This window comes from Perca fluviatilis, chromosome 21, assembly GCF_010015445.1.
Source record: "Perca fluviatilis chromosome 21, GENO_Pfluv_1.0, whole genome shotgun sequence".
Lineage (NCBI taxonomy): Eukaryota > Metazoa > Chordata > Actinopteri > Perciformes > Percidae > Perca > Perca fluviatilis.
In genome coordinates, this window is record NC_053132.1 from 22,517,463 (window position 1) to 22,589,551 (window position 72,089).

General features: G+C 42.1%; 1 long non-coding RNA gene across 1 annotated transcript; it reads right to left on the bottom strand.

Moving 5' to 3' along the window:
• Positions 1-7,228: 7,228 nt before the first annotated feature.
• On the bottom strand, positions 7,229-38,931 carry LOC120550962. Its single transcript, XR_005637809.1, has 3 exons — positions 38,831-38,931; positions 17,635-17,808; positions 7,229-7,445 (listed from the first exon to the last, which is right to left on the bottom strand). It is a non-coding gene; the product is annotated as an uncharacterized LOC120550962 (long non-coding RNA).
• Between the last annotated feature and the right edge of the window lie 33,158 nt (positions 38,932-72,089).

The window sequence follows — 72,089 nt, forward strand, 5'->3', positions numbered from 1 at the left end:
TATCTTATTTGTTTACGTATTGCAATAACTAAATATCTGTAAACTATTTTTGAAATAAAGTTTAAAAAAAAGCAGGGTGTTGAGGGAATCCCTTTTTTTCATCAAACCGCAATTTTTGCAAGTTGCCGCAATTTTTGTAAGTTGCCGCAATTTTTGCAAGTTCCTGCAATTTCATCGCATAAAATTGCATAAATATCCCGCATATTCCATTGCATTTTTTAAGAAAACGTGCCGCATAATCAAGGATTTTTGCCCGCAACAATCACAAAAAAACTCTGTTTTTCTGGAAGGACTGCAAATAGGCCTAGCCTTAAAGCCTGGCCACACCAGCATTAGACCAGCCAAATATTACGTCAAAATAAATGAATTCCAATGGATTCATGGATTTATTTGTGCGTACAAAGTCAATCCTTGCAAATTATCAGCATTGACCAAAAGCAAGCCAACAGTGCTGACTTTTGAAGGAACAGAGAGTGCAAAATGGAGGATGCCAGCTGAAGGTTATGAGACGGAAGTCTAATACAGTACGTCTTTTGAATACACTGTGTAAGTTACTGGCTAGCGGTTAGCTCACAAGCTTTCAAATGAACTGTGTTTTCAAAACAAGTCTTTTGAATGGACGTATGGTTCTGTTAGCAACCCAAACTGATAAGTTTGCTAACTGACAATTACCCAGCAGTTAACAAGCTTGTTAGCTTTGAGACCTTTAATGTCTCATTTTTCTATCGAACATTCTGACAATGAAATGGCATTTTTTAAAACTTTGTCTCAGTCTCGGCAACACACTCTCGCAAGATCTGGCAACACTGATGAGCTAACGTCAACGAACGTTTGCGAAATTACGTAAACTAATTTCCGTAATGATAAATATGGCTGTTAGCTGTGTATCTAATGTTGTCCTCCATTCACGCAACGTTCACTACACTTCCAAACAAGGATGTCTACTTAGGAGACAGAAAGTGTATGCCATTTTATACCAATGGCGCAGCTTTAGTTATAGAGCATGTTTGATTCCAAGAACAAAATGCCAGGAGGGAGTAAACGGCCCAGTGAAGAGAAAATTGAAAGAAGCTCGCAGAGCTAGTGACGACTAGTGCTAGCATGTTACAGCTGGCAAGCAGGTTAGCTCACTAGCTTTGGAGTAAACGGTGTTTTCGAACTGTCTTTTAAATAAAGTGTATGAACTTGTCATCCATTAGCAGCCTGAGCTAAAGCTATAGCTTCGAGTTGTCACTGAGTTTTTTGAAAGCAAACGTTTTGCCAAGCCGTGCTACTTTCTAGTGTGACCATGTGAGAAACAGTACAGGACAGTAACGGGTAACAATACATGGTGACTCACAACACTCAAACTTACAAAGTCGCGTGACATGTAATGATGGTCAGAAGGTCGCGTCAGCCTCTCCACTGCTGCCCAAATGCCCATTGACAGTTTATGGAGCAGCCGTTTCCTTTGTGGCGGCATCGCCCTGACTAAGGCCTCTGATGACTCAGCATCCAATGTGAAGGTCTCATTAATTTAGGCCACTTAAGGTGATTTTCCAGTTAGGCTTGTTTTCTAATGAGGCAGGGCAATTAGGTGATTAGGGTTATGGCAGCACTGTGCTTTTTTAGGCATACAGGAGTGGACAGAATATCTAGCCCACTGTCTAAACTGTGAAGGAGTCATTAGATAAATAGATGACAACAAACCGCACAAAGTCAAGAGCTCCGCACTTAAAGGGACGGTTAATGTTTTACTTACTACATGCTCTGTTGTACTAAATGTGTGGCCACAATCATCACTTTTAATGATACTTGAGGCTAATAAGGTGGCATAAAAACCTGTCAAACGTGAACCGTTGCCTCATTGAAACTGTCGAAAGAAAGGGAAGACTGACCGAGGAATTCCAGCAAGGAAAAACAAAAAAGAACGACTTGTGAAAGAATAGAGAAACAGCAGCAGGTTTCCTTTCAGTATCTTAGCAACCGATATTTGTTACTCTTCCTGTGTAAACCTCATTTCTGTGGTCAGTAAGGCCAATCGCGTTGCAGCCCGCTCTCACTTTTCAGCACCTTGCACGCATGTCTAGACCCAATAGGTGTTAGCAATGGGTTTAGTGAGTGTGTCAGTGTGTGTGTGTCAGTGTGTGTGTGTGTGTGTGTGTGTGTGTGGGTTTGCCTCCTGCCAATGATTCATCTTGCCATTATTGTACCACATGGAAACATGGTGCTGAAAGGCACTGGCTAGGTCTCGGCTGACAAGTCGACCCCGGAGAGGTGCACTGGGGCTGACCCTGCAGCCACTTGCATGAATCCTGGGGGAATAGCAATTTGATTCATGTCCACATCACATCAACACATTACATATTCTATATATGTTTTAAAGCAATTGATGGACAACGGCATACAGGGCGCTAAATTTCCCCATCAACTAGTACGATAGCAAAAGAGTCACCATATTATGATTATGCAAAAACACTATAAACGGGCCGATAGAAACAGTTGCAAACTGTGGCTGTGTCTCAAACCGCCTACTTGCACACTTCAAACACTTAGTTTTAAGTATCTAGTGTAGATAACGCAAAAAGTCAGTGCACTGAAAGTACCCGGATGACCCCCTAAAAGCGGTCAAAAAGTTCACTGTGGAACGATGGACCCTACGCGCACTAAACGGGCGCCATCTTGACCACGAAGCGGGAAAGGGGAGGGACCAGGGATATCGACCGGCAGCTGATTGGACGAACGTGTCACATGGGTCTGGCTTCTTCCGGATTTCACAACAGAGCGTAATGGTGGCTCGTTCACGTATTTTACGACAATAGTTCACCGAAACGTGTTTTCTGAAAACATTTTAAGCGAGAAATAGGCCGTGCAGTTGCTGAATCGGTCTTCATTTCAGATCAACAAAGGTCAGTTTAATAACGAGCCGACCGCACGTCATTTCTGGTAAGTTTTTAACATAAGTTACTTTTGGGACAATACTAATCATCGAAAGTGGGCACTACGGCAGTAAGTGGTCAGTGCACATTAGCAGTGTACTGACGGAAGTATGCCGAATGAGACACAGCCTGTGTACTTGAAAGATTTATTTGGCAGTTGCATGAAACAATGCAGACAGGAGGAACTTTCTTCTTTATGCTCTCCTTTCACACTATTGGATGTCATAGCAGTTATTTTATGTAACAATAGAGCTCAACAGTCAGGTTCTGGAAGTGAAAATCCCATTCATTTTCTGAATCAAGGATTTTGATCATTAGCCATAATGCTGTAACCACTGCAGGCTACGAGATTGTCAAACTAGGGTATACTGTATGCCCCTGTAGAAGCCACGAGTGGGTACGATATCAACCTTGTTTTAAGAAAAACAGCGACGCCTCCGATTGGTGGAGCTCGCTGTTACCGTGGAAACGTTTACTGCACACTTAACTCTTTGATCGTCATGTACACAGTCTTGCACCTTTGCGTTTTTTTTTGTTATCCAATTTTTTTTTTTTTTTTTTTTTGTGCTGAATCAAAATGGTCATGATTCATCTAATAGTTGTTGGCTTAGTTCCAGACTTAAAACTCTTTATAAGGATCTTCTGAAACGTCAATTGAGTGAATGAATGGGAAATTCACTTCCGGAACCAAAGCCTTTAAAAAACTTGGCGATCACTTTTGGGCTCTGTGAGCACTGGGTGAATATTACAAAAATTTGCAAAGCTTCCAAACTTGATGTTCACATGGAGACTACTCTACTGTCTGGCAACTACAGTTATAGATTGTCGTGAAAAAAGTCCGGTTAGAAATGAGACATTTGCCTAAAGTTCCTACGGGCTGACGAAAGCAACACAAGGTGCATAAAATGTACAGTGTAAGTGGCACATCAACAACGGTCACATTTCTCATTTTTAAACAAAGCGTAGACATACTGAAAACTGAACGCAACTGAAAGCTCATATTATGTATTCCAGGGGTGTCAAACTCATCTTAGTTAATGGGACACATGCAGCCCAATTTGATTTCAAGTGGGCCGGCCAAGAAAACCATTGCGATGATGATGCCGAATATTATATTACTTGGGCACTGGCTTCCCACTTACCTCTGTGAAGAAATAGGAACTGGTCCATTTTTTTTCTTAGAAAACTCGACACTGCGTCTCATTTTTGACAAATGCATTTTCCACCGGTGGCTGCTGAATTAACAGTAACATACACTTGACAGTGTTGTGTCACGTAGCCTGCACGCATAGGGCCTGCTTGTATTATTGGGACAGTGAGACCACCAGTTGACAATAAGAATAGCAGTGCAATTAAAACGAATGACTTCTCTGCAATTTTTTTCACTTTGCAAAGTCATCCAGTGGGCCACATTGGACCCTTTGGCAGGGCGGTTGTATGTTTGACACCCCTGATCTATCCTATGAAATCGCTCTAGGGCAACAACAACAAAAAGTATCTCTACAGACATATCCATTCATTGAAAGAACCCTTGGACCATACATTTGTAGTAGTTTGTAATAATTTAATAAGTATTTTTCTGGGGCAAAGGAGTGTAGTTTGAGTTGGCAGACGGTGATGCAGTCCAACACCCATAACACAGTCCAGCCCCCCCCCCCCACACCCCACCCCGATAGCCCTGACGGAGTCGTTTTGTCTCACCGTTACCGTCACAGAAAATTTAGGTAAGGGATTTACTAAACAAAATAGTGTCTGAAAATGAGACTGAGGGAAAGAAAGAGAGAGTGAAAGAAACATTACGAGACCGCTCCCTATGTTTACCTTTGCAATTTTGTCCAATTTGTCTAAATTGCTTAGCTGACCTCTTAGAAGAAAAAAAAGCATATGCTTAATGTCAAAAAGCAGCAAAATATGACTGATCACCTTCATTTTGTCCATTTGGCTCCTTGGCGCAAGACTCTAAATTGTGTATTCTTTCCATGGCGCCAAACCGCCCGCCCTGCATTTAATTAATTTCCTCTTATTTATATGGGGTACATTTTTACAGCAGCTTTTTCTTTAGGTAACGTAGACTTGCCTGTCTTTGGAAGAGCCAGGCCGGTTGGAGCTTTGGTTAATCACCATTTACAGTCACTTAAATTATCTCACTTTGTCCGACTCCGTTTTTGTCACTGCTGAATTGAAGGGGTTCTTTTCGGCATAAAAAAGAAAAAAGAAAAATGGAGCAGAAATTAATTTGTCAGGATCAGATTGGTAGGAGATGAAATTACTGGCGTCGGGACCAATCGGAGAGTAATGTTGGTAAACGTTCCTCGTGGCAGGGTAATGAGCAAAATGGCTTTTGTACCGCATTCGGGAGGGCAAAGATCTAGCCCAATTTCCTTGTTGATTTGGCTTCCCATGGATCATTGCTTGGTAGGCCTACTGGAGGGAAATGAAGGCTGGATAGAGAGAGGAAAAAAAAAAAATGTCATCACTATCAAGAATCCAAGGGCATTTCTAAAAAGGTAGCGTTCATGTTGGAAGCGCTGCGTCCAAGTGTACGAGTTTGCAGATACGATCTCAATGTAATCCGCTAATTTGGAAAAGCAATTAGGACACAAATAGCCGAGTCACATTGACTTTATCTAGAGATGAGAATTGGCCTGAGTGAGACTCCTGAACCTGGGCTCTTTTTTAATGCAGCATGTCAGCTTCAGGTTTTAATGCATACAGCCTGAGCCACATTCCTGTCTCCTTTTCCCCTGCGTTCCGGGCCAAAAGGTAGAACATGTTTTCTTTCTCTCCTTCATATTTAATACAGCTCTGCGCTTGTTTACCTGAAGGCCCCGGCCTTTTTCCCGTAAGTGAGCCGTCAATCCATCATCTCCACGGTGGGTAACCAGACCAGCCTGTTTCCACTGGGGTGGAAGCCCCTCTGTGGACGGACCTGGGTGGGCATGGAGTATGGAGTCCAAAGGCTGTGGGGGGAGGGGGTTAGGGGGGGGTAGGAGAGCTGGGGAGGGAGCTACACGGTCCTATAAGAGACTAAATGATGCTGTGGGGTGCCCCTCATTCTTATCACCTGTCATTTTTGATCGTGTTATGAGTAGGACGAGTATCTAGGGTAGGGCTGCAACTAACGATTATTTTCATAGTCAAATTAATCTGTTGATTACTTTCTCGATTATTCAATTAGTTGTTTGGTCTATAAAATGTCAGAAAATGGGGAAAAATGTGGATCAGTGTTTCCCAAACGCCCAAGGTGACATCCTCAAATGTCTTGTTTTGGCCACAACTCAAAGATATTCAGTTTACTGTCACAGAGGAGTGAAGAGCCTAGAACATATTCACATCAAAGAATTTTTACTTTTGTCTTAAAAAAAAATACTCAAACTGACTAATCGATTATGAAAATAGTTGGCGGTTAATGAGAAGAGTTGACAACTAATCGATTAATCGATTCATCTTTGCAGCTCTAGTCTAGTGTGTTTGAATCCATGTAAAAGGACTGAAGATGACTGGAATTTCTTGTTCAACTTTGGTTGGATCTGGAGATAAATGACTAAACATGTCTCAACAGTAGACATGTAGACAATCTGGTCCAGGCTCTTAAGCTCAGTACAAACAACAGTTCTGCCAAAATGTCCCTGAAAAGCTGCTACGCATGAGAATTAAAACACACACAAGCTGTGTCCCAATTTCATACTACAGTACATGCTAATTCCAAGTAAATAAAAAAGTGGGCATATATTACTTAACCCTTGTGTTGTCGACTATGCACCTTTTGTTTTTTCTGGGTCAAAATATCAAATTAAAACTTTTTTTTTGTGACTTTTTTTCACTTTTTTTACGATGTTTTCGACTTTTTGGTCACTTTTTTCCCCCAATTGTTTTCGTCACAAATTTCCGATGTTATTGTCGATGTTTAGTGCCGCCCCAAGACGATTGTGACTGGTTTAAAGAAATGCATGTGAAGATAGGTCTGGCAATGCGAGACTAGACAAGGATTTAATGGTGAAATCTGAATCTGCTTTTTCTGTCTGCCTGTCTGTCTGCCCGTCCGTCTGTGTCAGACAGGAGGCAGAAACAAGCTTAGCACAACACGCTAGGGAACGTGTGATGGCCACCCCAGCTGTGCCTCCAGCCCTGTATTATTCCAGTGACCCAACCTGAAATAGCACCGCTGTGGCAGTTCATTTATTATAGTCAAGCCTCCTGTTTCTGTCCGTGTGTGTGTGTTTGTGTGTGTGTGTGTGTGTGTGTGTGTGACACACACACACGTGGGAGGAGGTGTTTCCCAACCCCTTTAAATACAAGCGTCAGGATTCCCTGTTCTATTTTGGGCTGTGTGTGTGCTCTGACCTGCTCTCTGTGGCTGGACTCTGCTTTGGATATTTTTTTTTTTTTTTTTTGTCCCATAGGCAGACCCTCTCGCAAGTCACAGATTCCTACTGAGCTAGTGTCACCTCGTTCATAAGTCATCTTTCATCCGCACCCATCATCACGGTTTCCTGCCCTGTTTTTGTAGCAGAGGTGGGCCCGCACCTGGAACAAAGACCACCTCCGTTAACATCAAAAACCTTGTGTCATATACTCAAAAATAATAAGTTGTGTAAACTGATCACGGGAAAAGAGGAAAGCCTACCCATAAAAGACTTACTCATGCCATTTTATTACTGACACAGCACCTGATTCAGACCATTCTTCACATCTATTTTTAGAACAGCTCATTATGAGTAGGTAACAGCCCCTTTGCAAAATAAATATATTTTCCATAGTAAATATCAATGTCCTCAATACTATATTTGCAACATCTAAGATGTATCTTCACTAGGGATGCACAATGATAACGGCACGACATCGGTATCGGCCGATAAAAGCTTAAAATGGTCATCATCGGCAGAAATATCTGCCGATGAGCCATGCCGATAGGGTGTCTTGTTTACTATGCGCACATGACGACCATGAACGTAGCATGAGCGCCAGCAACTTAAACTTCCAACATGTCGGCTGTGTGGAGGTATTTCGAACGTAAAACAGATAACAAACTTGCTATATGCAGTACTTGTAAAGCACAAGTGATGCGAGGAGGCGTGTTCCACACTACAAATATGATTACGCATCTCAACGGACATTTTACGGACATTTGGACATGAAGCGTGAGTCCTGTTAGCATGTTGAGCCTCACTGCCCAGTGGATAGACGAAGACTTCACCCTTAAAAAAACTGTCCGACCTACACTCACAGGAATGCTCCGGTTCTCACACAGCAGGTGCAATTGCATCTGCATTTGATAATACATTTGTGAAATGGAAAATAGAAAGAGAGATAGCATGTCGTGCTACGTGTTGACAGTGAACGGCTGTTTAGCGTTGCCTCTGATGTAAGGCATTTGGCAGACCTGTTCAAGTAGGAGAGGAGTTACAATTTTTATTTGAAAATGTATTTTTATTTATTTTACTCCTAAGGACTGAAATTTGAAGTCTGAACTTAAAAATAAAATGTGGCACTGGCATATAATTTATTCTCCTCCAAGTTAAATAATTTAACTATTTTTCAGGGGTGAATGTCTGTCTACATTTGTAAAATGATACATTTATGGTAGAATCAAATGTTGTTGGTCTTGTGTATTGCCTTATCTACAACACATGACTGTAATAAGGTAAAGGTAGTACAGGAGAGATACTTGGATTTCTCTTCAGTAGAATTAAAGTGAACAGTATATCAGGGGAAAAATGTGCATATACATCGGTATCGACATCGGCCAAAATGAGTTTGAAAATATCGGCATATTGAATATCGGCCAAAATCCAATATCGTGCATCCCTAATCTTCACTAGCCTGGCTCCGCCCTCCTACGTACTTCCGCTCAATTTTAATTTTCCTTCAGTACACCGTCTGGGTTTGCAGTGTGTTCATGGGTTTTCTCCGGCCAAATCTTTACCGGTCCAATCAGCGAACAGAGGGAGTGGCTGAGAACGATGACGTTGAGGTAGTGCGCTAGTTTAAGCAAGGGGGTAAGCCTCTCTCCACAACGCGTACCTTCTATGGCGCTATTTTGATGCTAACAAGCACTCACCCGCCGTTAGCATCCCATTGACTGCCATTCATTTTGACAGCAAATAACTTTACATCTGAAGCGTTTAAAGACTTTATTTGTCCATTGTTCATTTCTAAAGAAACCCGACAATGTATAAAAGGCTCCATTACCTTGTACCTCACGTTATGGACTTACTGTCGCATAGTAGAGGAATTACCGTATAGTAAAGGATAAGCTCGAAGGCAGTTTCGACTGACATTAGCGGTTTAAGTTTAATTACTAATGTTAACTAGCATGTTAGTTAGCAATAATTAGCCTGTGCCTATGTTATCTCCTTACATATACTATCGGTCAAAAGTTTGGGGTCACTTAGAAATTTTCATTCCAGACAGAATACCAGCTGAGATCAGTTGCATTGTTTTTTTAAAATCAGATTACATTATGTGCTTACATAATTGCAAAAGGGTTCTCGACTGCTATAGAAAGAAGTGGCTGATGAAATGCTTGAAATTCATGCTTTTTGGTCTAAACGTCGTACCCAAATTACAAGTGGTACAGCGCCCATATACTTTGACACTCAGGGATGTGCCTGATATCACTGGAAAGGTGATTGATGTGGGTTTGTTTGTGTATTTGAGAAGTGTTGTATTTTGTAGTTTTTGGGCTTCTTTCTTTCTTTCCTTTTTTACTTTTCAAATGGAAATAAAAAAAAACCGCACAGACATATCTGTAGAAAAAAATTCATATAAAATCCATTTTTGAGTCTTTTGGCTTCTGGATTTTTTCTGTAGTAAGCTGAGACATGTGGCTAATGCTGTCATATGTGTTTACAGCAGTGTACTCTAATCATTTTACAGATGTATGACTTAAAAAAAACTCCATTCTAGCCTCTGTAACTCTGTGTCAGTAAGGCCTAGAATTACCCTGACACAAAAAGTGTTTCCTCTCCAGTGATATCAGGCACACCCCTGAGTGTCAAAGTATATGGGAGCTGTACCACTTTTAATACGGGTATGACGTTTAGACCAAAAACCATGGAATTTCAAGCGTTTCTTCAGCCACTTCTGTCTACAACAGTCAAGAACCCTTTTGCGTGATGTTGTGGCCCCCCCCCCTCCCCCACTGGGATATTCCAGCTCGCTCCGTTAGTGGTGAAGGAGTTGGCTAAGGCGAACGCTAGCGATGCTAAGCCAATAGTTGTTGTTGTCATCTCCTCTCTTGTTAGCCTGGTCCTACAGTACGTAGGAGGGCGGAGCCAGGCTACCAGAGTGGCTCTGGGCAGATTCTTTTTTTTTTTCTTCTTTATTTATTTAAACAGGGACAATGTACAATATACATTAACCTTAGACAGCAGAGATGCATTATACCAGGTTGTAGCACTTGTGCTAGTTTCCACCTGTAGTCCCTGGGGAGGCTGATGTCAACAAATACATTTAAAAATACATTTATCCCAAAACCAACATTAAAATGATCACACCCTTCATTCATTCATCAGCATTCATTTACAAGTACGCTCCCATAAAAACATCAATCACTATACATTATGTGAACAAGTTTGTTTTAAAAGAAGCCATTTCTTGGCTCGATATGAAAAAATATTAAAATGTACATGTTATCAGCTCTGTTGGCAACTTATTCCACTGTCTGATAGCCACACTTGAGAAAGCTGAGCTGCCGAATGCTGTTTTACACTGAGGAATCCTACACTCACCCCGAACAGTCGACCGAGTCGCTCAAGATGTAATTTCTGAGCTCAGTGAGATACATTTTTAACCGGAGGTGCTGCAATACCATTTATTATCTTGAACAAAAGACAGAGGTTTGAATACATGGTAATGTTTTCAAAACTCAATATACTATGTTTTTTAAGAATATGACAATGGTGAAATAGCCGAGATTTCTTGTCATGAACCTTAAGAGAACTTTTGTACAATGATTCCAGGGGCCTTAATGCTGTTTTACATGCCTGTGACCAACTCGTCATGCAATAACAAAAGTGCGGAATTATCATCGCATTAAGATATAAATTAGATGCATCTATGGTCAAAGAGTTCCTAATATATCTAAAATGTGCTATGTTAATTTTCAACGTGTTGGTTATCTTTTTAATATGTTTTTTGAAATTTAACTTTGGGTCAAGAATGACTCCTAAATATTTAATTTGGTCAACCCTTGATATTTCCTGACCTATTGTGATTTTTGGGTCAGTTTTACATGACAAGAGCTTACAGCGATTTGTAAAAAACATAGAGACCGTTTTGTCAACGTTCAAAGTTAAATGAGTTTTTTAGCCAAATAGAAATCTTTAGTCCAATAGTTTTAAACTTCAACAGAGTACCCGCCTTCAAGGAAGTTAACACTTGTCAATGGAGAGTGGCCAGACTGTACAAATGAAATGTACGAGTCTAGGTAGGACCAGGCTGGTATCTTCCTTAGTTACTAAATAAATTTAAAGGAATGGACAGACATTTTTCAGGAAATCCCTTTCGTGCCAAGAGTTATATGAGAAGATCAATACCTCTCTTGTATCTGTCTATTTAATATAAAGCTACAGCCAGCCGGTGAGCTTAGCTTAGCATTAAGACTGAAAACGGGGAAAAGGGGCATCCTGGTTCTGTCCAAAGGTAACCAAATCCACCTACTAGCTAGAACTGGGCAATACGGAAAAAAATCTAATATCACGATATTGTTGACCAAATACCTCAATATTGATATTGCGGCGATATTGCAGGGTTGACAAAAAAAAATATTTACACAATTTTATTTTGATAAATAATCATCGTTAATGTGTATATAATAACTAAGTGGGTAAAGGCAAATAACAGAAAAGCTAGAACAGTCTGGTGGGTTTAGCGCTAACGATCTCAGAGCTGTTTCTGGTTAAACAAAAAGGTCTCAAAGAGGTTTTAAAGGTCTGTCTCTGAAGGGACCCTTTCCATAATGTTGTCAGACACTTAGAATATTAATCTGAGTCTGTCAGTGGCAAAATGAGCACTTTTGTGAAGGTAAATACGAACTGGACAATTGCTCTATTTGTAGGTAGTTTCGCCGTTGCCGACTGGAGCGATCTTGCCTAATACTGGACCAATGTCAAAGATTGTTGTTCCCATCAGTCACGTAGACACAAAAACATAGGAAAATAGACGGTAGTTACCTTTTAACTTGCACTAATATTCTTTTGTCTTAGATTCAGATTATTGATTATTTATTATTCAAACCTGCAAACTCAGAAGGGCTGAAAAACACATTATACAGCACGAGGCTGGCGAGGCGAGTTTCAAGTGAACGCAACATCTGTTTTGTATGGCAGCTACAGACTGTTGCTGGAATCCTCTACAGTGAAATACAGACAAACTTTTACACCATTTAAATGTCAGCATTTTAACCGTTAATCCAGCTGCTAGCTAACGGTAGGCTAACGTTACCTGCTGCCAAGTGTAGAGTTAACTAGCGTGACATGCGGCGATGTTTCATTTGCCCTTTCCCGAAATTCAGTCTTGGTGCAGAATTACAGCCACTAGAGCCAGTCCCACAATGAGCTTTCCTTAGGATGTGCCATTTCTGTGTCTGTAGCTATTGAGGAGGACAGAGAGGGGGGGGGCAAGGTGGAGGGTGGGGGTGTGGCCTTGACCAACTGCCACTTTGCTCATTTGAAAGCCATGATGTCTCTCTCTCATGGGTGGGCCAAATTCTCTGGGCGGGCAAGGCAGAGAAAGAGGAGGTAACCTTGCTCCTTATGACCTCATAAGGAGAAGATTCCAGATCGGCCCATCTGAGCTTGGGGGACCATAGGCAGGCTGGGGAAACGCATATTAATGTTAAAAAACCTCATAAAGTGACATTTTTATGCCATGGGACCTTTAACGTTAAACATCTTAACAACAACGTTCAAGAAAACAATTATATTGTTGACAGATAACAGCACTTACCTCAAAACTAATGTCAGTGATTGTGATTGGCCAAATGAGTCACGTGACGTATCACCAAAGATGTTTGATTGTGATGAAGACCGCAGTAGGTTTTTGAAACTCCCGTTTATGGGAAATTGTAACCCCCCCCCCTCCCCCCAGCGTATAAGCATTTCTCAAATGCCGGACTATTCCTTTGATAACGAGAATCTATTGGCATGTATAGAACCCTCCCTTAATACAGGATGTATAATAGGGCTGCAACTATCAATGTGTTTATATTTTTTTCAATGAATTCATTAATTGTTAAGCATAAAAGAAAGAAAAATGGCTCTTAAAGTTCCCCAAGGTGAAATTGTTGTCCGACCAACAGTCTAAAATACAAAACAGTTTAATTTACAATAATATAACACGGCGGCAAATCTTCACACATCTGAGGGGACGGAAACGGTGAATGTGCTTGTGTTTTGTTTGATAAATGAGCAAAAAAAAGTCAAACGTTTCTGTCAATTAACTAATAGACTAATCTTTTCTGTACTAATGTTTAATCATATATTACACTATCAATATGTCCATGTGTGTATTCCGTGAGGAGACAGAGAATATTACACAGCCCCACGGCCCCTCTGGGAACGGCTGCAGGCTCGTGGCGTAAGCGCTCCACTGATTTGTTTAATGAAGTGCCAAAGTGCAGTCGGTCATGCTTCCTCTCAGCACAGATACACAGCGACACGCGAGATATGCTTGGGTTCATCTCAGGAAGGCCTGGACTGTGTGGAGCCACCGTGGGAATAACAACCCCGAATCGCAGCAACAACATTTTACGGCGCAACTGCACCGACTTCGCAGAAAGGGGTAATTATCCATATTGATGAGGGGTTGGCGGCGCGATGCATCATCCCGGTTGGCGACAGGTTTGTGTAACATCCAAGGCGAAAAAGAAAATATCCAAATGTACATTTGTTTGCTTTTCTGGCAAAGGAAACGTGGATGGTCATGCACGCAGGCTACACTACACAGGACAAGCTTATGAAAGTTTGTCCCTGTTGTTGATTTGATTTTTTTTGTGGGGGGGGGGTTCTTAACTGGTGTGTTCTTTTATGACTCCCATATTGTGTGATAAATCACAGCATCAGAGTGGGGACAGTTTCATGGCATCATTCACGCTACATTTCCAACCGTGGGCCAGTTTTTGATTAGGGCTGTAAATCTCCTTCACTGTCTGCCACACACAGACACACAGACACACAGACACAGACACACACACACACACACACACACACACACACACACACACACACACACACACACTCATGCACTCGCATGGGCACACACGTCACACAGTGAATGTTCATCGAGGTAAAGCTTGAATAGTTTTATGTCCGTCTACTCCGATCCATATGTAACGGTGGTTTCCTTAAGGGGTGGAACTGGGCGTAGACTGTGCTGCTTGTAAGCCTGCAACTTTTTTCGCAAACAGAAGCCACTGTGTCGACAAGCTGCATCTATAGGATGATAGCAAAGTACTACGTTTCCCTTCGTTGCCCCGTATTCCCGGTGAGTTAGTTGTTCTAAACACTAATGTCCGTGACATGCTAAAACGTAGCGTGACGGTAGCAAAATTAAAGTATGCGTCACCTAGCATTGCGAGACATTGGTGAGCTTCCCAGGCGTGGATAAGAAGCTGAGAAGATATTTATTTCTGAGATTCTGAGATTTACTTCTTTTCCCTCTTTTGTAAGTGTCATGGGGCCCTATTTTAACTATCTAAGCGCACGGCGTGAAGAGCCTGGCGCAGGTGCGTTTAGGTCGTCTACAAATCCACTTTTGCTCGTTTAACGGGGGATAAAAGGGTCTCTGTGCGCCAGGCGCATGGTTCAAAAGGGTTGTACTTAGTGTCTTCATTAATTCATAGGTGTGTTTTGGGCATAACATGCAATAAACCAATGCATGTTTGTGTGCTGCTTTGCGTCCCTGTGTGTGTAACAAGCATAGTGTGCGCGCGCTGTGCGCGAGCCTGGGCGCATTTTACTAATGCGCTGTTAAAATGACAATGAAATGCTGCGTTATTGACTTGAGACCAGGTTTTTGTTGGTCAATGGGGTGATCACTTCCCGCTGCCTCGAGATAGCAATACGCCAAGAATGCACCTGAACACACCTCCCTGTAAGACCAGCACGCCCATGGGCGCACAGATGGGCGCAGGTGCATTTGTTTTTTTTAAACGACACGGGCGCTGGACGGGAAATTGACAACTGAGACACTTGGGTCGGGCTTTGCCCTGCGCCGGGTACAAGACAGGGCCCGTGACCTCCAAGACCACATGTACAAACCAAATATAGGTGCTGCCTCACACAAAGTCACATAAATACTGTAGTTGGAGCGAGTCATAGGCTAATCATTTACACGGTGCTTGCTAACAGAAATGCTACATGCTAGCATGTTAGCGTTACCCGAGCCACAGCAAAATACAAGAATTAGAGGCATGTTACGAAACTGGGTAACACTTTACTTGAAGGTATCTACATAAGAGTGACATGACGCTGTCATGAACATATGACACTGTCATGACACATGAACTCTAACCCTAACCATAACTTGTCATGACAAAAACCGAATGACACTTACTAAAAGAAGCGTTATGTCATAAATGTTTATGACTTGTTTATAATGTTTATGACACGTTCATGAGTGTCATATCACTCTTATGTAGATACCTCCAAGTAAAGTGTAACCCGAAACTGTTCTTTCCTAAGCGTCAGGATGTAAGCAAACCGGCTCAGTAATGTCAGTTGCACAGTTCTTCACAGAAGTTAGCTAATGTTAGCTAGCAGTTTCAAACGCAAGCTAACAATCATACGAGACCAAATAAGATCATAGTAGCAAAACCATAGAGTGTAATACATTTTAGCAAGGATGTGGATTGGAAAATTGTGTGTTTTATTGTCAATGAAGTCAACTTCACATTTGTTCAAGGATATTTGTTTTAGTTTTTCTTTCAGAAGTTACATCTAACGTATCAAATGAAAGTGTGGTTTTAATATCACATCTTGGACTTGGCAACTAGTGTACTACAATAGCTGAACTCTTCTAACAATTAAAGTACTGTTCTGTTGAAATCTGTATGTCAAATGATTTGCCCCAACCAATTTCCCATGAGCTAAAATTACAGACAAGACATATCATTTTCCATAATATAGCTTCCACTTTGATTCTTTACAGTTGCATAATTGTCTATATGAATTTACTTGACCTCAAGCACGTCAAGACAAAGTTGAATTCCTCTTAAGGGATCAATAATTGCATTTTATTCTTCCTGCGTTGAAGTCCCCTTGCCATAGTGTTACCCAAGTAATTTCCGATTTCACTGATTACAACAAATGATAACAGGCAATCTGCAGTTAAAATAACTGGAAAGAAAAACGCCCCAAAATGAATTGGTTTCGGTAGGAAAAGGAACACAGAGTCTAAAATTCAAGTGTTCAAGCCGGTGTTATTTCTTCCTAGGCCGTCACCGTAACCAACCACTCAAACTAAAATACATCACAACCAACAGCCAAGTCCGATCGCTTAGGTCACCGCTTGGATGCGGAGTTTTGTATCCAAGTGTAGCAGACGGAGAAATTGAATTAAGTTGGTAACAAAACTTCCTGGTTTGCTTCCAAACTGGAGCCATGAAGTCCGTAAACACGGTTGTTTTATAAGTGGGTTGTTATTTCCCCGCTGCTGAGTCCTCTGCCTTCGTTTCAGATGTGCAGGAGGCTTTCCCGGTTTTTTTTAGGGGTTGACACTGTGGTGTGAGAGGATGGAGCGCTATGAAATCATTTCGTCATTACACTGTCAAGGAGTGCGGAATGTTCCTGCCTTTCATGTCGGCGGAGCGAGGGACAGAGGAGACTGAATTAATACGCGAGCGTATTTGGGGATTTGGTTGAAATGCACGAAATTGCTAAAAATGTACACTCACCGCACCGTGGCCCCGGCTGCATACTGTGCATAGAATACATTCACACTCTTCTCGCTACAACGTTCATTAAAAGTCCCCCGTTACAGAAATGACTGTGAAACTTATAATTCACCTAATTATGGTTGTGCCTCCATATTACCCCTGCCCTGTTTTCTCCCCTCTCTCATTACTCTTACAAAAACACATAAATCAGAAAAGTATACACCGTTGCCCCTGCAACACAATGCACGGGGGGATACCCCTTAGCTATCCTTACACGTCTCAAATTCAAATTTCTACTGACATTCCAGTTCCCCAATCCTCAGCTTGGGTGTCAGAAAATAACAGTAGGGGAACTCTCACCCCGCTCTCCCCCTGCATTATTCCCGATTTTTAAAAAAAGGTAAACAGAGCAAGGAGCAGGTGGTTGTGGGGGATTTTTTTTTTTTTGCGGAGACTTTCTATGTAATGTCTGGTGGCAATTAGGTGTAATACAGGATGTCAAAGCCCACAGCCGCTAGCCTCAGATATCTGCTGCCTAATGTTAGCTTTACAGATTCACTCTGGCATATGGCTTTGACTGCGCAGCCCGGGGCCAAATTAGTGAACGCCATTACCTCCTTTCCCTCTGTGGCAAAGGGCACAGCAAAGAAGAAGAAGAAGAAGAAGGAAAAAAAAGGGTAAAGCACACTGAGGAAAATCTTGCACAACCTGAAGAAATTTAGACACTGGAATCCGATTAAGCGCTGGAAATAACTTGTTCTTTGGAACAGTAAAAGTCTTTGTCATGCCTCAGATGCATACTCGAGCATTAGTTCGCTGTTGTGAGCGAAAACATACCTCCGTGAATCTTGGACTGAAGTATCTCTGCGAGGCGTTATCTTAAGGTCAGCGAGCCGAGCGCAGAGTGAGGCCTCGCAGGGGCAGCGAGCAGATCTCCAAATGAAGGGAGTGCCATTGCTTGTGCAGTAACCGGATCTGTGATATCCTTAGGAAGGGTACAATAGTCCGGACCTGTTGAATGCAACGCAGATGGAGAAGGGGTGGAATACACAGTTAGACCGTCCTTGAGGAGTGCCAAGGTGGGCAACAAAGTGCTGAGTGCGAAGAAGAGAATAACATGTTGGGATATTGTACGGAGGAGGTCAAACTAAATAAGCAGCAGAGTATAGTGTGGCGCAATGGAGCAGCTTATTATTGGACTGGCGAGATTAGTTGGATGTTTTCCGAACAATGCTACGGCTAAATACATAAATAAAATGGATGCACTGTGGATGGCGGTTTATCCGATTGTTTTGTCTAGGGCGGTGATTCCCAAAGTGGGGCCTGGGGACACTCAGGGGGTCCTTGAGGGTGCTCCAAGGGGGGTCCCCAGCAAAGGGGAATCATTTTGTCACCGTTTTTAGTATAATTCCATTCATAGGTAACACAATGACAGAATGTGTGACTATTTTGGTGATGGGTTTCATACACTTTCTGTAAGAAAACCTCAGAAAGCAATAATCCTATCAGAGATGGGGGCAATAAATCTTATCAAAGGTCCGTGGTCTAACTTGTGTCGGTCCTTTATGTGAAAAAGTTTGGGAACCACTGGTCAAGGGACATTTTATGAGAAGACTAGACTTACATCCATATAGCATTTAGGATTATATCCTCCTATATTTTTTTTATAAACAGAGTGAAGCCTTTAGCAGCTACAGAGTCAGATATTTCAGATTTTAGGAGTTAGTGGAAACCAAAAACAGAGCTTAAAGGAGAGTGTGAACATTTAATTCTTTAGGTGGCCGGAGACATGACTCCTAATTAAAAGACAACGTTGCTCTGTATCTGCTCGATAGGTAAATAAACTGCTAACAATTTCACAATATTAACTTAAAATGCGATATGTCATGTCATGTTCACAACTTGTTTCTGCTGCCCCCAAGTGGGCAACAAAAAGTTATTACAGGTTTGACCATATTTTATTAGACAAAATTTACCGTCATTCGTAGATATTGAAGAAAGTATATAAAAAAAATAAAATAAAATTGGCATTGGACCTAAAGCAAAGTCGTCATTGAACGGAATGCAAGGTTTTGTGGAATCATATAGATCGTCCAATATCGATGTTCTTTTCTGGCAATGGGATTAAGACTACTGGGATGTAGTGCTCATAATTGTATTTAGAGGTTGTACCAGAATAGGTTTATGTGGTTACATTTTCAGAAAACACCATGTATTTGTTGTACTGCACATTTCCGCAGCTCCTCTTTTCACCCTGGCTGTGTCTCAAACCGCCTACTTGCACACTTCAAACACTTAGTTTTAAGTATCTAGTGTAGATAGTGTGTGAAAGTACCCGGATGACCCCCTAAAAACGGTCAAAAAGTTCAGTGTGGAACGATGGACACTACATGCGCTAAAACGGGCTCCATCTTGACTACAAAGCGGAAAGGGGAGGGACCAGGGACGTCGACCGGCAGCTGATTGGACGAACGTGTCACGTGGGTCTGGCTTCTCCTGGATTTCACAACAGAGCATAATGGCGGCTCGTTCAGAACACAATCTCGTATTTTACGACAATAGTTCACCGAAATGTGTTTTCTGAAAACATTTTAAGCGAGAAATAGGCCATACAGTTGCTGAATCTGTCCGTTTTTGATCGACAAAGGTCAGTTTAATAGACTTTCGTCAGATTTTGAGAGGCGGCGAGCCGAGCCGACCGCTCGTCATTTCCGGTAAGTGTTTTAACATAAGTGTTCCTTTTGAGACAATACTTACCATCGAAAGTGGGCACTACGGCAGTAAGTGGTCAGTGCACATTAGCAGTGGACTGACGGAAGTATGCCGAATGAGACACAGCCCCTGTGTGTTGAGCTCTCTGTTTTATCTACAGAGTGAGACATCTCACTTCTGTTCCATCTTTGTTGGGAGTCGCACATGCGCAGTAAGTACTGCCAGCTAGTCAGCTGCAGAGCATGAGGGCGTGCCACGCTAGCAGCTAGGCGAGCATTATAACGTGTGTTACAAAGTGACCATGTTTGTCTCTGAAGTAAAGGCTGGACTACAATAGAGCTGTTTGGAGCAGTTGGTGAACAGTGTTTTCTGCTGGAGCTGGTAAGTCCCTTCAGGGTGGACTTTGGGCTTTTTCACTTTGGAAGCCTATAACATGCACAACAAAGATATATAACACAATAAAGGAAAGGGGAAAAGCCAAAAAAGCATAATATGAGCACTTTAACAAATTTCAGTAAATAGAGGATATTTATGTGAAGTTTGGACTTTGGACTTTACAATCTCCTCTGTAAAATAGTGATCAATGATGTGTTCAGATTATTTTTCTTTGTTGCATATTGACATTAATTCCCATGCAATCCCAGAAATTGAAAACAAAAATTACAACCTGTAGGCTAAGTATTTTTTTTGAAATAGACACTAGAAATATCACTAGTTGTGGTAAAGTTGTATCGATTTTTCCCGTTTTCTTACTCCAATGTTGTTTTGGGGAGTGATCAATTCGTCCCAATGAGGATTTTGTATTGGAAATCCATTACCGTCATCAAAGTGGGTGTCCTTGAAGCCCTTTAGCCTTCACGTCCAAATAGCAGTGAGAAAGCGCAGCTCCTGCATGCAGAAGTCAATGAGTCATGCCGAAACAGAGCGTGCGTGCTCACCAAACCTTTCCTGGATAAATAGAGGGCTTTTAAGAAAAATCAACTATGCAAGCGATGAATCATACCCAAATTATCCTTCGCTCCCTCCGCCTACACTCGATCATTTTGTGATATAAATAGTCGGACCACAGTTTTCATCAATGTCCATAGATTTCTAAACCACAGGTCAAAGAGAAAACAGTCGAGCTTAGAGGCTTCTGCGACACAGGAAGTGCTGTAACATTATATCTGACAGGCAAGCAGCGGTAATCCACAGCTTCACTCCCATCAATATCTTGACAAACCATTCTTCACGGAATTAAGGATTAAAAAAACAGTACATTTACACATGTACAATTGCTTTGTATAATAAAACATGATGCTGTTTCAGTGTTTTTAATAGTTATTGTATTACATCTGTGAAATGAAGAATGTTAGATACTTGTATATAGTAGGGGTGTAAAAAAATAAATAAAAATCGATACACGAGTATCGCGATATTTTATTTTGCAATACTGTATCGATTTTCAAAAAGGCAATATCGATTTTTTTTTTTCTTTTATGTTAAAGGTCCCATGACATGCTGCTCTTTGGATGCTTTTATTTAGGCCTCAGTGGTCCCCTAATACTGTATCTGAAGTCTCTTTCCCGAAATTCAGCCTTGGTGCAGAATTACAGCCACTAGAGCCAGTCCCACAATAAGCTTTCCTTAGGATGTGCCATTTCTGTGTCTGTAGCTATTGAGGAGGAGAGGGGGTGGGGGTAGGTGGAGGGTGGGGTGTGGCCTTGACCAACTGCCACTTTGCTCGTTTGAAAGCCATGATGTCTCTCTCTTTCTCATTGGTGGGCCAAATTCTCTGGGCAGGCAAAGCAGAGAAAGGGGAGGTAACCTTTCCCCTTATGATGTCATAAAGGGAAGATTCCAGATCGGCCCATCTGAGCTTTCATCTTCGCAAAGGCAGAGCAGGATACCCAGGGCTCGGTTTACACCTATCGCCATTTCTAGCCACTGGGGGACCATAGGCAGGCTGGGGGAACGCATATCAATGTTAAAAAACCTCATAACGTGACATTTTCATGCCATGGGACCTTTAACAAATATTCATGTAAGACAGTGGTTCACGTTTTATGTTGTGTTTAAACCCCCTACCGCTAGATGGCTATGCTGAGACACACCACTAGTGTCCTTGCCTAACAGTGCCTAGCAGTGCCTGACTTTTTGCTAGAAGCTAACAATGTAGCTATAGCTGAACTTTGGCCTACTTTAGCATATACAAATTTGCTCACTAATCCCACAGTCCCAAACTGGCAGTTTGATTTTCTTTGTACTGAATTGTTTACCTAAAGTAAACTTCTTTGACTTTTATGAACATCATGTCTTTTTATTAAATATTATTTTTTCTAAAATTATACTTAAAAAAAAAACTAATATATCGCCTTACGCACAGTATCAAAATATATTGAATCGTGAACAATGTATCGTGATATGTATCGTATTGCCAGATTCTTGCCAATACACAGCCCTAGTATATAGAAAGATTTTCTGCAATAAAGCAGTATAAATTTGGCATCACAACTCTCATGATGAGCAGTACCAAGGTCAAAATCATAAAGGTCCTGACAGCAGATGTGACGTACTTTTCCTGTCATGTAGGGGCGTTTTCACACCTGGCTCATTAGGACCAGTTGTTTTCGAAAGCGTTCCCCCCTGGGGCTGGGCAATCAATATATGAGGCTAGATATCGTCTTCAATTTTGGATATCGTAATAACCTGATATGACACAAGTGTTTTTCCTGGTTTTAAAGGCTGCATTACAGTAGAGCGATGTCATTTTCTGAACACACCAGACTGTTCTGCCTTTACCCACATAGGTATTATATCAACATAAGTGATGATTATTTATCAAAAATAAATATAATTTCTTGGTTCTGGCTCGGAGGATGTTTCCCGAATCGACCGGAGTTTTGAATGGCAAAACAAAGAAAGCGGAAGGTGAGGAACATCCGGCGGAGCGTCTAGCGGGACATTCGGCCGCGGGAAACGGAACAATCCCGTGAATGAAAGGTCGTCGATATAGATTTAAAAAAAAAAAGGCTTTTTTGTCTAACATTCAAATGACCGGCAAATCAAAAATGTATAACTGTGCAGACTGCATGAACAGGTCCACAAACTGATGCAAACACCCAACGGAGGAAGAACTGTATGCACACCCGCTCTACATATCTGTCCCTTTCCTGTTAAGTCCTAGTGTTCTCTTATCTCTTACATTTTAGTCATGTTTTCTATGCGTTAATCCTTTGAGTAATTTCAGGCTTGTGAATAAGAAATAGATTGTATTTGCAAGAAGAAAAATTGTGATTGGACCTAAGTGCCCTTTTCCTTCTTGTAATATATTGTCTACAGTTATGCTACTGTGCATTCATGGACCAGTGTGCTCTCAAATTAGCTCCAGAAACTTGAACGGTTATAGTTCCTCTGGATTATGAATGACCTATGTGGCACGCATAGAGAGAGACGTTGCAGATTAACGGTACACAACCATGACTTCCATACAGGTCCACACTGTCTGCATCTACTGGTTGCGCTTATAAAGGCTCCATAGCTCCAGACAGATGGCAATCTGATCTCAAATAAACACTGCTGTAAATCCATTCAGCCCGGCCAAACAGCCACCAGCGGCACAACAACAGGGCCACTGAACCCCAGCCTCCACGAGTTACAGCGCAAAAATCAAGCCAAGCATCTGCGTCGCACTGGAAGGTAATGGAAAGACGTTTTTTGGGGAGCGACCCAAAACCGCAGGAGGAAGTTGCATGTCGATGTTCTCCCATACGTGAAGACGGCAGGAGCGTTTGCCAGGTGTCAGCACCAATCCACGTGAACGCCGGCCCGCGGAGCGTGGCTCGATGGGTTTCCGCATGAGCCGCCGCAGCCCCCACCGAACCCGCCGCGTGAAAGCGATTCGACACGCCAGCAGGTACGGTAGGAGGGCATGGGCGCGGTCTCACGCGAGCTGCTGACTGTGTGGCTGGGACCATGTGTATGTGCGTCTCTGTATCGCAAACACCTGTTCTCCATTGAACCCCACCACCCGGTATTTACTCTTTACAGGCACGGTTCTTCATTACAAACACATGCACTGCAGAGGGGGAAGGCGCGGGTGTGTGTGTGTGTGTGTGTGTGTGTGTGTGTGTGCGTGTGTGTGTGTGTGTGTGTGTGTGTGTGTGTGTGTGTGTGTGTGTGTGCTTGCGTGCGTGGCTTTCAAAGTCCACAAAATTAAGACAGATGGAGATGTTACAGGAACTGTCTTCTGTCTCCGTACAGCTAATAGCAACAGGTTTCCTCTATTGCTGGAGACAGCCGGGCCATAACCTTAACATGTGTTAGAGTAAGATGGACAGACGGTGAGTATAATATGGTCGTAAAATATGGCAGATAGCTTATACTGTATTTGTCCTATTTATTCCAGCTATTCCCAGCTCTGGCACCTCTGCTGCTCTGTCCACCAGGTTAACATATGGCTTCATAAAGCTGCTGCTGTATGGAAGGCAGAAATAATAAAAAATAAAAATAAAATAAAATACACGCACCTAAGTCTTCAACAAAGCCAGAGAAAACACTGCAATCTTATAATGATACCATCACGATATTGGTCTAACTATGAATACAAAATGCCCCGTGAAAAGGTTAAGCGCAGGTTTTCTCTCTCTATTCACTGCTAGTCCAAACTGTTAGAAAACAGCACAATTGTGTGCAGCACAAGTTTTACAGTCTGTAAATTGATTTCCTCACACTGCTGTCCGCCATCCCGTCGAAAACCTCTTCCTCTTCGGCGAGTTAACTTAATGTTCAAGTTTCCCCTCATTCGTGTGTTGAGCGCCCCCTCGAGGAGCCATAAAGCAGCGACGCTGGGAGCAGGGAAATCTATTTGTCATGGTGCTGTCTGTTGTCCCTCTCCCCTCTCCCTAGTTTTTTGTCTCGTCTGTCCTGTGCTGAGTGGGTGTGGCGCTCCTGGCTCTCTCTCCCTCCTCGTCAGGACACCTGTGGCTTCCTCCTCACCTGAATCACATCCAGCAATCACCACTCCTGTCTTAAAGCCCGGCCTTCCAACCAGTCTCTGCCAGATCGTCCGTTCACCCAAGTGGTAACACTCGCTACGGCCAGCCTCAGTGGTTTCGAAAGACTGCTTTTTGTTGTATTCCTGTTGCAAGCCTTGTTTTGGCTTTTTGTGTTTTCTGTTGTGTCCAGATTCCTACTACAGCCCTGGAAGCCCAGTCTGCCTGCCTGAGCCAACTTGTTTATTTTTTTTATTGAACCTGCTTCTCACCTGTCTGCCTGCTCTCAGCCCCAGAGGATATCCAGCACCTGCATTACTCCGTTTGTTCAATAAACCTCAATACCTGTTCCGACCTTTTTCTGTGTCTGCTCTTGAATCCGGACAGCCCAGCCTAACATATTTAGAGCGCCTTATTTTATTAATTCAAATATGATATTTGGTGCCAGCGTATTGATTCTCGTATCGCCCGCATTTTGTCCTAAAGAACACAACAGGCGACAGGATATTTTAATTGGGCATCTATTATATAAACTTATATAATGTATAATGATGTTACTTATTTAAAAGGTTTGTCTTAGCGGTGTGTCCCCTTTAAACAAACTATTTGGAATTGCAAAACGGAATGAAAAAGGTACGTTTATTACCAAAATTGTCAGTTGTAAATATCAAATTTGCAGACCGTGGTTCAACTTTGACCTATAGTACCTGCCGTAGTTGTGCAAGAACGAGCAATGAGAGATTATTATTTATATTTTAGGTGCGCCCACATTCAATTTAACTTTAAATCAAGTGGTTTTGATAATCATGCTAACCATTTTTTTTGTAACCTATATGCTCCTCTGAACGGGCTTCTTGCCACTTTCCAAGTTGTCACCAATTAGTCTGGAGAGTACAATATTATCATAATGAATAGAAATGATGGTCAAACCTGCAAAAATGAAATATAAGCTAGATCTCTGAAGCAAGGAATGTTGGAATTATTTTTTTTTTTTAATACATTGTACAAATGAACCAAGGCCACTTTGGCTCTGAACAGGAGTCATGTTCAGACAAGCGTTACGTTGAAAACAAACAAGGGCAGAATGAGTGAAGTCTGGAACAGGACATTGTGGATGTTGGCACTGGGACGCCTGAATCATGCACGTGTACGAACATACAGTATATAGGTGCTCACACACTTGCGCACAAATACATGGAAATCTGTATGCCGTTTGGACGCAGACGCTTCTACATATACAATGACGAAAGGGGATCGAGGATCTAATTTTACATCAGCTGGAGCCAAGCAGAGGCGAGCCGTCCTGCAGCAGGTGTGTGAGGAGACGCTCAGTGTTTGTTTATCCTCTCACCACCCCGTCTATAGTGCTGACCTTTTCTCTAAAACAAGCCCTGAATACCCTTACATAAACTCTGTCTAACCCTATCTTTAGTGCCGTTAAAGTTTATGAGTTTACATTTGTGTATTTATTTTTTGGGCTGCATGGCTTACCTGCGTAGAGGTTTTGAAATCCCATGCCAAGGACTTAGACAGGCAGAGCCCACTTATATGGTCGTGTTTTGTGCAAAGAAGAGGTACAATGTTACAGATCACACCTTTAGAGGATTGCTTCCATTCTCATATATGTGCATCAAGTACAGAGCTAGAGCTTAGCTTAGCATAATAGCTGGAAGCAGGGCGAAACAGCTAGCGTCTATCCGCAGTTAAACAATAGAGAGGCGAAGTCCCGCCCCCTGCGGTGGACAGCCATGGGACCATAACTCGGAAAACATATGGACGGTAGTGAATGGGCAAAGACAAATAATTTGTTTGATCCCGTTTGAATTGAGCAATGAATTACACACATGATTTTCATCAGTTTAATAGATAATTTCGCAAGTCAAGAAAGTCTCAGTTTACAGTTAAACTGTGGAAGTATAAGAAGTACGCAATTAGAAAGACTACACACTACAAAGTCGCATGGATGACGTCTCGCTGAAGCTACGATGTCTGTGTGTATCGTACCGGGGACGTAACGTTACTCAAATGAGCAGCGTTATAAGATAACGTTACATGTGTTGTGGAACAGAGCTAAGCTAGCTAGCTAGCGAGCAAGTTGAGCATCAAGCTAGGTGACGTAAATTGTGTGAGACGAGAGATGTAGTTTACCGAGCGGTTTCACACTAAACTACGTGATCACATGACAAACCTACGGCTAACTGAGACTTGTAATCCATGGCTCAATTCAAACAGGATCAAAAGATTATTTGCCTCTCCCCGTTCACTACCGTTCGTATTTTTTAGAAAGATAGGTCCCATGGACTGGAAGTAGAAGGGCGTGACTTTGCTACCTGGCTCTCACCTCCCGTTAGCATCCATTGACTGCCATTCATTTTGACAGGGAAAAACTTTACATCTGATGTGTTTAAAGACTATTTGTCCATTGTTTATTTCTAAAGAAACATGACAATGTATAAAAGGCTCCATTACCTTGTACCTCACGTTATGGCTCCGTAGCAGACGTTTTTGTAAAAATAGGCTAACGGTTGTGTCATAACCACGCGACTTATTGTTGCATAGTAGAGGAATTACCGTATGGTACAGGAGAAGCTCGCAGACAGTTTCGACTTACATTAGCGGTTTAAGTTTAATTACTAATGTTAACTAGCATTTTAGTTAGCTATAATTAGCCTGTGCCTATGTTATCTCCTTACATATACCTACGCTCCCCGTCTCTGCAAGATTGGGAATGATTGAGATTTCTGTTGGCACAGCTACCAGAAGACTTCCAACTTTCAGACAGGTTGCTCACGTCACATCTATGTCTTCAAGCTCAGTTGGAGGCTGCGCAGTAACGCTCACCGGAAAAGTGCTTCTAATATCCTTCACAGGTCTCCATCCAGAGCAACGGGATCTGGATTTTATATATTGTCTATGGTATATTCACACGTGTAAAAAAACAGATTAAAAAATGAGATATTATTTCGCTTTAGAGGTGCTGGTAGGCAGATATTGTTTCCTGGACAGTGATAGACTAGCTGCTTCCTTTTTATGCTTTGCTATGCTAAGCTAACTAGCTGCTGAAAGTAAGAAACGTTTTATTTAGATGACGTTTCGTCCCTCAGGCCTTCTTCAAAATCAACAATGTAGCCTCTACCAGATATGGATTTGCCCCAAATGACCGACTATTCCTTTAAAGGGATAGCTTTCTAGCAGAGAGTTAAATGAGGATATTAATACGACTTTTACATCTGTGCATCAAGTACAGAGCTAAAGCTGGTAGGAGATTTGTTTTTCGATTAGCATAACGACTGGACGCTGCGCGAAGTAGCTAGCCTGGCTCTGTATCTCCGCACCGCCAAAGCTAATTAGCATGCTGTGTCTCACTGTTCAATGCATACAGAAATGTAAAAAGAAAACGACAATATGTGGTTTTCATTAAACCAATAAGACACAATATGTCAATGAGTGAGCTTTAGCTGTGTTGCTATTCAAATTCTTTAGCTTCAGAAAGAGCCAGGCTACCTGGACCTGCTTACATTATCCCTGGTTCACAGTCTTTATGCCAAGCTAAGCTAAATGCCTCCTGGCTCTAGCTCTATACTTAAAGGGACACTTCACCGATTTAGCATTAAGCTTTGTATCAGTAGAAACCCGGTAGTACTTTTGAATGACCGTGCTTCCCTCCCTCACGTCCCCCTGAGAGGGGAGATCTCTGTATTGTGGGTCTAGAAAAATTCTTTTGCCCAGAGGCAAAAGACTACAGCCAGTATTAGGAGCCACTTCCGCATAGCCCATAAGGAGTCGGACTGTCGGCTTTTTCCGGAGATTGCCGAGGAAAAAACGAGTGTCAGCCATCTTGAATCCTCGCTTAGCTTCTCAGCAGGAGCAGAAACTGTTCATCCCGAAGGAAATGTTAGAAAAACAATTATGTGCATTCAAACTACCGCACACGTTTACCACCGGGATACATTGGTACAGATCGGAGAATATGCAGGACACTTTATTACAGACGCAATACTCGACACACTACGCGAGCTTCGCCTGCATGGAGACCAGTGGTGGTGCTCGATGCCTCTGGCCGGTAAAGAGACCTCATCAGCGGGGAGCGTTGAACGAGTGTGCCGGTGGAAAGCTAACGCTAGCCGGCCACCTTTTCCACCAATCCTGCTTGCAAGTGTCCGCTCATTATTAAACAAACTGGACTACATCCAACTTCAACGAAACTCCCAACGTGAGTTGAGAGACTGTGTTTTTTTTTTTGGAAATATTGCTGTCTAGCCTGCTGCTCTGTCACCGGGTAAGACTAGCTAGTGGAGGTGGGCTGTGTTACCACGGACTGCCTGTTGCAGAAATGGGGTGATTTGTATCCAACTAACTGCTAACTGCTGGTGGAGTTTGCGACTGTAAAATGCCGACCATTCTACATCCCACGCAAATTTACGGCTGTGTTTATACTCTATGTTTATACCACAGCCCACCAAGAGCTAATGCTAGTAGCTATGTGTTAGCCTTCTTTTATGGCTTGGTTGAATTCTAATGTAGAATGCGGTCTGTTATTTCTTAATAACAGACTGCTGCTAAGGATAACACACCGTTGCCATGCATAGCAGAGCGTTGCCATGGACACAGTTCTGTTCACTCTGGAGCTATCAATCAATCCGCTGAAAGAAGTCCGGATAATGTATCAGCTGTGGCAAAAAAAGTATATATTTTAAATGTGTAACACCACTTGAAACGTTTTTTCGTGTATATGGTTGAAATGACAATAAAACACACTTGTTGAGTTGATCGCCTCACTGTCTTGTCTGTAAAGGTAGGCGTGGCTTGGGAGTAGACGCTAAAGCAGCAAAGCAAGTGCATTCTGGGATTTGGTGTCTTTCATCCACATGAGCCAAAAACACATTTTCTGGCTTTTCTTGGCCTAGATGCCACCAATTTCTAAAACAATTTCACATTTCTACTACATAAGTGACGCAATTTAAATATATATTCATCTTTCCAATGGTGAAATATTCCTTTAAGGCACTGACATTGGAGTGGTATCTATCTTCCTATCTAAATCTTGGCAAGAAAGTGAATACGCAGTTTTCTATTGCAATAATGGCAATGAAGTATTTTAAACCAGTAAATACGTGCGCTGCTAACACTTTAACAACCTCCTCAGTGTGGTTTCAGTGGAGGGTTTTAGTGCCCTATGATGGTGGCAATGCTGTTTCAGGGGCTTTAACACCCTAACAAGAACAAAATCCAAAACCCTGAACACTCTTGCCCTTACACCCGACACTGCGCTTCTATTCGAAGTGTACACAGGGTACAGTTTGTAAGAAAACCAAAAAGCTGGCCAAGACTCAAGACCTACGCAATCTAAATATACCTCTCTAGTAAAATGGAGACAAATTGTATACATTAACCTAAAAATGGAAACAAATTGTGTGCTTTTCTCCCCCCCCCCAAAAAAAAAACTCGAGACAAATTGAGTGAAGGCAGAGCAGAGCAACTTTTACTGCTTTATTTCTCTAAAACATATGGAGAGTGCCATTAATGCGAGACCGCATCATGAAAATGGATGGAATAGAAAAGGGTTTCTATGCCCACTTGCCTGTGTCTGTATTACGAGACCAGACAGAGGGTATTTCAAATAAATACAGGATGCCACAGAAATGTACACTTCCCTCTAGAGGACCACGGGCCAGGCCTGGATCTGCACACCTAAACACTATATTCATTATGCCCTGGCCTCATAAAGTGATTACATTAGAGCTTGATGATTGGGACGAATTTGCTGCCAGGGATAACTTTCCAAATAGAAATGGTTTCGGCTTAATGGATTGCTCGTTCTCTCTTTCTATTTTATCACTCTCAGACACCCAATTTCGTTGTCAGTGTTGCTTTTTTTTTTTTTTACCAAAACGCTCACTTTCTGTCACGCTGTCTGTCTCCATTAACAAAGTGCCAAGGTGCAGCGGCAAGCTAGCAAGCGCAATGACGTTAGCCCAGGTGACGCATGGAAGGCCAAATAATGCAGGTCGGAGGAAAAATCGCCCCGTGGATGTGCTTATGATGTTAGTTCTTGTTAATCTGCGACGCTTGCAGCGTTCCAACAGTTATTTTGTGATGAAGTGTGGTAATTTACCTTTTTGGTGTAGCCGCTTTCCATCAGCGTGCCCCGTCTACTTGTGTTTAACTAGCAGTAAATATAAGGTGGAGGGAGCGCAGTGAGTAAAAGTTGCACTCAAGTCACACTGTATCATTTTTGACTGCATGTGCAATGGAACATACTTCTGTACTGTTTCACCTTCATATTTGCTGACACAGGTTAATGAGTGCCTCTCATTTTACTGTATTCTTCCAAGGATATACAGTGGCACTCATAAGTTTTTGAACGCATGCTAAAGTTGACTAAAAAGAGGAATACAAAAAAAATCATCTTTTGGAAATTGATCTTAATGCCTTAATTTAAAAAATTAGGAAAAATTCAACCTTTAAGGACACCAATTTTTTTTGTGAATGAATAATGCAGCGTACATAAATAAATGTTCTTCCTTAAAATACACGGGGCATAAGTATACACTCCACTATGTTAAATTCCCTTAGAGGCAGGCAGATTTTTATTTTTAAAAAGGCCAGTTATTTCATGGATCCAGGATACTATGCATTCTGATAAATTTCCCTTGGCCTTTGGAATTAAAACAGTCCCACATCATCACATACCCTTCACCATACCTACAGATTGGCATGGGGTACTTTCCATAAAATCATATCTCAATACAAATCAAACCAGCTATTAGGCTAACTGAAATAAAACCATGCCAATCTCTAGGTATGGTGAAGGGTATGTGTGATGATGTGGGGCTGTTTTAATTCCAAAGGCCAAGGGAAATGTATGAGTGCCACTGTAGTCTCGTTTGATTTCTTAAGGCTCTTCTAAAAATGACCGTCCAGATATGAATACCAGACAATTAAATTACAAAGTATCAGGGACACATTCTAAACAAGCCACATGTGTCAGTTTACCACTTGTTGGTGTGGATGAAAAAAATTAAATAAAAAAGGACAAATCTCATATGGTTAAGTTTAATGCACGATAATCTGTCCCCCAGTGTTTTTCCAAATCTACCAAAAGAACGTTTTCTCTTTTACAGCTGAATCACACAACAGACTTAATTACTCACAATTTCAAAACTCTTTCTAGTTGGATTTAACCCCCTACTCTGCATGCACACGCACACACACACACACACACACAGAGACAGACACACACGCAGACACACAGACAGACATACAGACACACACACAGCTGTCTAACTGTCAGCCATGCAGACTATAAAGAGCTTGTTGTGTGGAGGTTTGTGATGGAGACGGGTGGGGGGGTGGGGTTGTGGCCTGATGCTCGCTGTGACAGCTCCTTTGTTTCTTGCTTAAACCACGTCCATCTCAAGATAAGGACGGATAAAGACGAGTGGGTGAAAAGACTGAAAAGATTAGACTCAGTACAATTTGGGTGTGGGATAATATGTTATATTAGTTCCAGTCTTAAAAAATGCATCACACAACTATAACTTTGCTACAGATTATGTAACACGATATAATAGAGCTGCAACGATTAATCGATTAGCTGTCAACCATTCAATTGATCGCCAACTATTTTGATAATGGGTTTATCGGTTTGAGTCACGTTTCATGAAAGAAAGAAAAGAAAAAAAAAAATGAATTCTCTGATTCCAGCTTTGTGACTGTGAACATGTTCTAGTTTCTTCTCTCCTCTGTGACAGGATTGTTGAGTTGTGGACAAAACGAGACATTTGAGGACGTCATCTTGGGTTTCGGGGAAACACCGATTTTTTTGGTTTTTTTAAACCATTTTTTTTTTATACATTTTATAGACAAAATCGATTAATCGAGAAAATCGACAGATTTATCAACAATGGAAATAATCGTTAGTTGCGGCCGTATAATAAATATATATCCGTTTCTTTAAAACTCTACGACACATTTTGACCCAAACAGGATGGTGATGCTCAACACAAGGGCCACGTTCTGCGACTTTCGATAAGGTGTCGGAGGGGGGAGGGGGGGGGGCTTTGTGTTGTCATGACAACCATTCATCTTGTCTCGCGGGCACGGAGCTTGAATACGAGGGGCAGAGTGAATGCTGTGCAGCTGGGGTGCAGCTGAATGATGGTGCCACATCGCAGCAGGGATAGAAGGCCTCCTTTGTTTACCACAGGTGTCTGCCTGCTAACAAGATGTATGTATGCCCACACATACATACATACATACATACATGCATGGTAATATGCATGTGCACACACACACACACACACACACAAGGTCACACAAAGCCTCCCACATACGTCCTGCTAGAGATCCTGTTCAAATACAGAGTGCCAAAGTTATGACTCTGCTGTCAGCCCAGGGAGGAATACATTAAAATGGAAGTGGGAGAAGCAGATATTTAAGAAATGGCATGTTTTTGTTTTTTTAACTTGATACTGTCCTGGATATGGAAGCGGCTTTTTGTCACATTTGTGCCAAGTTTTAAAGTGCTCGTATTATGCTTTTTGGGCTTTTTTTCCCCCCTTTCCTTTATTGTGTCATATATCTTTTTTGTGCATGTTATAGGTTTACAAAGTGTAAAAGCCCAAAGTCCCCCCCCAAAGGGACTTACCATCTCCAACAGAAAACACTGTTCACAAACTGCTCCAAACAGCTCTACTGTAGTCCAGCCTTTACTTCAGAGACAAACGTGCTCACTTTGTAACACACGTTATAATGCTCGCCTAGCTGCCTCATACTCTGCTTCTGACTGGCTAGTAGTCCTTACCTAGCTACTGCTCATGTGCGACTCCCAACAAAGATGGAACAGAAGTGAGATGCCTCACTCTGTAGCTAAAACAGAGAGCTCAACACACAGGGTGAAAAGAGGAGCTGCAGCAATGTGCAGTACAACAAATACATGGTGTTTTCTGAAAATTAAACCATGTAAACCTATTCTGATATAAACTCTAAATACAATGATGGACCTGAAAATGTGCATAATATGAGCACTTTAAGCCTTGAAAGAAGATAAGTTAGTTCAATCAAAAGATTAAAAACAGGGAGGGGGGAAAGTAGGGCAAAGAAGATGCTGATTCGACCATCCCGGGGGTTCTAGAAAATAACTAACAATGTTTGCTGAAAAAACTTTTTTGGCTTTCGCTGTTTTTGCTCTACGGTCCCTGAAATCGAGCGTCGTTTTGCGGTTTCTCTCTCGAGGCTGCGTGCCAGACCTGTCGCCACCCGCGGCCTTCAATGGCTTCTTTCATAGTCCCAGTGAGCTGAGCGGGGAGGCTTCTCTGTCCAATTTGACTCCTCTCTGATACACCCCGACTTTTAAAATACACCACATAAGATATAGTACCACCTGTAGAAATAAAAGAAATAAAAAAAGACGACCAAGGTTAAGCTTCAAAAACTCCTCTTCCCCTGCCTACACACACCTTTACCGTTTCATCTAATATCTCACGTTATAATAAAACTATACAAATTTGCAGGCGCGCGCGCACACACACACACACACACACACACACACACACACACACACACACACACACACACACACACACACACACACATACACACACACACACACACCCTGCACCCTTCTCCCCCCTCAGACCTTCCTCCCTCCCCTCCGTTTGTCCACCTCCTTTTGGCTCTTCTCCTTTTCCTCCCTTCTTCTGTTGCCATTCTTGCCTATTTGTCCATGCTGTGTATTTCTTCGTTACTATCCATTCTGTGTTATTTATTTATTCCCTTCCTTCCTTCTTTTTTCTTTTCTCTTGCTCTGTCTTTGTTTTATTTTTTTTTCTTTCTTTCCCTTTTTTTCTTTTCTTTTTATTTCTCCATGTTTTATTCTTCCTTTCCATTCCATTCCACTATTTCTCCTGTTATCCCTTCTTTCAATTGTATTTTCATATTTTGGTCTTTGTCTTTGCTTTCTTTTCTTCTCCACATTTTTCTCTTCCATTTGTTATCCTTCCTCTTCCTTTTCTCCCCCCCCCATTCTCTCTTTCTCTCTTTTTTTTTTTTTTTCTTTTTTTTTCTTTTCTCTCTCCTTTTCCTTTTCTTCTCTTTTTCTCTTTCCTCCCATAATATTGGAGTTAATATATGTGTTGTCTTCCGATCAATTGAAAAAAACTTTTTTTCAGTTTGTTTTTTTTGCTTTTTCCAACGTTTTAAATTGTTAAATTTTTCTTCTACGCATTTTCCGTGCTTATTTCTACGTCCCATATTTTCTGATATAAAACAAAAATGAATGAAAACGGGTCAATTTGACCCAAAGTCAAAAAAAGGCATATGGGCGCGCGCTCTACCAGGTGTGCTACCCAGGCACCCAGTCCCATTCTGAAAAGTACACTTGCACTCAGTTTTTTCGGTGGCAGTTCTGAAAGTTCACTCTCTTTCTTCTCATGCCCGGCTGGATACTTTTTTTTTTTTTTAGCAAATGCAGACAGTGTGCTTGTTCCGGAAACGTCTTTCCATATAACTTTTTTTTGCGGGGGATTTGGAATCTATAGCTAGTCTACGGAAACTCAAGATCGCTAATGAGGTTCGGCGCCAGGGGGGCACAGGCATGACGTACGTACGGGCTGTGACGCCCATTTTAGCTGACTGAAATGTTACGTATATAGCCTACATGGAGAATGAAAGAAGGACTTTAGGCCTACGTCAATGATAAATGAAAACTAAAATGTTTAAAAATAACTAGCCTTAGTTTACCTTGATTGACAGCTTAATAACAGTGGCTTTCCTGAGTACTGACTAGGCCTGCACGATTCGGGGGAAAAATATGAATCACCATTTTTTATTTATTTTTTTGCTTAGAATTGATATCACGATTCTCTGCCACAATTTTGTGTAATGTTTGTAATTTATTTTTTTTTGGCACCTTTTGCCATCATCACCACAAGCCCATAAACACAGAAGCTTCAATGAAGAAAGAAAATAAGGCCATTTAAGTACAGTTGGGCCACCCCTTGGGCCGGGTGGGGCCGATATTTCCCGCCACTGTCCTCGGGCCGGGCCCTTGACCGAGCATTTGTGTTGTTTTTTTTAATCATTACTTTATTAGCCTAATCGGGTGGGATGAAAGCTATGCCATAATCATGCGCAGCGTCTCCTCCCCTCGCACGCATCACACCGGGCCTGCTGCGCTGCATCGTGTAGCTTATAAGTGCAACTTGGAGCTTGAAGATGTAAAAAAAAAGAAAAGCAGGAGAATTAACTTTGAGCAAGTTTGGAGGAAAGTCGGTATAGATGGATGGAGGTATGGATCCATTTGAAACAAGTCGTGGGCAGCGACAACGTGTGTGTCGGCTTTGTCGAGTGCATTAAAAGGTCCCATGGCATGAAAATTTCACTTTATGAGGTTTTTTAACATTAATATGAGTTCCCCCAGCCTGCCTATAGTCATTCAGTGGCTAGAAATGGTGATAGGTGTAAACCGAGCCCTGGGTATCCCGCTCTGCCTTTGAGAAAATGAAAGCTCAGATGGGCCGATCTGGAATCTTCCCTTTATGATGTCATAAGGGGAAAGGTTACCTCCCCTTTCTCTGCTTTGCCCGCCCAGAGAATTTGGCCCACCCATGAGAGAGAGAGAGACATCATGGCTTGCAAACAAGCAAAGTGGCAGTTGGTCAAGACCACACCCCCACCCTCCACCTTGCCCCCCCCTCTCTCATCTTCAATAGCATTTTAAGCTAAGGAACTAAGGAAAGCTCATTGTGGGACTGGCTCTAGTGGCTGTAATTCTGCACCAAGGCTGAATTTCGGGAAAGAGACTTCAGATACAGTATTAGGGGACCACTGAGGCCTATATAAAAGCATCCAAAAAGCAGCATGTCATCGGACCTTTAAGTGTGGCACGCTGCTCGCCTATGACAGCAGAGAAAAAACGGGGACTTCGACGATGAAGCAAGCTCGCCGCGGCAGAAAAGATGACAGTCAGCCTTCAACGTCCTCTTTCGTTACTATGTGTTTGTCTTTTACTGGTTTTTAAGGCTGCATCACAGTAGAGTGATGTACTTTTCTGAACTCAGACTGTTCTAGCTGTTCTATTATTTGCCTTTTCCCCACTTAGACATTATGTCCACATTACTGATGATTATTTATCTAAAATCTCAGTGTGAAGATATTTTGTTAAAAGCACCAATTTTCAACCCTAGAATATCGTCACAATATCGATATCGAGGTATTTGGTCAAGAGTATCGTGATATCTGATTCACTCCATATCGCCCAGCCCTAATTGTCGGGTTTAAATCGGGCTCATAATTAGGCTACAGTTAACGTGTCGAGCCGGGCCGGGCTCGGATACGACGTGCACGGGCTTGGCTCGGGTTTTGATTATTTTTTTTGGGCCCGATCTAAGCTTTACACAGCGTCTGCGTGCCCTGTCCCAGAGACGTGTCCATCTCCGGAGCCGCAGCTTGCAGACTCCTGATCTCAACTAAATAGACCGCATTCACTTAGGTAGCTGCGCTGTCCCCTGGTTTTTTTTACCCCAAACATACGTGTCACCTCCTGTCTTTTCCTCTCCGCCCATATCCATCCCTTCCTCCTTCCTTTTACATACTGCGAACAGGGCTCTAAGTGTTCAGGGTCCGAGGCCACAACCCCGCTGCTGTTGCTGGGGGAGGTCTGCTAGGAACAGTACCAGCTGATACCTATACATCTCTGCCTGCCTGGCCAGGCCAGGAAGAGTCACAGACCATTTAACTTGGGTATTAATGACCTACAGGGCGACACGTAAAAACTACAGTATATGGAGCTACGAGAGTATATACAGACAGAGGCTTGGGCTTGGGGGTGGGGAGTAAGAGTGCAGAGAGCGAGGTGCCAAGGCCAAGAGAAATGAGGTGTGGGAAGGCGAGGTAGAGAGAAAAACAAAGAGTAGATAAAGATTGAGTGATGTGAAAAGGCACGCGCTGTACAGTATCACGAGCCGAGGGAAATAAACAAACGTCAAGAAAGTACGCTCAGCGGGGAATCTGGGCTGCAGATGGCCACATGGAAGCATGATGGGGGAAAAAAATATAAATATGTCATGGCACAATAATTCCACTGGTTTTTTATTTAGCAAAACAGATAACCCAGAATGAGACATCACAGGGTCTGCTCAGTCCAACAACCCGGCGTCATGCTCAAATCCAAGTTGAAACTTAAAGCTACATTGTGTAGGAATTCCTCCCATCTAGCGTTGAGATCGTATATCGCAATCAACTCTCTCTCGCCACGCAGTATTGCAGCTACGGTAGCCTTCACGCTTCAAAAAACAAAAAGGTGTACAAAAGGCCGTCTATCAGCCGTCGTCGTTGGGAGTTCATGCGTTCTCTTAACACATCCATGAGTTCATGTCGGAGAGTGGCGCGGACGCCGCGAAGGAGAAAGAAAAGGAGACTGCAGCGGTCCGGGGGAGGATTAACTAGTTGGGATTTGGTGTGCGCGTCCAAAAGCAGCTCCAATGTTCACTCTTTTTTTCTGATGACGCCGGTCTTTTGCTCTTTTCAATATCCGTTTTCTTTGTCGGGGCGAAGAAGAAGACTCCTGTTCCTGAAATTTGGATTTTGAATACATGTTGCCCTCCATGTTTCTTTCTTCAAACTTGCCGGGAGGCTACGATACCCATTAGCAGCAGCTGTGAGTCCAAAACGCGAAAGGCGGAGCAGTATAGCCTGTGTGTCCCTTACCGGCTAACGTATTTCAAGATGGCGCATGAATATGGAGCGTCTACCCCATTGACATATATAAAAGGTCTACCCCAGTTCATGCAAGCGCAAATGTAAAATTCCAAGCTAAACTTGGAATTGATGGTGGTGGTCAATATTCATGAAAAAGGACTAGTTTGTGAAGGGCAATACAGATTTTGATAACGAACAACTACAAACTGGGGGCTTTAACAATATTTCAATTATTATACGTAGCAATTCTCCACATGTATCATACAGGCAGAATATATCACTGTGCCTGTATCTGATATTATTGCTGTAAGGTTGTCCAGGCAAGGAGCATAGACAGTATAAGGGGTGACTCCATGAGGTCACTGCTCTGGCCAAGAAAGGACACATTGGAATTTTTTTTTCTTTTTTTTTTACATTTTGGACAGATATAACATTTCAATAAATGCGCTTTTTAGAGGTGCTGGAAGACAGGTTGTGTTACCTTCTGAAAGAGCGAGGGTAGCTGTTTTCTCTGTCTTCAGTCTTTATGCTAGGCTAAGCTAAGCTACTGGCTGTATAACTTCATATTTAGTGTAGACTCTACACTAGTGTAACGTTAGTCTCTGACTGTCTGTTTAGCTGGTGTTCAGTGTTAATATAAGACTTACCAATCTTCTGCCAGCTCACAACGTGTAGCTACGCCTGTTTACCCGGTCCATGTTAGCAGTTAGCACTAGCCAAACATTCGCGTGGCTGGGATCTGATGTCATGTGCGACGGCCGACGAATGCTGCATTCAGGTGCTCCTCGGAAGAAGTCCGAAATGTGATAGTCTACTTCAGAAGTGGTTCGAACTTTGGTGTTCATTAACTTTTAAGAAGCAATAAAGATTTTTTTTTTTTTATCGTTTTAGAGCGTTTAAACAACATATTGACAGCTGTTTATTGCATTACAGTATGGAACTATTTCCCTGTGTCAATTCCGAATGACACATGGGGCTTAACTAGGGCTAACCAGATTTGTGACGGGGCTATACGAACCCAGGTGTAGCGCCGTGATTGGTGTAGAGACATGAGTGTTGTAGCTATTTGATCTTGATATTTAACTCTGTACTTTTTGATTAAAACACTACAAAATGTTTAGGTCACTACCTGCTGCCAACAGTGTAACACAGGGTAGGCTACTACTAACCGTTACTAACGGTTAACTAGGCTCACTGTATTCCGGGGGTCAGCCCTATGTTCCCACAACCCAATGGTCCCACGGCCATATGATGTTCCCACATTTCTAAGATTTTTTTTTCCCACCTAAAATTAGGCCCTATGTTCCCACAGCCCTATGTTCCCACATTTCTAAGATTTTTCTTAAAATCAGGCCCTATGTTAGGGTTAGGGTTAGGGTTACATTCCATCTGTAGTCCATTGCTACTGGATAAATTGGGTGTAATTGGCTACCAAATTGGGAGAAAGGGGGATAAAATCTGATACAAATTTATGAAAAAGGAAATCTGGGAACATTCAAAAAAAGATTCAAAAAAAATCTTACAAATGTGGGAACATTCATCATCATTTTCATCAAACTTTAGTATATGTGTAAGACCTGCCCCCAGAGACGGGTAAACCAATCAGGCGTATCTTTCCACGCATTGATAGCTTATGGGACTTTTACTGTGCTTACTGCATCAAGAGTCCAGAATCCAGTGAGTCTACGTTAATGCCTTACAACTCATTTTAGGTCACGAGTAGTCTAGATCAACAGAGGTACATTTTCAGGATAAAGCCCCAGGCTTTTCACATCTCTTTCCGCTGTCTCTGTGTTGTAGCCTACTTTTTTTTTAAAATCCCTTTGTTACGGGAAACAAAAACAACAAACTAAGAGCTAACGAGCTAAACGCCGAAAACGGCAAATTTTGAAGAACATTTGGATCGTGCAACAAGGCACTGCTTGGTTCTTTCAGGGAATGATTGTAAAGATTTATGAAGGAAAATGATTGCGGCATTTATGCTATCCAACTGGAACATTTTGGGAGCGATTGGCAAGGGATTTCTGCGGGGGAAGTACACACGGCGACACACTGGTAAGAGCAAATTACGTTGCGGGGTGCAAATGTTCCACCAAAACAAATTCCTTCCCGAGACCATTTTTGCAGAGCCGGCCCGCGCTGCGTCCAGGGCTTAGCGCTGCGTCCAGAGCTTAGCGCTGCCCAATCGATTGTGATTGGTTTATAGAAATGCAAACAACCCCAGAGCGTTTTTTTTACTCTCCTTTCCTGGAATGTACGTGTGGTAGAGTCAGATCGTACTCCACGGCGCTGTGGTGATAGGCCTGGCAATTAGAGACTAGGTCAGGAATAAAACTGCCCACTGGATTTACTGCAACAAACGCTTGCTGATCTGATGGACTGTAATGCATTACTTCATTCTGTTCTCATTTACAGTATATCAGGTTAAAGGGTTACTAACACAACAGGTTGTATATGTGCAGTGTACACAAAAACACATGCAATATATATATATATATATATAAGTTTTTATGTTGACTGTTATGTAATGATTTCTATTTTACTTGTGTGATGAAAAATTGAGGCAGAAAGGGAGTCCCTGGTTTTCTTAAACTTTTTTTTGCAGTTTATTCTCCTATGCAGACACAGACAGGATATAGAGTTTACATATTAAAGGAAAGGTCTGGACCATGCCACATGGTTCCATATTAATATTGTATATTGTGAGGAATAGTCTAATAGTGTGGATCTTTTTTTGTTTAATTCCTGCCTTCTGTTGGAGCAGTGCAGCTTAAAAATGCAGAAATCAAGTGGCAGAGTTTTTGGCATGTGTGTATCGGCGACTACTGAGCGTGTGCGAGTGTCGGGGCATCTGTCGGACTTCTTCTCTTGATGTCCAGCTGAGATGTCAGGGTCAGAGAGAGATGAAGGCACACTTTAATCAGCACATCACTGCAGGAGTGCTCCCCTTTGACCTGTGGCCCTAACCCCGGCCTGCAGCAGTTGCACTGCTCGTAGCAGATTCAAAAGGGGCCCCGTGAAGACCTCAGGGGAACACCGGGACACATCAGGGGCGTGACGGCTCCCTGCCGGGCCGGGCTCATCCCCTCAGGTGCATCGCTGACAGCCCACACCACCATCTACCAGTGGTGGAAGAAGTATTCACATCCTTTATGGAAGTAAAAGTACTAATACTACACTAAATGACTCTGTTACAAGTAGAAAGGTCCTGCATTGAAAATGTTACTTAACCCTTGTGTTGTCTTCCTGTCGACCATGCACCTTTTTGTTTTTCTCGGTCAAAATTCAAAATTCAAATGGCTGTTTTTCAACGTTTTGGTCTTTTTCGACACTTTCGGCACTTTTATCCAAGTGTATTTGTCACTACTTCCGATGCTTTTTTGTCACTTGTTTGGATGTTTTTTTCCCCCCACGTTGAAGAAGCTTTTTCCGACATTTTTGTCACTTTTTTCAAATGCTATAAAATTTAATAAAAACACCCAAATTCAATAAAAGTATTGAACTGATCATTTATTTTACTTGTGAAGAGTGTTGTAGGGAACCATCCACGTTACTTATTTTTTTAAATTTGGTTGAAAGAAACCCACATTTCTGATATAGAAACCTTTTGAAAATGGGTCAAATTTGAGGAGAATGCACTTAAAGTATTATGTGTAAAAGGACTTAATGCAGAAAAATCCTCACATTTTAGAAACTGGAACGGATCAAAACAGTTATGTCGATCAACTAAGTGTTTAATCATCTAATAATTTCAGCTGGACATGTAGGCCTTTATATTGTCGGCAGTTTAATTTAAAATAATAAACCTAGTATTTTATAAACTGCATGCATTTTGTGCTTTTCAGGTAATGGGAAAAAAAGCTAATTTGAAACATTTTTATTGAGCTACGTACTTGAATTCAACAAAGTCAGATGAAATGGCTTTGTCACTGCTCACTTTCTGAATATTACCAGACCGAATGGATCAAATTCCCATTGTGAAACGAGTCATTTTGCAGTTACAGACGTCTCTTTCGCCATGTAAGTCAATGGGAAAAAGTCGTTTTTGGCCAGAGTGCATCAAGTTAAGGGCCAGGAGTTGCAATTCCACTGTTTGGCTACAATGTTCAATTTGTTGGCACACTTCCAGGGGACCTGCAAAAAAAAACACACACACACACACACACACACACACACACACACACACACACACACACACACACACACACACACACACACACACACACACACACACACACACACACACACAGGGAGTGTGACTACATTCTCTACTCAGAACACCATCACTACACTATATCTTCACATGGCAAATATTTGTTTGCTGCTATATTAATGATCTGAATGTCGAGTACAGCACCTTAAAATATCTCTAATGCAACAAATATTCAATCTTGATATTTAAATATGATTTGTTTGAAATGGGTAGGCATTATAAGCATGATCTTTAGCCTACACCTGAGTGCTGATATAATATGTTAATATGTCAGTCTGAAATTAACCTTGGAATTTCAAACTTTATGTGAAAATGTGATTGCCACTAATGGTTGCCAAATCCTCAAAATGGTCACAGACACATGGGTTCTGCAGCAACTGGTAGAAGCACATGGCCCAACCCAAATAACAGTTAAAATATGTGCGCGCGCGCACGCACACGCGCACGCGCACACACACACACACACACACACACACACACACACACACACACACACACACACACACACACACACACACACACACACACACACACATATAGACATAAGCCCACACACACAAATGTGCTCTCGCATGTACTCAATCACAGCTTCCTGTTTTGCATCTAAGCTGAAGCGGAGCCCCATCGGCCGTGATGTCACTGATGAGGTCACTGCTTAGGTCACCAGCAGCACTCTGATGTTCCCCCGAGAGCGGCTGGTAATTATGAAGTCATGGATCAAAACACACACACACACACACACACACACACACACACACACACACACACACACACACACACACACACACACACACACACACACACACACACACACACACACACCCATCTATTTGCAGCTCCAGCTGGTTCCTGGCTCATCTTACACAGCTCTCCATCAGCAGGAGCAGCGGCAGCCTGAGAAAACTTCACACCGTGTTCCTGCAGATGAACCTGGGGGGGCTCCTGTGCGCCTCATCATAACTGAAGACAATGGTCTTTAAATACAGGGAGGTGTCCACGTATTAAAGAGGAAACAGAAGCTTACGTGGTTCGCCAACTTATCTAAATGAACAGCAGAACAGCTACTGGGGGTTGAAAACAATGATGCAAACTGCAGGCATCTGTAAGCATTGGGGTCCTTTTTAACAGCCCTTAAATTGCATCTGAATAAAATTGTATTGAATCACAAAGACAAAAAAAAAGAAGACAATAATTGCATTCAAGCAGCTCGTTAGATTCCTCTGAACATCTGCCTTCATGTGGAGCAGAGCGAGCTCTGGACACAGCCCTGTAACAGTTGTTGTTAAGAGGGCCGAGCGTCACGGGACCACCTGTGTGCTCGTGGCTGGCCTGCACGCCGGCTCGTCGCCCTCGGCAACAGCTCCTCTGTGCGACCGGATGACGGTGACCACTCCATGTAATCAGGCTCCGAACTCCAGCGACGGACTTTACATTAAGCTACCACACACTGCCTCCTAATTGCACACAGGAGGCTACGGATTGTTAGAGTGTGTGCACTCTATACGCTCAGAGTGAGTGTGTGTGTGTGTGTGTGTGTGTGTGTGTGACATCATGGTTAATCACAGATTAGACTTCTCAATGAGCGTAAAGCACTGTGGAAGCAGAACATGCACACAAAGACAGGATTGTGATGCGGAAACTCCCATTTGTTTGCCCTCTCACACACACACACACACACACACACACACACACACACACACACACACACACACACACACACACACACTCTTTCCACAATCTTCCTAGTTATCTGATAATCTTTATGCACTCAAAATACGGTACCTTGGAGAATTGTTAAGCTTTGTCTGCACACATGTCAGACATGTGTATATGTGTATTTTTCTATGTATATATACACGTGTATATGTGTATGCATTTGCCTGCGTATATATAGTGTATATAATTAAATGGGGTTTTTTGTATTTTACCAAAGTACAAAGTATATTAAAGGGGTTAAGACCAGAAAAGTTTATTTCTTTAAACTTCTGCCTATTGCTTTTGGAAAAAAAATCAGTTACTGTCGTTTTGAAAGATATGATTGCTAAGGATTTTGTTTGTGGTTTTCTTGCCTGTAGTGAAATGTACATGTTCTTATTAATCTTTTTTGTTAACGTGTTCAAACTAAACAAATTTTTATTTGAAAACATTGTCTTGAGCTATTTTTCGCACGCAGCCTTTTTTTTCTTTTCTTTTAGATAATTTTTTGGGCTTTTCCGCCTTTATTTTGATAGGACAGCTAGGTGAGAGAAAGGGGGGAGAGAGAGAGAGAGAGAGAGAGAGAGAGAGAGAGGGAAAACATGCAGGAAAGCATCACAGATCACAGGTCGGATTCAAACCCTGGACCTCTGCGTCCAGGCATAAACCCCCAAGTATATGTGCGCCTGCTCTACCCACTGAACCAACCCGGCCACCGCACACAGGCTTTTTTTTTTATATGATTTTGCTTGACTATATAGCTGGGTTTCTCTACTGTTCGGTCAGAACTGGATGAGAGACCAAATGTCTTGGAGACGCTTTAACCAAGTCCTGTTGCAGTTGATATAGATATATATTATTATTATTTTTTAGTTTTTTACTTTCCTTAGATAACTCCTGCAATTTTGTTCTTTCCAGATTACATGTAACAAGGTTATAAAGGTGCGTGTTCCTGTAGTATGTCTCATGTCCTTCCACCTGTGTGTGAGCGTGTGTGTGTGTGTGTGTGTAACTGTGTGTGTTCTGTGTAGGACTGTGTGTGAGCTGTGTGGTTATGAAGCTGATCTGGCAGCCATCCCAGTCAGGACATTTGACCTCGGAGAGACTTTTTATTTTTTTCTCTCTCTCTCTCTCTCTCTCTCTCTCTCTCTCTCTCTCTCTCTCTCTCTCTCTCTCTCTCTCTCTCTCCACAAGTTTTTTATATATTTTTTTTCTTCAGCCCCTCTCTCCTTTTCCCCTAGCAGAGGCTAAAAGGCTCAAAAGGGTGGAAAGCTAAATATTTTCTTTAGTCTCCTGGACGCCAGGTTGCATAAAAGGTTCCAAAGCCGTTTGCATCAAACCTCGACCGGCGAAACCACAAATTCTGTTTTTCTAGCCATAAAACTCCCTCCGCCAAAAAGAGGAGGGGGAGAAAAAAGATTTCCATTCAGTTGATTCTTATAAATTTAAATGAACTGAAAAAAATAAATAAAAAATGGTTTACTCCCAAAAGGAAAACATGGAGTCAAATATACGACATGTGTGTGTGTCTGTGCTTGTGAAACGGGAGCAGCAGATCGAAACCGTGTGCTTGATCAATATCACGGATTTACAGCTGAATGAAAGTTAAACTGTCAGCCATCAAAAAATGGCGATTCAATCAGCTTTCTTCCAAGTTCAAGTTCCTTTATTTGTCCCCCAGGGGGGCAATTTATTGTGCAGCAGATAGTATAGTACAAAGCACACACACTCATACACACAATACAGAGATTGCCTAACTTGCAGGCAGTTAAAAACAATAATAATAAAAAAAAAAGCATAAACAATCAATAAATTGTAAGTCAATATTAGGGTTGGGTACCGAAACCTACGCAACCGGTAGGAATCGGACCGGATCAAATTCCGGTTCCTCATTTCGGTTCCACTTAATGTGTCGACTGAAATATTTCCCCTCTGTCGCTCCGAAACGGACGTAAAAAATATCACCCTTTCTCCGTAGTCTACCGCTAGCTAGCTACCGTAAAGGTAAGCTACTTTTAAAATGCCATATATCCCCCTCTGGGCTCACCGAAACGTAAGTAAAAGCATATTACGGCTAGCCTGGTGATACCGTCCTGATCTCGCGAGCTCCAGTTTTCTACTCGCAGATCAGTCTGGCATCTTGAGATAGAGACAATTTGGAGCCGTTCGCCAAACGACCGACCAATCAGCGTTGGTTTTGAGGCGTTTTTAGGTGTGACGCAACAAGAAGCGACTGTTCAGTCTAAACAACATGGCAGCTTCCACGGATGACATGAGCGTACAGTGTTTCCTCTATGTTGATTTGACCGTGGTGGCCCACGGCAACATTTCTGCAACCCACGGTATCAGAAATAGGGCTGCATTGTTAGAGTGCATGTCGGAGAATAGCGCAGTCACTCGGCAGAAAGGGTGTTTGGACCTGCCCCCACTGCTAAAAAAAAATCCTAAAGGAAACACTGTGTAGCTATCGCGCAAGTTTCATCCAAATTAGAAAGTATTCCTTCATTGAAAGAAGAGCAAAAAACGGCACGGGAGGCTTTTCTCGGAGGAAAAGATGTTTTTGCTCTTCTCCCGACTGGTTTCGGCAAGAGTTTGATCTGATTGGTTGATTTGGCCCGTCTATCACCAACATAGGTGGTGATAGACGGATGGTTTATCCAATCAGCTAACCAGTATTTTCGCCCCCTTTCCCAAAAGTTCTCCAACGGAAAGTTCCCGGATGGACATGCCGAGCAAATGCGAAGTAATCCATCTGGCGGAGTCAGGTTATATTACGGCTACCACATCTATAAAAGAGCCTTTCTTTGATGTCATTTTTCAGCTTTTCAAGAATCGGTTTAGGAATCGGAATCGTTTTAAAAGTACCGGTTCAGCATCGGAATTGTAAAAATCCAAACGGTGCCCAACCCTAGTCAATAAGCTATCTATGGTTCTTTATAGAATTAACCCGGTATAGAAGCATCCTGATGACAATTTAACCTACTAAGCCCCCCCCCCCGACAATTTGCACTACCCTACCCCACCCATACTGTTCTATTTATTTATTTACTGGTGTACATACTGTAATTCCACCTATACATAGCCATATGCTACTGCTCTTCATACTATTCATCCTGCACATACACTTATTCTCACTACTCTTATAATGTTACCACACTGCACATGGCTGTACATGTCTGTCTATATGGTTCATTCAGTATATCCACATTTATTCTGTTTCTCTTATTATATATTATGTTAATACACTACATATATCTATATTATTCTCACTATTAGTATAATGTCGCTGCTACTACATTGCACATATCAGTACATGTTGTTCATACATTGTTCATATTACATAGCCATATTTATTCCGCTCGTATAACACTGCAATATATTTCTTGTCCTGCCTATGCACCACCTGTTTTTTTTTGCACTTCTGGTTGGACGCAAACTGCATTTCGCTGTCTTTGTACTTATACACCGCACAATGACAATAAAGTTGAATCTAGTCTAAGAAGCAGAAAGGCTGCAGCTACAAAAGAGTGTTTATATCGGTTAGTTCTGAGTTTTGGGAGTTTAAAGTGTGATGACACCAGATGACAACCTGTGACATTCAGCCTGTAAGGGATGAGAACTATCTATAGGACAGGATCGATTCAACCCTTCTTAGCATCTGCTTCTGATAAAGTTCCTCCAGGCCTTTCTCCTCACCATATGTTTTTTTTTTTGTTTTACAGTAATGGACCCATACCAGCAGATCTTATTAACCACGCTATGCAATAAACAGCTTCTTTTTTTTATAATATAAAAATGGATTCTACATCTGGTTGGCTATTAAAATAAAAATAATATGGATTTGGAAATTTGAGCAATTACTTTACTAGTTTAAAATGACTGGATTCATAACATATGCCACAGGACATACTGGACTCCCCAGAAGAGATACGTCTCTAAAGCCATTCCTACTCCCTGTTGCACGTTCTGCCAACCTGAACAAACTGGAACTTTCCTGCCCATGGTCTGGGAGTGTGAACAGGTGCATGAGTTTGGGAATAAAACAACAATAATAATCAATAATATCTGATGTGATAGGATGTCAACTTCCTACTGACACCATTGTTTTGTTACTTAATGATGACTCTAAATTACACAAGAAAATTTGGCTAGCCGGATCAACCGCAACCAAGAAAATGATAGCTCACACTGGCTGGCTGGCTGGCTGGCTGGCTGGCTGGCTGGCTCCCCCCCACCTATGGAAACACGCAGCAGCACAAGTATCAGTCCTAATGACCTCAGCATCACAAGAATTAGAGGAGAGTGACTAGGCAAGGTGTGATCTCTGTTTTTGTTTTCCTCGAGACCGCAGAGTGTGGGGGGGGGGGGAAGAGGGTTGTTGTTCTTGTTCAACTGTGTTTGTCTGTTGTGTATGTTTAAAGGTCCCATGCAATGGTGCTCTTTGGATGCTTTTATATAGACCTCAGTGCTCCCCTAATACTGTATCTGAAGTCTCTTTCAGCCTTGGTGCAGAATTACAGCCACTAGAGCCAGTCCCACAATGAGCTTTCCTTAGGATGTGCCATTTCTGTGTCTGTAGCTATTGAGGAGGAGAGAGGGGGGGCAAGGTGATGGAGGGTGGGGGTGTGGCCTTGACCAACTGCCACTTTGCTCGTTTGAAAGTCATGACGTCTCTCTCTCTCTCTCATGGGTGGGCCAAATTCTCTGGGCGGGCAAAGCAGAGAAAGGGGAGGTAACCTTTCCCCTTATGACCTCATAAGGAGAAGATTCCAGATCGGCCCATCTGAGCTTTCATTTTCTCAAAGGCAGAGCAGGATACCCAGGGCTTGGTTTACACCTATCGCCATTTCTAGCCACTGGGGGACCATAGGCAGGCTGGGGGAACGCATATTAATGTTAAAAAACTCATAAAGTGAAATTTTCACGCCATGGGACCTTTAATATATAAAACCAATACAAATATTGATCTTAAAAAAAAAAGAATTACTGGATGGACACAGCGACGCTGGCTCTGCAAAATAGTCTCGGGAAGGAACTTGTTTTGGTGGAACAATTGCATCCCGCAAAAGAAAACGTTACAATAAAATGCTAAATTGTTAAAACTTTTCACAGAATACAGTGATGTGAGCGGTTTACATTAGCTGGATACATGGTTAAATGTAATTTTCTCTTACCAGCTCAAGTTAGTTGTCGTTTGTATTTTGAGAAAGGCAACACACAGAGAGAGAGAGCGGAGGGTGAGGGGGCAAAGCGCCACACGCCCGATGTCAGGCTTTATTCTTGTAATGTACTTCCGTTGATCCAGGCTATTGTGTAACAAACATTTGTGGCTTTTTGCAATACAGTTTGTGGTATTCTACAGTATATAAAATGCTTTATGGGACCTCTTTACAACCTGTTTATTTGTGGTAGTCAGTGGTAAAGTGCTTTAGGACTAGGGGTGTCCCCGATTAAGAATTTACAGTCAAATCAGATTTGTCAAGCCTGTCGTCGAGTGATCGTCGGGGGGGGGACATGCAACTGATTAGGACACTGACGTAAAAAGAGTAGCTTCTTATTGTATAAGTGTTGCAAGGGTGTAGATAATTATAATTGTAATAATTAATTGAAAGAGGTGAGCAGTCAGCAGCTGGCCCCTGGTGAAGAGAAGCCAAGCGCACAGAGCAAAAGTCTGCTTTCCTGCAGCGCTCGCTCTATACTTTTTTTTTTTTACAATCCCCTTGTTGTAATGTTTTTCTGCCACAAATGCAAACGTCGTTGCATATTCGCAGCGGCTTGTTGGTGTGGTGTGCGGGATTCGGTGATCATTGGTGCGGACGGATCACACACACACACTTGCGTTTTACTTTGGATGATATTTTACTATTTCAAAGTGCACCCACACTCTTTTCCCAGACATTTTCACTTAAAAGGTTGAAATTTCCCTGGCGCCAAGATGCTCCTCCATCGATCACGGATCATGGAACGTGAAACTTGAAAATCTGTCATGGGGCGGTTGGATTCATTCACGCACTTGAAAAACGTTTTAAAAGCGTCTCTCTTTGCACATTTTTACTTACAGCATTAGGCTATATTTTGATATTTATATCATAATATGCTGTGTATTAACTTATTGGCAGAAAACAGGTAGTTCTATGTAAAATCCGACATTGAGCGCACCCCCATGTAGCCAAAATGGCATGATCCTCTTTTCATAACGCTGCCCAATCTCACAGTTGAATCGGGCTCCTTCGATCGAGGCATCGAATATTCAACTATTAATTGTTTTTATAAGCTTCCATTTCTCTTATTTAAAAAAAACATGTTTGTGTGTGTGTGTGTGTGTGCGTGCATGTGTGTGTGCGTGGGTATGTGTGTCTTCACTGAGTAATAGTGAGAAAGATAAGGAGAGCATATATGTGGTGTTGGTGTACAACAACAAACAACCATGTTCCCAGTTAAACCAATGAAGTGCATTCACAAGCTGAATGCACGGATGCGGTTGTATCCAGTATGTGTGTACGTTGTGTATCGTGCATGCATGTCCAGGACTTTCCAACACTGACATGTTTACAGAAGGACCACACATAAGCAAAGGACGTATGCCAAGCCTGTGAAATATCCAGCTACAAGTGTGTCAACACGCATGGACGCGCACACACACACACACACACACACTCACACACACGCACACACACACACACACACACACACACACTGCATACACAGAGTTCGGAAAGCCACAGAAATGTACCTGGCAACGTGCTATATTTTGCATTAAGTGCCTCTCCCACCCATATGTTTGTCAATCTAAACTATTTCGGCAAATATTCCCTGACGTTGGTGTTACTGTGATGTGCTCAGATTATGGTGTGTTCCTTACTGGTGCTGCTGGAAAGCTTTAACCGTCTTCAAATGAAAGAAATCAAACAATATAAATACTTTAAACAGGGAGCTGGTTTTTTTCTTTAGCAGGGTTAGATCACTGATTATCAAAACATGGGCTGCACCCATGCCCACTTTTGTACACGGCTTTAGAAATGTCGTAACTTTTTGGCATGGTGGTACAGTATGGGTCTGGTAAACAAGTCATGGAAACTGTGCTTTGTGAGGTGACCTGGGCAGGCAAGAGAACACAATCTGGTGACAACACATTGTGCCAGAAGCCATAGTATTTTATTTATTTATTACTTTTTATTTCTAAGTTTATTACATTGAATTTTATTTTATTTTTTGCGCCGGTTTGCCATGTCCATGTTCTATTCAATTTGTGTTTATAGCAACCCGTTCTCATTCCCAACTCATCAAATGCTGGTGCTTGGTCAGTGGCTCTCGGCGTCAGATAATTGCAAAAAAATCACCCTTGAGCGTCCGTATGGGACGCAGCGGGCAGAGCAGTAGGTTGACCGCAGCGCTGTAAGATGACGTAGTATGAAGAGCGAGTGGTAGCAAGTAAGGTGTGAAAAGACAGACAAACCGTGTAAGGAGGTAGGTCGGGGTGGTGGATGGGTCAAACAACACAGGACTTTCACCCAGGAGGCCGGGAGTTCGTGTCCCTTTCTCGTCCCGCGTGTCAATCAAATGGGGGGAATTTCATAGAAATGAGTGCACATAGGGCTGACCCCCAAGGATACTTCATACATTAGCATCCATCCGGTCGCATTCCCTGAGTGGGAGCAATGAAGGCAGGTTTACATCACCGAACACCTCAGGTTCTTGCCTACACTCTGACCTCTGACAGTTTAATGGCGGTCAGGCTCTGACCTCTCGCCGTCGTCACCCAGCGTCTCCCCGCCCGCTGAAATAAAAAGGACATGATGAAAGATGAAGGGGGGGGTGGTGGAAGGTGCTGCTGTTGTAGTACACCCACTACTGTGTGATATCCAGCGGTGAGGAGCAACTACTGATTTAACATTGCTGATATCACACAGCCAGTGGTGGAATGTAACTAAGTACATTTACTCAAGTGCTGTACTTAAGTACAAATGTTGAAGTACCTGAACTTTACTTGTCTTTTCATGTCACTTTCTACTTCTACTCCGCTACATGGAAACGGAAATATTATACTTTTTACTCCACTACATTCATCTGACAGCTTTAGTTACTAGTTACTTTACAAGTTAAGATGTTTGCACACAAAACACATGTAATTTATACAATACGATACGTTTGAATATAAATTAAACTGCCGACAATATATAGGCCTACAGGTCCAGCTGAAATGATTCGCCGATTAAACACTTAGTTGATTGACAGAACAGTTTGGATCGTTTTCAGTTTCTAAAATGTGAGGATTTTTCTGCATTTAGTACTTTTAATACTTTAAAGGTGCAGTAGTTAAGCCTTATAAAACTAACTTTCTGTCATATTTTCTGAAACTGACCCTATGTTCGAGAAGAACTACATGAAGCTGGTCATTTAAAAAAGATCTGTCTACTCTGGCACCACCTAGAGCCTGTAGTGCGATTTGCAAAAATCCACAGCTCCCTGTTCAGATGCACCAATCAGGGCCGGAGGAAGGGGGTTTCTAAGTGCATGTCAATCACTGCTCACGCACACGCATTAATTCTCCCTTGTGGGGGGAGGGGCTTAGGAGACCGTTTTGGGCTTCAGCGGAAATGGGGGAGGGACTGAGAAGTTGTCGATGTTCTTCACAATCCTACCTACGGCACCTTTAGGTACATTTTCTTGATGATACTTACATACTTTACTTAAGTTAAATTTTTGAATGCAGAACATTCTCTTGTAACAGAGTATTTTTTCATAGTGGGGTATCAGTACTTTTACTTGAGTAAAGGATCTGAATACTTCCACCTCACACAGCACACTGACCCCAATCACTTTCCATTTGCTGCTTGAAATATACTCGGATAGATCTGATGCATGCTCTCCTTCACCGAGTGAAGGCTAACAGCCGTTACCGTGCCTCTGTGACCCAGACAATAGCTCAACTCCCTTCTTTAGCATCGGCCCGGGTAATCTTTGGAGTTAATTTAAAGCAGGTTTACTTCACCAGACATGTCTCTGAATCAGGGCTGCTCTGGAGAAAGACATAATCTCATTGGTTATGTTTAATCTCAATGGGAGCAGCGGAAAAGACAGCTTTTTGGAGCGCAAACCGGCAAACTGTGGTCAAAATATTTTTTAAACGAACAATATAAATGTCAATGACACTTTCAATTTCATAATCTTGGCATTCTTGACCCAAGAAAAGGCCAGCTGAGCCAAATAGCAAATATGCATGTTTTCTATTACTGGTAAATACGTAATATGAGCTTCCTTTTTATGTACCCCTTGCGTTTTAAACTCCGCTCCAAGTAATGCCTACCATGCTCTAGAATACTCTGAAATGTAATAATAATGTCACTGAGTTGTTAGTCACAGCCTTAAGATTTTCCAAAGACTGGGGAACTTGCAGGGTGACAATCTGCAACGCTACCATTTAAAGCAACACTATGTAACTTTTCCCGCTTTGGTCCCCCTACAGGTTGTCTCACTGGAACTACAGCTGGCGCTACCAGCTGCTTTGGTCCCCCTACAGGTTGTCTCACTGGAACTACAGCTCGCGCTAAAAGTTACATAGTGTTGCTTTAACTTCACTATCAAGACTTAAAACTTACGACAAAATCAAACCCGTTGGGTTTTGTCAGAACGTTGAGACAGGAAAAAGACTGCTGGGACTCCAGCCACTGAGGTTTCTTCAACCATTACGATTATTTCTGAGGGTGTAACAATACATTGATCTGGATCAATACATCGATTCAATGATCCACGATCCAATATCATCGATGCAAAGGGAAAATATCGATACACGTCGTCTGGAAAATTCCCTTTTATTTTGCAATCCCACTTTATATTTTTTTCTTTTTTATCAAAAAGAACAGTTTGTTTTTAATTTCAATGTCTGGAAGAGCTCAGTATATTTCATCTCGTATTTTAGTTGCGTTTTTTTGGAGTTGATATACAGTACAGGCCAAAAGTTTGGACACACCTTCTCATTCAATGTGTTCCTTTATTTTCATGACTATTTACTTTGTAGATTCTCACTGAAGGCATCAAAACTATGAATGAACACATATGGAATTATGTACTAGAAATCCATAAATTCTGCACTGGTGGAAGAAGATAATGACTGGGATACAGATGTTCCGACTGGCTGTCCTCCAGTGCAAAGCTCGTCCTCTCCGCAGAGGTCTTAATTCCATCCACTAATCATCCATTAGACAGCTTAAGAACTTGGATGACTACAGAACCCTGAAGCATCCTCCCTGTTCTATGTGCGTGGCTTTTCATCGGTCTACCTGGTCCAGTCTAGTTTACGCATGAAGACTTTTTTATTTTTATTTTTTTTATTTAGAAAGCTGGAATTAACCCTTGTGTTGTCTTCGGGTCAAATTTGACCCGTTTTTTCAAAATGTCTATATCAGAAATATGGGTTTCCTTTTTTTAGCAGACCGTTTTGGGCTTTAGCAGAAAGGGGGGAGGGACTGAGAAGTTGTCGATGTTCAAATGTTTTGGCTAAGTCCTGGATCTTCACAATCCTACCTACAGCACCTTTAAGTTGTAAGTTAAGTATGTAACACAAGTTAAATTATGGATCAGAGTTAAAATAAGTCAACGTTGACGTTTGATTTCATACTGGACACAAACAGCGGCCTCCTGGGTGATAGTCTCGTGTTAGTTTGAACCATCCATATGCAGACTTTGATTAGAAACATATTTGTGATACGTCAAAAACAAATGAGAAAATAAGTTTCCCTGGGAACTTAATTGAGAATGCAGTTGTATAGAGTGTGTGTGTGTGTGTGGACTCAGCTGGAGGTGACTACATGGCCTTTCACTGCCCTGTTTCCTGCTGTAACTATAGCTCAACATGAACCCGTCCACCCCCCTCCCATTACCATAAAGCAACACAGCGAGCACAATTAAAGATAATTTAAGACTTAAGCAATTAAGGTCACATCTCCTCTGGAAACACACGCCCATGGAGGTCCTGGTATCTGTCTAGCACAGGATGGATTTGGACAGGTTTGGTAGTGTGTGTTTGTGTGTGTGTGTGTGTGTGTGTGTGTGTGTGTGTGTGTGTGTGTGTGTGTGTGTGTGTGTGTGTGTGTGTGTGTCGTATGGCTTTGTAATTGCAGCCAAGGTGCAGGGTCAAGCAGGGTCTATGGGGGGCTGTTTTTGGCTGAATTGCCCAGAAGGAGATTAAGACAAAATGACACACTCCGTGCCTACCTGCGCTCCAATTACAACTGGGTAAACACGGACACACAGTATTAAAAAAAGAAAAAAAAAAAGAAGCCAGATTAGGACGTTTGCATGCACACGCGGTCAAATAATGCCATCTCCGTGCAGACCTCCAACGCTATGGATTAATAACTACAGGCCACCAAGGAGCTCCGTTTTAAAGGCCTGAATGTGGAGTGAAAGTAGACCTGGCTCCACTTACTGATGTTATATCAACAGTATTTTATTGAGTGGAAATCGAGTGGGATTTTTCTGATGGAAGAGAAGTGTTAAAAACAGCTTTAGTTTACAGCGTGCGCACACACAGCCTACACTCTGTGTTGTTAAATTATGTTCCATACGCCGTTGTAGGTTTACAACTCCCACCGAGCACTGTCTGCTGATCTTAGAACCATCATCGTAAACCTACAAACACACACAGAGTATATTCCCCCCGATTCCCACACACTGCTGACTCATCATATGCAACAGCCAGGGAGCACGGAGTCATCCTACTGCCGGTGATTCCCCTATCGCTCTTCTCTGAAAGGATCTTCCTGTGTGGTCCCCCTCAGCACTGCAGCCACTGCGACTGCCACCTCAAGCAATATGGCAGTGGTAGGGAGGTGTGTGTGTGTGTGTCTGTGTAGGGGGGGGGGGGGGGGTGACTGAGATATAATGGATGAGGTGACATCCAGCTGACACTCCAGGCTACTACCGTTTCTTGGCAGCCTACTTTTTCTCTGTAATAACAGAAAGTAATTTCAGTTGTGTTGATGGTTAAACTTTGCAATTAATCTGCAGTGTGTGCCGAACAGATTACGCATCAACTAGGTCCATTTTAACACTATTATATTCAATTTTTATTTATAAAAATAGAACATTTTACACTTCATAAAGTATTCTATCCATAACATGAGGTATGGGCTGGGTCTGGCTTGACTTGCCGCTGTTTCGGATGTGGACCTCATGTCAGGGATCGACCAGCATTGCACGCTAGTGGGCTAGCCACCAGCAGCTATCGGTTTCTCTTCGCTGACCACTGACAAGCAAAGAAAACACGCTACACCCTCCTACAAGCCCGATGGCTGCACCTGATTGGACAAATGCATCGCGTGGGGCTGTCTACTCCCAGACTTCAAAACATACCATAATGGCGGCTCGTTTGGAAATCTCCTTTTGTACGAAAATGGTTCACCAAAATGTGTTTCTGAAAACATTTTCTGCGAAAATTAAGCTATGCAGATGCTAAATCTGCCTTCATTTCAGATCGACAACGATCAGTTTAAAAGATTTTCGTCAGCTTTTGAGAGGCGGCGAGCCAAGCCGGCCGCTCCTCATTTGTATAAAGTTGGCTGGATTCAACTTTATGCAAATGAGGAGCAGGCGACTCGACGCCACGCTTCTCCAAAGTCCCCGCGACACTACCAGAATGCATTGCATGGCTGCTCCCATAGAAATGAATGGGAAGCGTGGAAATGATGCTGACAATGGACCCTTACCATAAGTCATGTTAAGCCTTTTGTTACATGAGCTTAACTTGCCAGTGTATTAGGTAGTCTACCTAAAAATTGAGTCACTCTTCTTGAATGCTGTTAAACACGTTCAGCTGTGTTCTGTCGTTAAGAAAGAAAGCTTTGATATATGAGCTAATGTGGCTTGATAATCAGAAATAACTGCCATTTTGTTTCATTTCCTTCATTCAGCCTAATATATAACTAATTTCGTGAGGGGTGATTATTTTGTTTTGCCCGAACCTAGTAGCAAGCGACTGATCCATTGCAGTGTCATTGTTAGCTAAAGCTGCAGAAGCATTCACATTGATCAAAAAAAAAGTCGATTTCAAAGTGACTTTTAGCCAACTTACAAAAACTTGTACAGCTGTGTCAATCTCAGTTTCCGGCGCTATTTTTTTTTTTATGTAACAAGTTGGCTAGTTTGCTCTGAATTTTTATTCGTGCCAATTAAGCTGGTCGACGGTTTCTCCAGCCCACAGAAACAGCAGGTGGTCAATTAGCTCCACACCATCTACTTAAACCGCTGAACAGATCGGAGATGTCGATGCTATTTCAGATGTCTGGAACTAAGCCAAACTACCCAGGAGTTGCATTTAGGCTAGTGTATATCGACAACGTTTCATTTACGGGATTGTTCAAGTGCAATGAACATCATTAATAAATCAGAAGTCATGATGATTCAAATGCCTTAATTGATGCATAAATTAACGAATTGTTCCTGCAAATCATGCATGTGATATTATTAAAGGACAAATCCGGAGCAAAATGAACCTAGGGGTTAATAACACATGTGTACCGAGTCGACCGTTCTCTGGGATATGTTTTCATGCTAAGTGTGACCAGTGACCAGTTTTAGCGCAAATCGCTAATTAGCTTATAAAGGTAGTCGTCGTAATCACTATTTCTATACCACTAACAAGGCTCAAAATAGCACCACACTTAAACGGTAGCATAATGAGGAAAAACAGTCACGACCAGTCGAACGACGAACGCCGTGCTTGAGCTATGTTACTGGTTACTGGGTACACGGCGTTCGCCGTATCTTTTTAATAAACTGTCTGTACACTTACAAACATCTCAAAGCTTCGGTTTACATGTAGGGACCCTCATTATGCTACCGTGGAAGTGTGGCGCTATTGTAAGCCTTGTTAGTGGTATAGAAATAGCGATTTCTTTGTACTTTAGCCGTGCCCCAACGACTAGCGTTATAAGCTAATTAGCGGTTTACGATAAAACTGGTTACATTCGATTAGCATGAAAACATATCCCAGAGAACGGTCGACTCGGTTCTTATGTGTTAGTAACCCCTAGGTTCATTTTGCGCCAGATTTGTCCTTTAATCCTTGTACATTACTGATAATTCATGAAGTATTACATGAATGAATGCATGCTTTTTCATGCATGAACTCATGATAATTCATGTACCATTATTATAAAGTGTTACCCGGTCATTTTTGCATGTCAACACCACATGGGATGATTTTGTGGTCCTCTCACTTCCTCACTTGGATAACGCTAGTCCCAAATGGGCTATGGATGACATTACCTATGGTTAAACTTTAGCTGCCTTGAGCATAATCATTACTGCCTAATCTTTCGTACATCTTTTGCAATCACTACCTAACATTATCATCCCCAATTCCAATCACCTGCCACAATCTACCTTTACATTTCGCATCTCTGTCTTCTTTACTTTGTTTGTCGTGAAGTGCTTTGAAAATTAAATGTTAATGGAGGACGAAAGCTTCGAAGTCTGTGTTATTAAACGTGGGCCAATTTTTTGTTTTTTACGAAAAATACAAATGTAAGAGCTGGGAAGAATATAAGAGAAATATGTGTTGAGGGAATTTGTACTGTGAATTTTATTACAGAGTAAGGACTCATAAATGGCCCTAACAAAGTCATTTTTTTCTACAAACCGAGTTATTAACTATTTGAAAAATATAGCTGTTTCATTCAAACTTGAATTCCCTGTGGAGAATTACTGAAATAGTCAGCAACAAGGAGACATAGGAAATAGCAGTGAGATGACGTGAGTGCCAGTATATTTGTTGAGTATCAAGCAATGTTTTATTTCCAAAATGGCTATGCAGTGTTTTGGAATCAAATTCTTGAGTCTGCAAAGGGAGCAGCAGGTCCTGAACACGGGGCGAAGAATTTGAAACACAATACTGCATAATAACAACCGGTTAAAACCTGTTATCCAGCAGGAATGTGCAGTGTCAGAAACAAAGAAAAACACATCCAAAAACAGCATCAAGATTATTTTGCTTCCAGCCAACTCTGACATTGCTAAACATAGCCATCCCCAGGCCTCCATGGTTTCAACCCTCCCGGACAAGACGATTCAAACTTTGTTGCTTTTCACTAAATTGGGCGTCGCTTTAAACCCATACACAGCAGTGTCAACCTGGAACTACATAAACACACACACATCGGCGGTGTTTCACAGGTCATGTGCAGCTTCATGTGAGGCGAGGGGCTGCCAGCACGGAAGCCACAGTGATAAAATGCTACCCACAATGCCACAGTCTAAGTATAAGTCTGCCACCCAGCAGTCATGTGCAACACATAACCTGTACGTAAACCCAAAATATCTTCCTGTGTCTCTCTCAGGCTTGCTTTTGCAGCACACGTTCCTGTCAGGTATGCAGTATTGAGTTCTTCCTTAGCCGGATTATCGTACGTGAACATTTCTCTGATGTAGATGTCGGGTCTTATTTGGTGAGTTTACGGTCGGTGGGCAGTGTGTAGAAGACGGTTTTGTAGTAGAGTGATGTTGCAATTACAGTGGAAGAGGAAAGGGAGGAACAAACAACATATGAGCGAATTTGACTGCTACATTTTTACAGTTCATATTCATATTCGTAAACAGCCATTACATTTGCACTTAAACTGATAGCACAGAGGTTTGAAACAACATAATTCGACAGGCCCTGCCCTTTCTTATTCCTCTATATTTCAGTGAATTGGAGCAAAACTTGCAAGCTAGTTCAGGCAGACAACAATATGTCACGTAATGACTAGCATTAGCTGTATGCATTGTACAGTCCCTCCAGAAAAACGCAATTATGCGATCGCATAATTCAATGCATAATCAGCCAAAGTCCGCATATTTATGCGGGGGCTGCATTTTTTCAACTACGCCGCACTTTCGCCGCATAAATTGCCGATTTCCGCGCTAAATATGCGGGGCTTGCATGATTTCATAATCCCCGCATTTTCGTTGCAAAAAAAGTCACATATATCTTAGCAGAAAGTTGAAAAATGTTGCGTTTACTTCACACAAGAGCATGCAAGAGCATTTTCCCTGTTGCCATGGGAACGTTATGAAGTGACGTAATTACGTGACATAATTACGTGACGTGAACATCATTGAAAAGCAGGGTGTTGGGGGAATCACTTCTTTTTCTCTTTTTCATCAAACCTCAGTTTTTTCCCGCAATTTCATCACATAAAATTGCATAAATATCCCACATATTCTATCGCATTTTTTAAGAAAACATGCTGCATAATCAAGGATTTTTGCCCGCAAAAATCACAAAAAAACTCTGGAAGGACTGATTGTATCTAATGTAGTTTTGGGAGTGAAGTTAGTATTGTCACTTCCCAATCGGAGTTTGGTGTATTTGTGCACAGAGTGACAAAAGCCATGATTTCAAAGATCAAATCTAGACATAATCTGTTATGCAAAATAATCTGTTGAGTAAATTCTTCAAATTAAACAACAAAATACGCCATTTTTGCCCTCCAAAATTACACATAAGGGGTTTTTGGTATTTGATGTGGGCCCTGTTGGAAGGACAACATTACTTGTTGGTGCCTTCCTAAACTGTCACAAATCACAGTTGCCAAAATAACAGGGTTATCTGATCTGATACCCCTTTGGTTGGTTAGGTTAAGGGAAACATTATGGTTTGGGTTAAAGTACTGCTTCTTCAAGGCTAGGGGACTTTTGTCATGATGTTAAAAAGGCCTAATTGTTTAAGATTGAGAGGCCATGGTCATGGTCAAAGAAACTATCATGTCTAAATTTGTCCTGGTGTGGTATCTAACCATCATTCCTTGTGACTTTCTACAAAAACTTAACTGTCTTAGCCAGTAAACAACAGCAGAGAGCAGAAGCCAGCAAGCAAGTATTATTTACATAAACTTCTGGTGTACTTACAAACTTTCCAATCCATCATTTTATGAGTGCATAACCTATAGTGTAGACGTTTGGTATCATTTCTGGCATTATTAGTGGGGTCATTTACGAGATACAAACGTGGGTCCATTAGCCCCTGCGCTAAGCTATTCAGCTGATAACGCTACTCTACGCTAACTCTCCCAATGTTAGACCCAGGTGAAAAAAGCTTCTGGGGGGGTGTTTGGCTCGAGGTCATGGTGCAAAGGACCCTAGGGTGAAATTACTCCGAACCATCACTTTAACATGTAATCTTCGTTGTCTGCTTCCTCCAAGTGGGTGACAATAGTGTGGCGAAGTCCCTCCCCTTCTGGTGTCCCCCGTGGGTCCTTCTTTCGAGAAAAAAAAAAATGTAGCGGGAGACAAATCATTTTTCGATCCCGTTTGAATTGTGCCATGAGTCACACGTTTGTCAATTTAAAAGATAATTTTGCAAGTCAAGGAAGTTGCAGTTTGTCGTACCTTTTAGTTTTGTGTGAAACCGCTCAGTAAACTACATCTCTTGTCTCGCACAATGTACATCACCGCTAGCTAAGTAACTTAGCTAACTTCCAGCGACTCCCGGTCTTTTTATCGGCGGGGAAGTAAAACAAACCGAGCAAGACCCATCGGAAAGCATCGTAGTTTCAGCGAGACGTCACTTATTACATATTTTCAAAGTCTACTTAATAGGGTTTACGATAAACTGCGACTTTCTTGACTTGCAAAATCATGTTTCAAATTGACAAACGGCATTTGTGTTATTCATAATTCGGTTTGTCTCTCTCCGTTCACTACCGTGCATATTCTTTTCTGAAATAAGGTCCCATGGTGGTCCACCGGAAGGGGAGGGACTTTGCTTCTCTATGCTTGCAAACACACTGCCAGTTTCATTAATTCTGTATTTCCCATAGCACAGCTGGTAAATGGTGACTGCACACTTTACTGCTACAGTAGCCTCGCTCTACCAGACCTAGACTCCACAGCGCTGTGGTCTGGCGAGTCCACACAGCATTCCAGGATGGGAGAAAAACCTGCTCTGGTTTATTTGCATTTTTTTTAAACCAATCACAATCGTCATGGGTGGCGCTAAGCACCGGACGGAGCCACGGCGACGTTGCAAAATAGAATCGGGGAAGGAACTTGTTTTGGTGGAGCATGTGTACGTTCAGAAGTTGTTAGTCGTGCAACAGAAAACTCAGATTGGACAGATAGTCTAGCTAGCTGTCTGGATTTACCCTGCAGAGATCTGAGGAGCAGTTAACCATAGTCCTCGGAAATCCACCGCAGTTGAGAACGCCAACACAAAGAAAGGTGAAAGGAGGAAGGGGACGTACATCCTTCCGAAAATGAGGGACATCCGGCGGATTTTCCGACGGCAACAGCACAATCCTGCAAGTGGAAAGTTGTGGATATAGACTACTGCTACAATGACCAATATGTATCTCCGCTTGAGTTAATACTAAAAGTGCAGTCTCTTTTCCTCTCCGCATCTCTGACACACTCTCTCTCTCATTCATCCCGTCTTTTTCCACACAGACACAGATTGTATCACGCTGTCTGCTCTGACCCGGTCAAGTTCATGAGTACCAACAGGGGGCATTTTAATTAAGGAGCCATCATCTGGTTCACTCGTAGCAGCAGGTGGTTGAGGCTGGGAGAGCTAAAGTTACTCCGTGCAATCACCATGACAGACAGAAGAGAAGCACTTCAATGCATAAGGTGCTCATACAAGTTATCTTCTCTGCACACTTTCTTTAAGTGACACTATAATTTGTCTCTGTGAGATTACAGTATACTACGTGATAATAGGCATAAGTCTCTATTGTATAGGCATTTTATACACACAAAAGCCCCATTCGCACAGGCCTAGTATTACCAGGGGACCTCATGTGATTTAGAAATCCAATCCAATCCAACTTTATTTGTAAAGCACATTTAAAACAACCAGGTTGACCAAAGTGCTGGACATTGACATGATTTCGGACAGATTATGAACACACGAGTACCAAAAACTAACATTTAAAACAAGTAACAAACTGGAAAATGAAAACGCAGAATACAACTCTCAAGCAGGTTTAAAGGCCAATGAATAAAAGTGAGTTTTAAGTCGTGATTTAACAATGTGAAGGCTGGGGGCCAATCTGACGTGCAGAGGGAATTCATTCCACAGCCTTGGAGCCACGACTGAAAATGCTCGATTTCCCCTATTTTTGGAGCTGCGTTCTAGGGACAACAAAGAGTAGCTGGTCAGCAGACCTCAACGACCCCAAAGGAGCGTGCGGCTTCAGTAGTCCAGCGATATAAGCTGGGGCTTGACCATTAAGAGCTTTAAAAAGAAACAACAGAATCTTAAAATGTATTCTAAAGCAAAGCGGTAGCCTATGAAGGGAGGCAAAAACAGGTGTAATGTGCTCTTGTTTAGTTCTGGTAAGGAGTCGAGCGGCAGCATTTTGAACCATTTGTAATCTGGAGAGGGAGGCCTGGCTAACACCTCCATAACATCACACTTCTGTGTTTCGTGCGGCGCATTTGCGCGGGATAAGCAAAGTCTGTATTTGACTAAAATTGACTGACGTTATACCTCATATTCGCCAACGCAGCCAATACAACCCCGAAGCGCAGGGGTGGCGCTTCGCACGGGGCTAATATTCTCACACGACCTCTGTGTTTGGCAAAATATGGTAAATGTGGTCATTTGCGGTGGAATTTTTACTTGACAAATTACAGACATGGCAGATTCGCACGGGATTAAGATCACAGACGACCTCCGCAATTATTAGAAATAGCTAAAGGTCCCCAGGTAATAATAGTCCCGTGCGAATAGGGCTAAAGCAAGGTAAACTCTTCATACTGAGAACTTTTCAAAGACTCATTTAATTCATTTCAATTTAACTCATTAATCAAATTGTGCAAAACAAAGTCCAAACAAAGTAAGAAACCCTTTGCTCGATATATGTTTCTGTTCTGTTTTTTTTTATTACCATCTCCGCTGACATCCTATGTATCCCTGAAGTCCATATGGCGATCCCACAGTAAGTGACACACCATATGAAGATGCCAACCTCAGAAATGTGACGCTGGAGCACCTCAGGTGTTCTGTAGGAGGTACAACGTCTGTCGGAACGGACGTTTGATAGTCTGCTTGCCGCGTTTCGAGCAACCGGCTGAAGTGAAAGAAGCAGACTCTTGGGAATACAATTCTCAAAACAGCACAAACTAGGCACAGATTAGTGCATCACACAAAACCACAGTTGTTTACCTCAAAACATGTTGGATTGGGAGTTCTGGAAGAACCGGATTATGAAATATGTATGAGATGCAATGCCGAAAGTTGAAAGAGTGTGTGTTGTGAAAAAAAAAAACGGAACAAAAAAGTTATGCGTTTGCCCACATTTTAAACTGTAAAAACCAAAGATAATTACATTGGAGAGGAAAGCCAACGGAGGACAAAGGTGTAGCCGTCGAAAAAGGGTGCTTAGATGTAATCAGGAGAGGAAAGGAAAGATGAGAAAGGACAAAATGGTGGTTTATGGAAAAGCTTGAGAGTGAATGGTCACTGAGGCGGCGTTGATGTGTTTGTTCTGGATCCCCATCCATCCCTCGAGCGTCCCAGCAGGCTGTGTCATTTGGCAGATATGAGGACTATATGAGATGAGGGCGAGGGTTAGCTGACTGACAGTTACATTTATAACCTGCGCATGTTCTGTCGGGCACTGTCGGAGGCCTACCGGCTACATTCCTGGACCATCATTCTTGCTCTCGCATTTCCATATACTTTATTTGTACTGCAGTTTTAAATGTGTATTGTGTAATGTATATAGAACAACTGAATCAGTATACTCTAACAGAAAACTCTTAAGAAAAAGAAATCACAACGTTGACAGCATTTTTCTGATCATCTGGGGCAATCCGAATCAAAATAAGAAAGGTTTTGTGTTCACTTTGCATTGTAATTGCCTTCTTGAAGAAAATTCAAACATTTAAAGGTGCAGTAGGTAAGCCTTATAAAACTAACTTTCTGTCATATTAGCTGAAACTGACCCTATGTTCCAGTAGAACTACATGAAGCAGGTCATTTAAAAATAAAAAAAATCCAGCTTCCTCCACAGCGCCGCGGAGGAGGGTCTGACTAGTCCACACATCGTAAACGTGCTCTGGTTTATTGGCATTTCTTTAAACCAATCACAATCATCTTGGGCGGTGCTAAGCGCCGGACAGAACGACCGTTGACTTCAAGACACCTAACCCTAACCCTAACTTAAAGCAGCGCTGCCTGGAAGGAGCCATTGGGGGCAAAAAACACCAATAAACGTCTTAAAGATCTGATTCAAGGAACAAATCTGATTAGCCTGACTAAGATGTCAGTCATTTACTCAAGTACTGTACTTAAGTACAAATTTCAGGTACTTGTACTTTACCTGAGTCTTTTCTGTTCATGCCACTTTCTACTTCTACTCCACTACATTAATCTGACAGCTTTAGTTACTTTACAAATTAAGATTTTTGCACACAAAACACATTATATTATAGTATGAATTAAAATTCCCAACAATATACAGGCCTACATTTCAGCTGAAATAACTCGCCAATTTAAAACACTTAGTTGATTGACAGAACAGTTTGGATCGTTTCCAGTTTCTAAAATGTGATGATTTTTTTGCATTTAGTACTTTAAGTACATTTTCCTGATGATGTTAACTTACTTTTACTAATTTAACAATAGAGGACTTTTACAGTGTGGTATTAGTAGTTATACTTGAGTAAAGAATCTAAATTCTTCTTCCACCACTGCAGTCAGGAACAGAAGTCATTCTTACCAGTATTCATTACAGGTCAGACTAACTACACTAATGGTCCATTCCAAATATTTCCACATATTCTTTTTGCTCCTTTTGACACACAGACAGAAACATCTGTACAACTACCAACTTGGGTTTCCACCATCTTCACTCCTCTAGCCTCTTCATCGCCTTCTTACTCTTATTTCTCCATCTAGCTGCTGACTCCAGCCTTCTCTTCTCATTTCCTCTTCACCATCCTTATCCATCATCCATCCAGCTGTTGTTTCTCGCCGAGTCATGTCCATATCATTTGTCTTCCACTTTTTCCTCTCTGTGGCCCTCTCAAGGATTCTCATGCAGAACTGCTGACATGCCTCTGGTTCTTCTTTTCCCTCCTCCTTTCCTTCACTTATCTCGCCATGCAGACCCGAATGTGTGGAATTGCCGACAGAGTAACTGAGGTCTATGCGTTCGGCGGAGTAAAACACATCCAGGCAGAATCTGCTCCCAGAGCGCAAACCGCAACCGCGATCCCAGACCGAGTCCCAGAATTTAATCTAGCACACGGGCCCCCCCCCTCGGAATTTAATCCAGTACCGAGCTCGATCAACCAGAAAATGTGACATATACGAAAGACCCAAAAAAGCCATGAAACCAGAACCCAGACACCTGCTTTGGCACCAGAATCTCAGAGAGGGGGGGAGGTCATTTCAGTCATTGTTCCACCACGTGGTTTTGCGGAACACTTCAAATGATGACCCACAAACCAGAGCTTTACTTCTGCAGTTGAGTCCAGAACCAAAGAGAAAAAAACAAAACAGCCAAAACATAGCGGTTGTTAGACTAAATCTCATTTGAATTTTTTCTTCCATCACCTGTTATTTTTTACATTTTTTCTTTTTTTTTTACAGCCACGAAAAATGAAGAACCAAAAAAAACCCAGACATCTGGTATCAGAGCTGAGCCCGTTTCGGTCTGTATTTCCCCCTTATATTTATGGGACAGAAACAGAACCACACAAATGGGCCGGGGGGAGCTGCTCTATAACATATGCGCCTCACCACAGGAGAGGAAAAATAAGCGCACGCCAAACCCTAAAAACCTAAACTAATGCAGAAGCACTCTGAATACGAAATTGCCCATTCAGTTTATCCGTGCTGAATGTCTGAATTTTCTGAAATGTGCCCTAATATACGGTAAAAGGGTTATTTTTGACAGAATAGCTTGCTCAGACTGTGGTAGTGACTGAAACATACTGTAGGCCTTGACACATGGAGAAGAGGCGAGTGTGTGTGTGTGTGTGTGTGTGTGTGTGTGTGCATACATGGAAAAGCCTTCCAATGACTCGTCTTTATTTAAAATAACAGATATCACGGCTACTGTATTGGTAGCTCTTTTTTAGGTAAGTTATTGATACTGCATTTTGGAAAAGTCTGCTTTTTTTTTGTAATACCATGTCACCTTTGTAGTAACGGTCCTGTGGCTCAGCATTAAAGTAAGTTTTTCTCAGAATTGTTGGAGTCTTTCCAGTTACATAATTCAGTGTTTCCTCTTTCATGATCCAAAATGATGTTAAAATGCACAGTAAGCACAGTAGTATAACGTTTAAAAAAAATGACCCTAAAAGGGTGCCAAGCACTAGCCTGGTCCTACCAGACTCTGGTACAGAGGGTCTGGCCACTCTCCATTGACAAGTGTTAACTTCCTTGAAGGCGTGTACTCTGTTGAAGTTTAAAACTATTGGATCTGCCCAGAGCCACTCTGGATCTGCCATAACCAATCGCTAACGTTTGGTCGTGACGTCGGCTTAGCATCGCTAGCGTTTGCCTTAGCTAACTCCTTCACCGCTAACAGAGGTAGCTTGAAAATCAAACTTTTCCCGAACCCTGTGGGGGGAGGAGGGGCCACAACATCATGGCCACCAACAAAACTCAGCAAAGATTTTTCTTGCTCGGGCTTTAACTTCTGGATATTCGGCAGTGTTGCCATAACGGACCGAATGGCTTCGCTCGCATCTTTCTCCGCCGCCATTATGGAACTACAACTCAAACTAGCACACGACCTCAACGTCATCGTTCTCAGCCACTCCCTCTGTTCACTGATTGGACCGGTAAAGATTTGGCCCGGAGAAAACCTGCGAATATACCGCAAACCCACACGGTGTACTGAAGGAAAATGAAAATTGAGCGGAAGTACGTAGGAGAGTGGAGCCAGGCTAGCCAGGCACTCCTAAAGCTCTGGAACTCAAAGGAAAGCAGTTGATTGGGAAAGAGAGACCAAGTGGACTAAAGAGAATCAAGGAAGTTGTGCTGTATTAGTCATTACGTGTGATAAGACCAAGTATTTGATATATGCATTGGTACTTTTTAATGTGTTCGTAACTTAGACATCTGCAAATGCTTTTTGTGTTCAATCTTGTTAGTATTCAGTTAGGGCTGCTCGATTGTGGAAATAAATCACAATCACGATTACTTTGGTCAATACCGAAATCACGATAATTTAACACAATCTCTCATTGACTTTTGAAAAGATGTTGCAATTATTGAATTTAAAGTGCTCATATTATGATCATTTTCAGGTTCATAATTGTATTTAAAGGGTTATATCAGAATAGGTTTACATGGTTTAAGTTTCAAAAAACATATTTTTGTTGTACTGCACATTGCTGCAGCTCCTCTTTTCACCCTGTGTGTTGGCATGCACAGTAAGTAAGGACTACTAGCCAGTCAGAAGCAGAGTATGAGGGCGTGCCACGCTAGCAGCTAGGCGAGCATTATAACGTGTGTTACAAAGTGACCACGTTGGTCTCTGAAGTAAAGGCTGGACTACAATAGAGCTGTTTGGAGCAGTTTGTGAACAGTGTTTTCTGTTGGAGATGGTAAGTCCCTTTGGGGGGGACTTTGGGCTTTTTCACTTTGTAAACCTATAATGTGCACAAAAAAGATATATAAAACAATAAAGGAAAGGGGAAAAAGCCAAAAAGCATAATATGAGCACTTTAAACAAATCAACAGTGAAAACACCTTGAACTGTGAAACTGAAATACTTTTCCTGTTTTCACTTTTTTTTTTTCATGTAGAACACAAGACAAATTGAGTTTACTTGCAAAAGTATTTTTTCTTGATTACTCTGTTTTTGTTATCCTGCTGCACGCCCTGCTACGCCCTGCTAGGCTCTGCTACGCCCTGCTAGGCTCTGCTGTGCCTTGCTATGCCAAGAACTACTACAGCTACTATTTGTAGTCACTGTTCCATTAGCTTTACTGTGACTGTTATTGCCACTGTTCATCACACCCCCAACTGGCACCGTCAGACACCGCCTACCAAGAGCCTGGGTCTATCTGAGGTTTCTCCCTAAAAGGGAGTTTTTTCTTCGCCACTGTCGCACTAAATGCTTGCTCTTGGGGGAAATTACTGGAATTGTTGGGTCTTTGTAAATTATAGAGTGTGGTCTAGACCTACTCTATCTGTAAAGTGTCTTGAGATAACTCTTGTTATGAATTGATACTATAAATAAAATTGAAATTATCATTGCACACCAAAATTGTAATTACGATTAATTGCACATCCAGTACTGATCTGTACCTCTTTGTAGTACTATTTCTAATAGTGTGGGAACTATATCCAGACATATTAAACATAGCTTAGATTTGCATAATATAGAAGACTGGACTATTGGCGGTGGTCTAAGCTACTACACTACTATGTTTTCATCTTTAAACGGCGTTTTGAAACAAAGCTGATCTTCCACACAAGCGTTTTGGCTCTGTATCAGAAATGATCTCTGTCCATATTAACACGTCTAAAAACGCTTATCGCGTGACCCTTCACATACCCTGGCCGTAAACAGGAAGCAGTTTGTCTGCCGTTACTCTGTGGTTGAAAAGTTAAAAATAAAAAGAAAATACTTTGGAGAAACAATAGCAATGGCGCGAATGGCCCAAAGTTTTCAAACTTAACCCTTGTGTTGTCTTCCCGTCGACCATGCAACTTTTTAGTTTTTGTCACTTTACGCAATGTTTTTGTCGATTTTTGGTTAAACGGGCTCAGCAGCGTTTCCAAATGTCTCCGTTTAAGGGGCTCGGAAACGTGTCCTTCTAAACTAAAAGTTGATTTGGCTAACGTGTTAGCATACAGTTGCCTATTTACAGAGCCAGCAGATACAGAGCTACATTAGCTTTAATTTGGGGTTGTGTATCTGGCCTCCTGATTCATTTAAGTTGAACACTTACTCTCCAGTCTTCTTTGGTCTCTCCACCAAAAACAGCTGGCTTTGTAGAGGCTAAATATTCCGCTATGTTCACCAACTAGTTGCTAACGTTGACTGTCTGCCCTTTGGTGCAGGACAGGGAGGGTTACAGCGGGTTTATCCGAGCTTTCTCGCTGAAAACACCTGCCTGCTGCATCTGGAAACGACGCTGTCAGAGCGGTGGGGCTGAGCCAAAACAGTAAAGTTGCGCACCATAAATCCATCCAAGGAATCGCAGTGATCTGGGACCACAGCAACATCAGCCACAACATAGTCACGCAGGGCAAGAAATAACCGATAAAAAAGGTTTTAAACAAGCCAACAGTTTAGCCAAATTGATTTGACAACTTTATTTTTGAAAGTGCGAGCAAAAGCAAAACAAGAAAACCCATGTGCGCACCACTACGGTAAGTTCAGAAGATCAAAGTGGAAGCAATGGAAGCAAAGTAAGTGGAAGAAATTTACAACTAGATGGTTTGGGAAATGATTTTCCCATTCCCCCTTTGTTTTCTCTTCCAAAATAATGTTTGGCTCTATGATCATTTGACACCTCCAGTTTCTCTCTCGGCCTGAGTCATTTTCAGTGGCGTTGACGCGTCCTGAGAGCAGCATTCCTACCCCAGTGTTGGAAGAAGTTTTCAGATCCTTTACTTAAGTAAAAGTACTAACACCACTGTAAAAAATACTGTAAAAGTAGAAAGTCCTACACTGAAAATGGTACTTAAGTAAAAGTATGTGTATGTATCATCAGGAAAATGTACTTAAAAGTGAGTAAAAAAAAAAAAAAAGAGTGAAAGTAATCAATGCAGAAAAATCCTCACGTTGTAGAAACTGGAAACGATCCAAACGGTTCTGTCGATCGACTAAGTGTTTAATCGGCGAATTATTTCAGCTGGACCTGCAGGTCTTTATATTGTCGGGTAGTTTAATTTACAATAAAACATTGTATTTTTTTTTTATACTACATGTGTTTTGTGTGCACAAAAAAGCTTAATTTGTAAAGTAACTAAAGCTGTCAGATTAATGTTGTGGAGAAGTAGAAAGTGGTGTGAAAAGAAAAAACTCAAGCGAAGTACCTCACATTTGTACTCAAGTACGGTACTTGAGTAAATGTACTTAGTTCCATCCCTCCACTGTCCTACCCATACGTAGGGGTTTGGGGAGATGGAATCTGAAGACCGCTATTAATCTGCCTATGAGGTCGTCATAAAGTCCTTTATTCCTTTAATAGTCTCTGGAATGAGCATCCTCTTTTTGTTCTCCTGAGGTGTGAGCTGCTTGTGTTCAACTTGTTTGGGAACCTGATTTATGCGTCATTTCTCTGTGCACACTCACTGCCCGTCCCTTGTATTTTGTTTCCGACAATCTGCTGTCTGTTGTGTATGCGTTTATGTGTACATGTTTTTTGAATTTTGAGGGTCTGGAGACAGCTGGAAATGGAATTGCTCTTTTGGGATAAATAAAGTTGTTTGAATTGAATTGAATTCATCATGGAGTGTGTTTTATGGCTGAAATGTGCAGTTTTAGGCAGTGGCCTACAACGCACAGCAGTCAGGCTGTGCAACATATCCTGCATTAAACTGCTATTCCTCACGACTTTACCAAGAACGTATCGCAACTTTCGGGTTTGCTCATTTATCAAGGACCTTTGCAGATCTTCCAAACCCACCGCACTTCTTCCTCGTTATTGCAATCACGTCGAAACGTTGAAAGACAGTATACAAGCCTCTGCACTTAATGGGTCGTAATCCCCCAAAAAAGAAGAGGTCTGTTGCAGTGGTGTAGTCTATGTGATACGCACGTATATGCAGTATACCCACTAAAGAAAGCTCCAGGATTTCCATATACCCACTTAAAAATGCCCAATGACACGCAACAACATACTTTCCATTATATTTTTGATATATTTTGAATTGTCATCAGTTTTTTTCTTCTTCACATACGCTAAATAAAGGTATTTCCACTGTAAATTGGTGCATAAAAGTGTATCAGAATAGAGGAAATGAAGCGGTTGATGCTCAAAAACTTCCCTGGGGGAGGACACACAGCCCCCCCCCCCCCGCACTATGATATCCCCCC